General features: G+C 37.9%; 1 long non-coding RNA gene across 1 annotated transcript; it reads left to right on the forward strand.

Annotated features, from left to right (window-relative positions):
- Window positions 35,230-59,583, forward strand: LOC110397188. The gene is made up of 3 exons (XR_002437596.1): window positions 35,230-35,307; window positions 37,823-37,956; window positions 53,287-59,583. It is a non-coding gene; the product is annotated as an uncharacterized LOC110397188 (long non-coding RNA).

Consider the following 60,979-nt stretch of genomic DNA (forward strand, 5'->3'; position numbering starts at 1 on the left):
CCTACTTGAACAGAGTTGGACTGCATTTATGGTAAGCTTAGCATAGTCTCAAATTTGTGTGTTTTCTTAATTATAAATAGGAAGGGAAAAAAAGATAAACTTTTTTTGCATTTTTCCCTTTTCCTTAGCATTAAAGTTTGCCTGTTGTTCTGATTGCTCTTTCGCTAGCAGTCTTTCTTTTGCTTCCTTTTTTCTCCCCCTCTTTTTTAGTATTGTAAAGAAAGGTGATTTGTGCTTTGGTTAATGAGCTATGTATCAGTTTTGTTTTCTTACCATCCCAGCTCACTTTGATCTTCAAAATGCACCAAGTGGATTTAAGGAGGTGTTAAAAAGGAATGGTAAATAAATGCTACCTTTGGGTCAAAATTCATCCTTGCAGGTATCTATCATTTCACTGCCAATGAAGCCTTATTACCAGGGTCCACTGGGGACACATTCCCTTCTAACCGAAACAAATCTGCTTTCTCTTAGCAGCATTTTCTTAGTGGATGTAGCCCAGAGATTGAACTTTGCAGATTGTGTATCAGAACTGGGATATTTCAGCTAGATTCAATAAATGTTAATGGCAGTTAACTAATTGCACAATAAATATAACCTGAAATTTTGAGGAAGTAAAAGTTACCATTTCTGTTTTTGCTTTGTTTTCATTGACTTGTTGATATTTCAAAAAGGGAAACTGATGCCATTTGACTTCAGCCTAATTATTCAAATCCACAATTCTTCTAAAGCTTGTTATAAATGATTGAAAAAAAAAAAAAAAGACAGTACACATTTGAAAGCAGTTGTAGTCAAACAGGCTCACACGATAACTTTTACTTTTTCAAAATAACTATATTTTCCCAAACTATAGCATTTGAATAAGCATTAAGCAGGTTGAGGAAGTTGAAAATCATGTTAATGTTCTTCCAGCCTGATGTGAATTATGTGTCCAGCACTTAAGTTCTTATGCTGTTCTTATTGACCTTGACAGCAATTACGGAGGTCATATTTCTCTATGGGGAACTGGAGTCTGAACAATTTATCTACTATATTAGAAGAAAAGAAACTTTACTTCTTGCACTAACACACAATTAGGAATCTTACTTTTCAAAGTAAAACTTCCTATGACAATTGCAGATGAAAATATTGTATGTATATTGAATTTGTATCTTGTTGAAGTCTGTCATGTCTACTCAGGGATGGATTACTGAGAGCCTTTTCTGTGTGTGTGTACCAAGAATAGTATTTTGTCATATTCTGTGGCATGCGCAGTAGTCTTCCATGCACTGGGAGAAGATAAACAGCTATGCAGGTAATCTGTCCTACAAAAGAGTAGGCAAGAAATATTCCTAAAAGAGCAGTAACACTGAGTATTTAATGTCTGCTTTTAGGCAAGTACGATTGTACTTCAGTATGTGTTTCTTTTAATATGAGTTCATTAATGGTAATGTACGGTAAAGCTAGGACCAGCTAGGATTCATGTTACAGTATTTTTACCATATATATGATCTGTATTGTTGAACGTACTTTTTTATATACAGACAAATTTTAAATAATAAACTATTACCAACCCCTCAAACTCAATAATTAGTGCAAAGTACATGGCCTATTTACTTATTAAGTACTTATTCAGCTTAGGTGCTATTTTTCATTATTGATTTTGAGAATGTGGACTCACCTTTTCTCTTCAGCTCTTTCCCTTTTTCACATTTTAGTTGAAGTTACTTATTCTGTCCTTTTTACACTGGTAAGATGATGGTAAGAAATTGTGATGTGCTTTAGAAAGGCTGCTTCCAGCTCATTTCTGTGGAAGAATGGTTTGGGACTGCTTTGGATGTTGAAGTAAGAGTTTTCTTTAGATCAGGTGAAAGCAAATAGAACTTTACTTTTCCTTCAACTGTTGTAATCAGAATATCTCCATTGGCAAGGAGGAATAGCTATCCAGTACACTTTCCATAGCAGCAAGTTGAACCAGCAATGATTTTTTTTTCAGTGTAGTGTGTCTAATTGTAGAAGGCGAAATTCAAAATGCATGAAGAGCATTTCCTCCCCCTTTCTATAAAGCTCTTTGTATAGTTTCTTTCTTGAGAAATGTCCAGACTTTTACTTATTAAATGTATTGAAGGCTGCAGGCAGTTCTTTCTTACTCTCAGCACATTTTCGAATATTCTATCAAAAGGACTTGTAATGGCCATCTTTGTCAGTCCTCTGTACTGATTAGGTTTTATCCTATACAATTTTTTACTTTTTATTTTTTAAATAAAAGCATGACTAAGAGAGATTAGAATCTTTTCTTTTGGGAGATTGTCTTTAAAGCACTTGCAGTTGAAATAAGGAAGAGCCTACTGCATTAAGAAAATGTTTTTGGGTTCTTTTTTTAAATTAAGATTTCCTGTGTAGAGCTGGTAACCTGTAGGAAATACAGGACATGAACAGATAAGTCCCACACTCAAGCAGTGCAGAGCCTCTTTATTTTCAAAGATTCCTCATGAAGTTGCCAACTGGGATGATTAATTTCAGAGAGCTATCTGATGACAGCAAGGATTCAGCTATCAACTGCATAAAAGTTCTTATACGGTTTGTGTAGCACTAGCAACTCATAATAGATCTCTTCAGATACCCTGGAGACCTGAGGATCATAGTGTCATCAGCATCCCCATGGTTTATTCATGATACGTAGATGTTTTAGTTTGTCAAGGAGTACCAAATGGATATCAGATGTTTTTTGCCATTACAAAGCAATTTTGTTTGGCAGCTATAATAGCTGATAACTTAAGGTTTTTAATTTATGTCAACCTGCCTGGGAGATAATGTTTATTTTCTTTCATGAAAAAGAATTAAGATATAAGCTAGCATTTCCTAATTAACTTTATGCTACAGAATGACTGCAAGTGGTGGTGGGAGATTCTTAGTGATATTAGTACAGTAAAAAATTATTGCATGTCAGGTTCTGTATGGTATAGCATCCAAAGAGATCATTTAAAGTCTGCTTCATCTTAATATTTTATACTGAAAATAACTCATTAACCTCTAAATATTTCAGGAGTTTGTACAAAGTTGTTATAGTGTATGTATTTTTTATGACTGATAATAGTATGTGTTTATGTAGGCTTTCATTCAGATGAAATATCATTTTAGTATAAACTGTTAAGCTCTTATTATTTAAAGTCAATATTTAAGAATTGGATTTAGATGTGATTTAATATTACAAGATACATACAAATATAAATACAAATATACATATAAATACAAATATAAAAGTATTCCTTCAGTATGTAGTTTTCACTTCTAAATTGAGTACAAGTTCATTCTCCCCTGGAAGAAAAAAGAACCACTTTTATTTGGGCTTGGCTTTCTCACAGTGCTTTGCATGAGGTTTCAGCTAAGTGCTTTTTGACAGCTCATGCTTGTCATTCCTAACCAAAACACTTTGGTTTAGAGCTTGAATTCAGTGAAATATCAAAACTTTGAGTGAATGTAGACTTCTTATATATTCACCCTCTATACTGAATTTAAGTAGTCCTCTGTTATTTTTAAATATTGTTCGAGTATTGTTTAACTTTCTGGTTGTGATAAGTATGAGGTCCAAGTTAAAAATAAACAGTTGCCAGAACATTTGGTAGCAGAGGAAGGAAGCAAGCTGTCTATAGCAAATGGGTTCTGACACTGTCACAAGCAGATTGACCAGTCCCTAAATGTTGTCTTTTGTTCTAGTCCATTGACTGTGAACAACTTTGGTGCAAGATTTATTGCCACAGATAGCTTTTTTTGTGATAGACTTTTAATCTCCTAGATCAAGTTTGAATTACAATATTTCCCAGACTGTTTTAAGTTTTGAATTTTCACCTTCAGAGTTGTTTCTAACTACTTTCAACATATCTTTATTTAAAAATACTTCAAGCTTTGTGTTACTTGTGCTAATCTTCAAATAGGCATAAGATATGGTTTTGTACAACTAACTGTTCATTGAACACTTAATTCTGTACATAACATTATATACACACACTCAAAATTTTGTTAATAGTTATAGAAAATCATCTTTGTTATAGATTTGCAAGCATATTTTCCATCTTTTATTTGTATGGGATTATTTTCATTTACATGACAGATGGGTATATTGGCTAGAAATTCTTTATTAAGTAGTATACAAAAATATGTGGCAATGTACTGTGCCAAGATGATAGCTAGTGTTTGGCATAATGCTTCTGACAGTATGCTTCAGTAATATGCTGACTTAATTCTTCTCTTCAGATATCACTGTTGAACTGGCTAAGCCTAAATGAGGTCACCATATTTTTTGCTCTATCACAGAACAAACTAAATGATAAATTGCGTACCAGAGCAAAGTGATTGGTAGGATGGCATTGAAAGTATTTATGTGTCCAAACATTGCAAATGTAGACGCTGATGGGATTTTTTCTTCTTGCTTCTTTCTTTTTTTTTTTATGCTCTGCTTTAGGATTGGTCAAGTGCCTGAATCAGATTGCCATCTGGAACATAAGCAAGCAGTGTCCAGATTTCACCATGGTGACAGGTATGTGGCATATCCTTTGTGCAGATGAGAGAAAATGTATTTCTTAGTGCTGTACCCATTTTTTTAGAGTATACACAATGTGCCTTAGTATTTTTTTCCATAAAGGTATTCTCCATTATCTGCTTGATCCAGTAGTCCTCTTGCTGAAAAGACCTCTGCAATTTTACGCAGAGGCTGTCAGTGACATTGGATTGAATTACCTTTCTTATAGTTGTTGGGTTTACCTGTTTATGTCTGGAACTATTCCTGGTAAGACATTATAATTTGTCTTCAAAAATGTATTTAGCTATTTAGAAAGATAAGAGAGAGTCTAGTGTTTTGTTTGTTTGTTTTAATTTAAGAAAAGTAATTTAGTAAAACCGATGTAGGAAACTAAAAGGAGAGAAAGGTGCCTTTCTAGAGAAAAAAAGTCTTGTACAAATTTGAGTGAATATAAATATGAAATACCTGAAGGAAAGTTCTAACATTCAGGGTTGTGCCTGTAATATAGAAAAAAAATCACTGCATTCTTTTTTACCTCACTGTAGAATTCCTGTCTTGTTCCGCCTTTTCCCGAAATTATGCATTAGCTTTTGATGGGATGGCAATGAAGTATGAGATCTTTCTTTTTTTTTAATGCCTCATTTAACAAATATTTCTCACCCGGCTTAATATAAAATTCTGTGTAATATAGAAGTTTTGTCTTTTTTTGGTCGTTCAGTTCATTTGCCTTGCAAAGAAGAAATAAAACATCTTCTTCATAAGCTACATTTTTACTACTTATCTTCATCTATTTGGTCTTTCCATGAGGATCCATTTCTAAAATTATGTGCCTGAACATCAAATCAAACAAATTTGATTATCATCCTAGAGTATGTATGGAGCCTTTTTCAAACCCTTGCATTTTGTTCTTCATTTTATACTAGATGAAGAAGATTAAAAAAAAAAAGTAAGGTTAAAAAGACATAAATCAATTGATGAAAGGTTGCCCATCTTTGTTACAGGAAGTGATCTTCATACTCTCAGTGCTCCATTAAGAGCAATATTAAAAAATATACTTTTTTCTATATTTGTTTTTAAGATTTTTCAAGAAAGATGGGGTCTGTTGTTGGAAAAGCCAGATTTCAGAATCTAACCAGCTCAGAATGGATGTAGCTCTTTACTATGTTTCTGCAGTCTTCCAGGGAAAATAGACTGAAATAGTAACAGAAAACCCCAGATTTTTGTCATAGCCATTTTATTTAGCCATCTGAAAGCTTCGTGCTTCTCCCTTCAAAGAGGAAGTAGTGAATCATACCATCTTAAAATCAGTAGGGAGAATCAGTTTGCCTCTGGAATGACGAGTTTCAGAAAGAGGTAGAATTAAATTCTTAGAACAGATGTCCATTTTTTTTTTTTTTTGGCTGAGGCAGGTAACTGAGGTGAATGCCACTTTGAATGTTTTTGAGTTCAAGATCTCAGTTATGCTTTCACTTCATTGTTTTCATAGAGATTATCATTTTATGAAAGTATTTCTATTTATATTATAGAATCTGAAAACAATATCCTGTGATATTTATTCTGTCCTATATTCTCCTCTTTACTCTCATATTTTTGCTGTTCCCCTGGTTTATACCTACCCATTTTTTTTTCCAACTGAAGGAATAGAAGCAATAGCAAATACAGATTTACTTGAACTACAAATTTACATATGTAGGCTTAGTAGATAAAAGCAAATGTTTGGACATATTTCACACATTGAGAATGTATAATTTCCTTTGTGATTTAATTCATATTGATTGAATATTCAGCTTAGTGGTATGTATTAAACCTTGAAGTGTAGACAACTCTGTTGTATTCCAAATGTTATTGCAAGCCTTAGCTTATTTTCTAGTTACTTTCATACCATGGTCTTGCATTAATAGTATTAATAGCTAGCTAGCATGTGGAATTTCATCATGTGATTACATGATCATATACTGATTAAATTGCCAAAATAAATTGTTACTCTTATCCCAAAAGAAGAATTGTTCACAAAAGTAGAACAAGTGCCATCTTGATCTATAAGTGGTGTTATCATAATAAAGTTGATAGTGTATGATTCCTCTTACTTGAACTGAGTAAATCAGGGAGCATTGTCACCTCCTTGTTCATGTTTTTCATGTTCATGTTTTTTGCGCTGTTTGGTACTTTAACTTAGTAACCAAGACATCAACAAGGATTTAAAATACAGCACACATCTGTGTGCAATTCCCTAATTTTGATGGTGGATTTCCTGGAGAGTTATGGTTATATAAAGAATTGTGAAAGGATTAAAAGATTGTTGAAATTTCCAGTTAGCCTTCTCTTAGTGTGCTTTCTTTTGGATTCATGCAATCACTTGCATTAAGGCCAGCTGTTTTTAAAATACAGGAACAGATTTTTTGAGTTATAACAGTCTTTTGTGTTGACTTTAAATGTCAGTAACTCACTTTTTTACACTAAATGATCAACGTATACAAAAATTCCCAGGCTAGCTAACTAGCTACAGCATGGAAATGGATTAGCTTTTTTGACTGCAGAATAAATAATGTTGCAACAACATACAATTAATTACACATTTCAGCACTAGAAACTTGAAGAGATGTAGCTAATAGATTGCAGGACTGCTTGTTGACCTAATGAACGTATCAGAAGTGTTGACACCTAAGGACCAGTAAACTGATAAACTGAAGATTATCTGCTTTCTGTCAACCTCTGGTCATTTATTCAACAACCCAGACATCACCTATCTGCCGCTGTTGCTACTGGATACTGCTTGTCTAGGATAGCTGCGCTTAGTTGTAGTTTCTTGGTTTTGGTGTTTCTTTTTTGTTTCATTTTCTCCTTCAAAAGAGACTGGAAGTTATTCCTGATGGCCTTTTTTTCAGGCTGTTGATTATGTCTGATTGCACGTACTAGGGTAACAGCAATGATAATGATCCTATCGCTTGTTTGAGGGACTCTCTGTTCTATGTAATAGTGGTGATCTCAAAAACATTGCAGAATTTTGTTATGGCTAATGATAAAATATTAAATAATAATAGAAGGACTAAAACTTGCATGCAAGTATAAGTGTTGGAAACTCACCCTGGTATTCCTTTTTTAGATACATTTTCTAGGGTCTTCTGCTGGTGTATTCCCGTGTTCCCTCCCCCACCACCCAGTCCTCACTCTTGTATAACCTTCCCCGTCCTGAGGACTTTTATTTATTTATTTTTTTCTGTAAATTCGTAATTGTCCCCTTGTCTTGTTCCTATCTCCTTGTTTACATTCTTTCCCTGTACCCGAGAACTTTAAGCTCATTCTCCTAAATTATTATTCTCAAAATTAGCTCCCCACTTTTTTCCCCTGTTCAGTGAACTCCAAGCCAATGTTCAGTCCATGAGCCTAAAGCCCATAACCATCTCTTTTATGCAGTGATGGCCATTGATGGTTAAGTGTTTGTAATGAGTGGGAAGGGTCAGTTTCTTGAGTTAGTGAAGGGAATTAGCAAAGTACAGAAGCTACAACTTTTGTTGGAGGAGAAAGGCTTCTGATTGTTTACTCAACTTCAAGATCTTTCTATCCCACCTGTGGAAAAGGTATCATGGACTGTATTCTCAAGGGGCTATGTAAATACATATAAAAGAATTCAGCAATTAGAGACAAAACTGCTGTCTTGAGATGTAAGTGAATATAATAGAAAAGTATTCTTAGTTAAATGATAGAGATCTGTAATCACTCTCTCAAAATATGTACTGTTGAAATTGCTGTACATACTTGATCAGTTAAGAAAGTGCAACATGTGCTAACTTACCAGCTGTGTTGATGCAAAACATATCAGAAAGTAAGTCTCATACCAGACAAGCTCCTGGAAAAGTAGTAGTTGATTTTAAGTTAGAATAAGTTAAAAATAAAGAAATTCAATATTGTAAAATGTTTTTAGGGTGTTTGTTTTTATAATGGCAGAAGATTTGTTAAATTATGCTGTAGCATAAATTTAAAAACTTAACATGAATGAAATTGAAGACTCAGATTTAAGTTATGTAAAATGTGATGCATATGCTTGTCACTAAAATTTAAAAGATGTATCTCTGTATTAAAATAACTGGTGGCATAAAGCAAAGGTTGTGTTGGTGATTCCAGCAAGTGAATTACCCATTTTGCATTGTAACTGTTAAAACTTCCTAACATGCTTGCCTCAACACAAGCATAAATAGGGTAATAGGCATCATTCTCAAGGAGCACTTCAGCCGCCTTTAATGAAATCTTCTAGATGATTAGAATTTTTAAAAACAAAGATGCTTATTTTTGGTGTGAAAGTATGATGTTATACATGCCATTTTGGAAACGTTGTCCCTGGTGCTTAGGAAGCTCCAGATAATAGCATTTTTTTGCCACTAGTATTAGTATATGTTATAAGTGCTACGTGTAATGTCCACCGGGTATAGGGTGGCCCTTTCTGAAAGTCCTTCTCCTTGCCATAAAGTAATGTCTTAGAATCTGTTCATAATGTTTTATATTCAGTTTTACCTTCTCTTTTAACATCATGCTGCACTGACTGAATGACTCCTGTTAGCATCTTCTGAGAATTTGCTTCAAGGTTTTTCCAGTGTGATTCATTCAGTATATATTGAAGCCCTCAATTAAATGTTTGGAGAAAGGTAAAATTCTTATCTGGAGCTTTAGCAGATGGCTTCCTTGAATTGCATTTCAAACAACTTAGGGAATTATGGTGGAGTTCTGAGTTAATAATGAGTTCATGAGGACTAAGAGAAATTCTGTTTACCACTTTGATGATGGTAGTGTTGACTGACTTCTTTCTGTACTTCATTTTCTTTGTAATCTCCTCTCTGAAATAAGAAAATACACGTAGACCCTCTGAACTGAATGACTCTTGCCAGTCCATTAGGATAAATTTCACAATGAACAAAGAAATGAAACAGTGTTGGCATTTTCAAATTACAAAATTGGGTTAATGATCCTTTAGACTTGATATTGATAATACTTCTGCCTTCAACCTAGAGCCCTGGAGGACAGTGCTGCATGCACCAACATGCATACTTTGCTATTTCTTTCTCTTTTAAGCTCCTGACTTCAATAAGACTCCCATCTTGTGACGGAAGGGTGGGTTATGGAAAAGCGATGGGGAGGGGCCACAGTGCTAATCCACAGCAGAGGTCTATTTTTCCTAGTAGAATTCCTCTGAGTGCTTGGCCCAGGTTGATGCAACCACAATGCATGCTGCTGTGCAATGCTACAGCCTCTCTCCAACTTCTACCCACCCATGTTTTGCATGTGGATTTAGGAAATGATAATATTGCCTGGCAGTGTAGCCATGTGTTATATATGTGTAACTGCAGAGAAGAGCTGGCTGAAAGCCATTTTCATGTGTCTTACTCTCAGTGGACAAGTTGTGAGCATTTTATACATCAAAGAGGAATTTCAGGTTTCTTAGTTAGTCAGATAAACTCTTTTGTCTCTCTTTAGTGAGACTTTAGTTACATAACCTCTTGGGAATCTGTGCTTCATGATGTATTGTATTAAAAGCACCTTCTTCAAACACAAATTATCTTTTAGTAAGACAGCAGTAGTGGAAGGGGGGAATTAGAAAACAGATTTGTGGTTATGTTGTGGTTTAACTCGGCAGGCAGCTAAGCACCACACAGTTGTTTGCTCACTCCCCAGTACCACTGAGAGAATCAGGAAAAAAAACCCAACAAAGTAGAACTTGTGGATCAAGATCGAAGCTATTTACTAAGACAGAAAAGGAAGATAAAAGGAGAATAATAATAGTAATAATAATAATATAATACATATTTTCAAAACAAGTGATGCACAAGTTTGTGCATTTGGTTTTGTGCTTGTTTCAGCCACCGGAGAGCCAGAATGTGAAATGAAAAGATCTTGGAGTTTGTTCTCAATTGTGAAGCTTCTTGTCTGGCTCTGGAGTTACAGAGTTAGAAAGCCGTATCTCCATTCTGGTAATTCTTTTCCTACTCTTTGGTGTAAGAGCTATTGAGAACTCTGATCATAACGCTGTTACTGACTTTTCCTTCCTGCCCTCTTGCTCCCCTTGTAGGAGTGTCCAGACTGGTAGAATTAGACTTGTTTTCACGTTTAGCTGAGATTATTGTAAATGAACATTTTTCTTAGCCAAAGCATAATAATAATAATAATCAGTTACTCTCAGAAATGTCTCTGAAACAGTGAGTGGGGTTCAGGTGTCTACACAGAAGCACCTGATGAGGTTTTTCTTATGGCCTTGGGTATGAGACATACCCATCTGCAAAGGGCTGGCAGACATGAAATATGCTTCAAGGAGATCTGGCAGGACACCTTGGTTTTTTAAAAATGGCAATAGACACCTATATTTTGGCACTTCAGTCAGGCTTCTCTCCTCACTCTGTCAGGTTCACATTCTTCTTTCTGACTTCTAGAAATTAACCCACAAATCTTTGCAAACACTTGAAACACTGCCAAGCAAGGCCTTTTGGCATGGGGCATGCATGACTTCTCTGCATCAGTCATGCTCCCAGTGTCACATGCAGCATAATATGGACTCCGTGTAAATTTGGTAGCCAGATGTCCAGGTCAAGCCTTCAGTGCAATTGCCATCTCTTTTACATCCAACTATTATTCTTCCTTGCTATTATCCGTAACTCATTTTTATAAAATTAAGGGCAACTGTTCTGCAGCTGGTCTTAAACCTAGGCTCCCATCTTTCTCAACTGAACTAGCAAGTCTTGTATGCAAAAAGTTAGCAGCTGATACTAGGCGGATGGCATCTGTGCCTCAGGCCTGTCCCAGAAGAAGTCCTCTCTTCCACTGCAGAACCAGGCAGCACAGCTGGGCCCTCACCGTTCCCCAGAACAGCATCCAAGAGCTAGCTAATGTATTCCTTCTAGGAGGTGCAGCCGAAAACTTGTGTAAGGAGCATGTCTTTAAAAATATGCTCCCAGAAGCATCAGAACAGCTTACAAACTGTATTCTGAGCCAAGTAGTGTTTAGACACAAACTAAAGCAATAAGCTCTAGGGAAAGGTCAGTATTTCTCTCAGGTCTGAGGCTTATATGCGTGTCTGCTGCCTGCACTTCTTGGGCACCTTTCCATTTTTTTTCACACTGCAGGCTATGCTCATAGTGCAATTTTTATACTCTCTTCCACTTCATCTGCACTCTGCAGACATTCAGCAGTTGAACAGTCTGTAACATTCTCAGAAAAGGTGCCATTTCTGCACCTTTCCCTGGAGGGATTCATCTGACCCAAACCTCAAAGCCTGCCACAAAGCAAACAGACATTTTTATCTCTGCTGCAAGCCACACCCCTCCAGCTGAACATAGTAGTCAGTAATAGACAATATACTATGAACACAGAAGCAGATAGCTCTACCATCACTAGCTGATTTTAGGAGCTAAGGTGCTATTTTAGTTTACAGCAATTAGATAACTTCTGCTATCGAATGCAGAGTGCTTTATTCCTCGAAGAAGTCAAATACCTACTGAGCTTCAGTAGTGTTGGCTAGTCCCAAGAAATCTGTGAGCAAAGAGGCTTTCCTTGATACGCAGCTTCCAAAAAGCAATATTTCAGGGATTCAGTGATCTGTGGTAATTTGCTAACTGCAGCCTGAATCTTGACCCATCTTGAAATAAGTTCAGGTGGCTGCACATAGAAACAAAGACTCCATAACGGAAAAGTAAGTATAGAAGTAAGTTCTCTAACACTCCAAAAAAGTCCTCATCCCTTCCCTCATACTGTGAAGACTGTGGTAGAAGAGTTGTATCAGAATATTGTTAATAAAACTGTGCATTGACAGTTTGCCCAGTGTTCTCCTACGTTAAAGCATGGGTCTATTGAGGATGCTTTCTAGATATTTCATGAGAGGGAAAAATGCTCTGTGATAGACGTACATGGCTTTTTCAATACTAGAGAATCTAAGGGGAGTTGGAAAAATAATTTCACATCAATCTTTGCTGTTATTATATCTGTCACACGATTTGTGGTATCATAAATCATGAATCAGAAAGGAGATAGCAGCTCTATGAGAGATTACATAGGTATAGTCTGGCCTTGGTTTTATTCTTTAGAGACTATTCTCTATCATGTGCTGGTTGCTCCTGTTAAAGAAATGTTTTTATTTATTTATTTTAGTGGCAATACTGTCAGTTCCAAAACTAATTTATCATTCAAACAAAATGTGCTATATCTGAGTGCTCTGCCATATTAAAAAAAGCCAGGAAGACTTCTCTGTGCATCTGTCATGTCCTTCCTGTGAAGGGAGGGAGGGGTGACCAGATTTGCAGATCCCCTCAGATTAAGGTGAGAAGACACTCAAGGTCCAAACACAATTATCAATTTTAATGAGAATGTATGTAATGCAATTATCTTAAAAGTATTGGCACTCTTACAGTTATATCTGTCTAAGCTGTGCAGCTAAACTATGTGACTTTATAGGAAATCCAAATAAGCCTTGCATTACTTAACAACCTTTAGAGGAAAAAGTAAGAGAGAGAGACGGACAGAGAAAGAGGTCACCAGTCCAGGTATCAGCATTGATCCATCCCCTGGGCAGTCTTCATTCTGTGAGAGTGCTTGCTCAAAAGTTTTGGAGTTCCAAAGTCCCTGAGTCCTTCCTGAGCTTCTCTTGGCATCCTTTTCTACCTGCTAGGGTTTCGGGGTCTGCAGTCAACATGTCTGCAGTCAACAACTGCATTATCCCCTTGAACAGGGGAGTCTAGGCCAGGGCAAGGCTGTCTGGTCTCTACAGGGCTCCCTCTTCCAGCTTTAGCAGTTCATCTGTTGTCATTGGCAGTCTTACTTTGAAAGTGCTTGAGACAATTCCAGGCATACCACGCATAAAATGTTTTTTGTTGGTCTGCTACAACATCACTCAACCTTAAAAATGAGTGGCTCCAGTAAGACAGATTGGTACCATCTTTGTGCAGACTGTGTTTGTCAGCCCTGTTGCCTGTTCAGAAAAGCTCTGCTAATTTGCTGGTGGTGGGAGGAGGGGCATGCCAAGCAGATAATTAGCATAGCTGGATTTTGTACCTTCTAGAAACAAAATAATGTCAGATACATGTATGTAAATCTGGCAGTTGTGTCACATGGAGCTGCTTCTTTCTTGAGCTGAGAACAAGGCACATGAGCAGCTTGTTGTTGTGTAGTAGTGCTTGTCTCAGTGTTTAGCCAAGCATTCTGAGGCAAGGCCAAGAGTGCTGTTTCCCTAAGAAAAAGCAGGTTGTGTATGTGTATGTACACATACATATGTGCATATTAGAGATAGTGCATGTGCAGTAACTGCTTTGATAAGCCCTCTTCTAGTAGTAAGAATAGTGTAAGCTGTAGGTCTGCTTGTTGCATTTGGTATTCTTTCCTTATGGCAGTATCTTAAGGGTTTTCTCTGTGATGTATAATTCTTTTCCTAGGTAGCATCAGTGGTCCAACAAATGAAAGGACTAGGTGTGCCCGTACTGTGATGTTTCTGAAGAAATGCACAGTAGTGAGTTTCTGAGGTGTCGTTTGAGAGATGTTATAGTTTAGTAAGCACGCTGGCAATTAAACTGATCACATAACACATGGGTGTCCAACCTTCTGGCTTGCCTGGGCCACACTGAGTGAATAGGAATTGTCTTGTGTGACATATACATAGGTCACTCCAAAATTAAAGCCCCCTATTTATTTCCATGAAAACAACAACAATACAAAAGAGCACAACGCTCTTTTATTGAGCAAATTCTCAGCTACAAAACAATATTTTTCCACATAGTCACCACCATTAGCTATGCATTTTTGCCAGCAATGAACACGGGCCTGCATGCTGCTCTTGTAAATATCTGTACCAGTGGAGGTGACCCACTGTCGCTGTTGTCACTGCTGAAATGCACCACCCATCGCCTCACTGTGCTCACATTCACTCACATTCAATACAAACATTCAACACATGTGAATGAATGTCAGTGGGTGCCATTTTTTTCTGCATGGAGGAATTCAATTCCACACCTTTGCTTCATACGCACTTCCAGATCAGACACCAATTTGTCAGACTGCCCCTCTGCTGCCATCTGTCTCATGGCAACAAAATTTAATAGAACATTGGTGGGAAGGTTCAACCTCTACAGCCATCCCACTGACATCTGCCTCTGACATTCTTGGCCAACATAATAATATAGGAGGTATTACTTTCTGAGCAGCCCTCATTAAATACATAAGATAGTTAATGTATATAAGGTAAGATATTTTAATTTTTAATGTTTTTATTAAAATATATAAAAAAGAGCAACAAAAACATAAAACTAGTAGGATATTTGATTTTATTTTTGTGAAACAAAATCATCAGTCTGTTTTGATGGCAGTAGTTGTGATCCTTTGTGAGGTCTCAAGGTGTTCAGTAGAGATTTCTGATGAAAATTTACTCTTCTTATACTTCATCCTTTAAAACAGTTGTTCACAAATGTACGTACTGCCAAAAAGCAATGACACAAATGTACATGCTGCCAAAAGACATGATTGTGAAGTGAGGGGTATTTCTCTCTGATAAGAGAGGTCTTATAAAAGTCTAGTAAAGAGACATGATCAAATTTTTAATTGCAAGTCTATAAATTCCATTTGAAAATTCACAAGTAATGTATTTCTGTTGACTGAAAATGGAGTATTGCAAATAAAAAAAATGATATTTTTTTCAGCAATCTTGAAACCTATTCTCAAATTCCTTTATCAAAATGGAAAGCACAACTGCATATTTTTTACTGTTTGCAGGACTATTCAGCTGATGTATCAAAATGCATAAACTTATTTGCCACAACTTGAGCTGTCACTGCGCTGCATCCTGTGCCCTGGTTTCAGCTCAGATAGAATTCATAGCACACTGATGTTGGTTGGTGCTGAGGGGCTGGGCTAAGGTGGGAAGAGCTGCTGCCATGATGGTGTGAGACAGGAGACAGGCCCCTTTGTGAGCTGGGGCAGGCTGCATGTGGCCCTTGGGCTGTGGGTTAGACATACCTGGGTATAACACAACCTAAAGCCTAGTCCAAGAATTAGCATTAATGTTTTGGAATGGGGAAGATATTAATCTGTTTCTAAGGCTGAATTAACATATAAGTTGTAGAAAGAAGAGCTGGATAAATTAGGGGCTGTTTGTTCAGTATACTCAGACTGCAGAGTTCAGAAACAGTTTGGAGATGCTTGTTCTTAATGTGAGAAGAATTCTCCAAGCCCTTCACCAGCCTTGTTGCCCTTCTTTGGACCTGCTCCAGCACCTCGATGTCCTTTCTGTACTGAGGCGCCCAAAACTGAACACAGTACTCAAGGTGAGGCCTCACAAACACCAAGTACAGGGGCAGGATGACTTCCCTAGTCCTGCTCACCACACCATTCCTGATACAAGGCAGGATGCCATTGGCCTTCTTGGCCACCTGGGCACACTGCTGGCTCACATTCAGCCGACTGTCCATTAGCACACCGAGGTCCCTTTCCGTCAGGCAGCTTTCCTCAGCATCCAACAAGGGATGGAGATTCTCCCTAGCCCTCCTTTTACTGTTGATGTATTTATAGAAACATTTATTGTTGTTCTTCACCTTAGTGGCCAAGTTCAGTTCTAGCTAGACTTTGGCTTTTCTAATTTTCTTCCTGCACATCTTCACTAGGTACTTCTAATTGTCATAAGTTGCTTGCCCCCTCTTCCAAAGACTGTAAACTTTCCTTTTGTTCCCGAGTTCCAGGTTAAGGTCTCTGTTCAGCCAGACCAGTCTTCTACCCCGACAGCTCATCTTCTGTGACTTAGGGATGGTAAGCTCCTGCACCATTAAAATAACTTCCTTAAAGCATTCCCAGCCGGCCTGGGCTCCCGTGCCCTCCAGAACTACCTCCCAAGGGACTCTCTCAACCATGCTCCGAAAGAGGCCAAAGTCTGCCCTTCGAGAGTCCAAGGTTGCAGTTTTGCTGACTCCCCTCTGAGGTTATCTAAACATGTTCATTATTTTAGTTCAGTATTTTATCTAAACGTTCATTAGTTTAGTATGACAGTGGAAGCTTGTATTTTCTCTGTGATAGTATTGTTTTCTTTTTCTTACCAGCAATCTTAATTGATTAGATTGGGGTTGTGAAGTTCGAAGAAAGTAAGATAACTACCTTCTTTTAAACAGCCATTGAAGTTGAGTGAACAGTATTTACAATCAATTTAAAAATCCTCATTCATTATTAGTATTGTTAAATAGTTATATACAGCATTAAATTCAGGATTAGCTTTTATTTGGTACTAAAAACCAGCATTTCATTCTCTTGAGAATTTCAGTGACTGATCTGTCATTGGAGGAATAGTGCAGTTCAGCATTCTGGCTATCACTGAGATAAAATGTTGAGGTATAGTGGCACCAGCTAGTGACCTAACTGTGTGATTATATTGCTGAAGAGGAAAGGTGGTAGCTCTGGCAAGTATGTGGCACCAAGGAGAACTTCAGACTCAAGCCCATTTATTTCATGTCGCATCTCCTGAGAGAAGAATTATAGTTGATTAATAGTCCCATCACTTAGCTAGACACAATAGTCATTTAGTCCAAGTGATACTAGTTTGTTTACACTGAACAATTACATTTTATAGTAGCTATGAAAGAAACCAAGATGCAAAATTTTTGCCACCCATTTTTTATTTTTGAGGTGATATACATATAGATCTGGTACCATTTCTAAGTTGTGCTATGGAAATTGAAGAATAAATGTCAGCCTTCTAATGTTTCATTCTTATTTGGGGTGTTTGAAGTATTATTGTTTCTAGGATCAGTTAAGATAGCTATCTGTGGATTCTTTCCCACATTGTCCACCCTTAAATGCAGTATTTCTATTGGGAGATTTTTTGCAAGTATTTGTGACCTGTTTTTTGTTTACAGTTGTTTATGAGGGTGGATAATGATAGGACAAGGGGGAATGGTTTTAAACTAAGACAGGGGAGATTTAGGATAGATATTAGGAGGAAGTTTTTCACCCAGAGGGTGGTGACTCACCGGAACAGGTTGCCCAAGGAGATTGTGGATGTCCCATCCCTGGAGGCGTTCAAGGCAAGGCTGGATGTGGCTTTGGGCAGCCTGGTCTAGTGGCTGGCAACCCTGCACTCAGCAGGGGAGTTGAAACTAGATGATCTTTGAGGTCCTTTTCAACCCAGGCCACTCTATGATTCTATGATTTAATGCTAATTAGTGCCTGAGTTGTGAGCAGTGAATTTCTTAGCTGTACACTATTTGTTGTGTATAAGTTGATACAGCTCATGATTTATATTTTACTTCAGAGAAAGACAGAAGATGCTACGATTAAATAACAAATCATTAAAGCTGAAAGTAAAATAGATGTAGAGATTTAGCTGTCCTAGAACTGAACATTACAAACTGGAATTTCAGAGCTAGAGTTCGATTTAGGAGAATCTAATGTGACAGAAGTAGGGCATGTTTAATACATCTAGTACCACACAACTACTACATAACTAAATTTGGTATTTAATATCCTGTCTTGGCATAATTCCAGTGCCTGTTATGTATTTTGTTGCAAATTGTTTGTGTATATTCACTTCGTCTGTTTTATCTTTTTCCCCTGTCTTGGAAGAGTATCCTTCTGTTCTTCAATTTAACTAAACTTACATGTAAACACTAAACACAAAACTCAGAAATACAGATGTAATGGAATTCCTGGTGATTTAATAGACAGCACAGCTATCAAACACTGTTGCCCAAAGCAAAAATTTGCAACTAAGTCTGCTAATGAGGGTAAGAGCTGAAGTAGCAGTGGGTTCTTGTCTGCATCTTTAGTTACCCAAATAGAATCATAGAATGGTTTGAGTTGAGAAGGACCTTTAAGATCATGTAGTTCCAACCCTCCTGCTATAGTCAGGGACACCTCCCTCTAGACCAGGTTGCTCAAAGCCCCATCCAACCTGGCCTTGAATGCTTCCAGAGAGGAGGCACCCACAACTTCACTGAGCAACCTGTTCCAGCGTCTCACCACTCTCACAGTAAAGAATTTTTTCCTAACATCTAGTCTAAATCTTCCAGTTTAAAGTCATTTCCCCTCGTTCTGTTGCTACATGCCCTATAAAAAGTCCCTCCCCAGCTTTCCTGTAGGCCCCCTTTAGGTACTGGAAGGCCACTATAAGGTCCCCCCGGAGCCTTCTCTTCTCCAGGCTGAAGAGCCCCAACTCTCTCAGCCTGTCCCCATAGGAGAGGTGCTTCAGCCTTCTGATCATCTTTGTGGCCCTCTTCTGGACTCAGTCCAACAGCTCGATGTCCTTCGTGTGTTGGGGGCCCCAGAACTGGACGCAGTACTCCAGGTGGAGTCTCACAAGAGCAGAGTAGAGGGGCAGAATCACCTCCCTCGACCTCCTGGTCAAGCTTCTCTTGATGCAACCCAGGATACGTATGGCCTTCTGGGCTGCAAATGCACACTTCCAGCTGATGTTGAGTCTTTCACCAACCAACACCCCCAAATCTTTCACCTCAGGGTTGCTCTAAGGCCATTCTCTGCCCAACCTGTATTTGTGCTGGGGATTACCGCAGCTCAGGTGTAGGACCTTGCATACAGCCTTGTGTGTAGAACTTTGTGAGTTTGGCATGGGCCCACCTCTGAAGCCTGTCCAGATCCTTCTGGATGGCATCCCTTCCCTCTTTCATGTCAACTGCACCACTCAGCTTGGTGTTGCATGCAAACTTGCTGAGGGTGCACTTGATCCCACTGTCCACATCGCCTGCAAAGATGTTAAATAACACTGATCCCAGCACTGATCCCTGAGGAATGCCACTCATCACTAGTCTCCACTTGGACATTGAGCCATTGACCACAGCTCTCTGAATGTGACCATCCATCCAATTCCTTATCCAGTGAGTGGTCCATCCATCAAATCCATTTTTCTCCAATTTGGTGACCAGGATGTCATGTGGGACAGTGTCAAACACTTTGCACAAGTCCAGGTAGATTACATCAGTTGCTCCTCCTTTATCCACTGATGCTGTAACTCCATCATAAGAGGCCATCAAGTTAGTCAGGCATGACTTGCCCTTGGTGAAGCCACGTTGGTTACCACCAATCACCTCATCTTTATTTTCCATACGCCTTAGTAGGGCCTTGAGGAAGATCTGCTCCATGATCTTGCCAGGCACAGAGGTGAGACTGACTGTCCTGTAGTTGCTTGGATCTTCCTTTTTTCCTTTCTTGAAAATAGGGGTTATGTTTCCCCTTTTCCGATCAGTGAGAACTTCACTAGGCTGCCATGAACTTGCAAATATGATAGATAGAGACATGGCAACTTCATCCACCAGTTCCCTCAGAACCTGTTGATGGATCTCATTGGGTCCCATGGACTTGTGCACCTTCAGGTTAATTAGATGGTCTCAAACCTGATCTTCACTTACAGCAGGCAGATATAGCCTCTCCAAGTCCTTACCTTTGCTTTCTGCAGCTTGGGCGGTGTAGCTAGAGCCTTTGCCAGTGAAGATGGAGGCAAAGAAGCCCACGTCTTCTCTGACCTTCCTTTTATCACTTATATACTTGTAGAATGTCTTCTTGTTCCCTGGCTTTAAGTCCCTGGCTAGATTTAATTCTATATGGGTTTTAGCTTTCCTAACCTGATCCCTGGCTGATTGGGCAACTTCTTTGTAGTCTTCCCAGGTAACCCATTCCTGCTTCCACTCCCTATAGGCTTTCTTTTCTTTTATAGGCATGCTTAAGTGAGTCCAGGAGCTTCTTGTTGATCCATGGAGGCCTCCTGGCATTCTTGCCTGCCTTCTCTCTTCTTGGGATGCACTGCTTCTGGGCTTGGAGGAAATGGTCCTTGAATACTGACCAGCTTTCTTGGGTCCCTCTTCTCTCCAGGGCTTTCTCCCATGTCACCCTGCAAAGCAGTTCCTTGAAGAGTTTAAAGTCTGCTCTCCTGAAGTCCAGAGCAGCAAGCTTGCTGTACACGCTCTTTGACACCCTAAGGATCTTGAACTCCACCATTTTGTGGTCACTGCAGCCAAGGCTGCCCTTGAGCTTCACATTACTTACCAGCTCCTCCTTCTTGGTGAGGACAAGGTTCAGCATAACACCTTTCCTTGTGGGTTCCTGCACCACTCACCTTTAAAATACAACCCCTTAGTCTCTTTCGTTTGTAAGACTGAAATCATAATAATCTCTCACTTTGCAATTATAAAAGACGGATATTGTGAGATACCGAACTACTGCTATAGAAAAGGTGCCAAAAAAACAAGAGCATCCTTCCTAGGTCTCAATTTCTTTTATTCTTGTTAAGCCAGCCTATCCTGCTGACATTATGATATTTGTCATAGTAACTGCACTTCAGCTAAAGGATCACTTTATCTTTTTTTTTCTTTTTTTTTTCTTGTTTGTATGATTTTACATAGACACTCATTGTGATTTCATTGCGCTCTTACTAATACCATGATGCCAGCTACTGCTATGTTTTTCCTACGTATCAAATTCCTTTTTCACTGCCAAGAAATAAAGGTTACATACACTGGATGGACTGTTTGCATGGAGGAAGCTGTGAGGAATATCTTAAACATTCTAAACTCCTTGCAGAATAGCAGGATCTTTACCATAGAAACTCATGAGGCTATATGAAAGAAACACTAATGTAAAGCTAAACTTAATAGGTAACTGCTCACAAGTATGTTAATAAGCAAAAAAGAAAGAGTATTCTTTAAAAATTTCCTGAAAGATTTATACATTTTTCCCTGTGACTCATGCAGAAGAATTGTCTTTATAAACAAAATCCAATTAGACTGCGAATATTTTAATATCTGTATGAAATTAGTGTTTTATTTAAGGAGAAATTAAATCAAAATATGCTTCTTTCAGATCTAGAACAATAAATCTAGTAGTCCTGTTTTGAAGGTAAGATGCATCTATGACTAATTCAAGTGTAATTAATCTATCTAAGAAAGGAATATGGGCAGTTGTTTTCTCTGTAGGAAATATTTTCTTTTCCTCTCCAGTCTGGAGGCCTTTACTCAAAGAAAGAAATTATTTTGATGATGCTACATTAAGTTTTCTACATTTAATTTATCTACGTATTTGAAGATGTTCATTAGGTCACTGGATATATATAAATAAACAGTTTTTTAATATAAAAAGGAGTCGGTGTAAGTTTAGATGGCTTTATGGAAGAACTGATAATTATTTTAACTATAGCAGCTATGTTGTAAGTTACAATTGAGAATTAGGGCATATTCTGTTGCAGAGTTACATGCGTGTGTCTGCATTTTAAGAGGTACTTCTGCACCTGAATGGCTTTGTTACAACTGGGAATAAAAAACTATCTTCAGGAATTTTTAAAAACCAGAAATGTTAAAAAGTGTGTCAAAGCAGTCTATAGTTGAAACAAATATAAAGTCATTATCTTTGAAAAGTCCAAATGAGGTACAAAATACTATGTGAAAAAAATTACCAAGAAAGTTATTGTTTTCTTATACAGCCAAATAGAAAATGATTTCTTGAAGTTTCACAGATTCATAAATCTTTTGCATTTGACATCTTCAAAATACCTGTAACATGAGAAGTAGGATGGATTCCTGCCTAACAGGCTCTGCCTTTGAAATAGGAGATGACAAATCATTTCCTTAAACCAGCAAGTTAGTACAGCCTAGGAAATAAATTAAAAAGTGTATGCAAGAAGTGTGATCTAAAGATGGTAGTTCCTAAGTGAAAAGCTTGGATGGAAGGGAAGGTGAGTTAAGCAGAACTTGAAGAGAAGCCATTAGATTGTTATCAAACACAGAAATAAATGGCATCAAGAGAAAGTAGGAACTGTGGTAAAAATATTAAAAGTGACCATTTTTTCCACAGAGAATTTGAAGAAAGATTCAAAAGTTGTACATCATTTGATTCATCTAATGTGGTACTCTGTAAAAGTAGTTGGCCTTTTGGAAAAGATACCTACAAACAGAAAATGGATGTACAGTTTGGAGACACTATTTGGAAGTGCAGGGAAATGCCTTCGTGAAGATATGCAGGAACAAAAAGGATTATTTATGTATCCTAGTTTCAGCTGAAACAGCATTAATTGCGCGTTGATATTGGGTTGTTGCTGAGTGATGAGGAAGAGCTGCTGCCATGATGGTGTGGGGCAGGGGAGGAGCGGAGCCGAGCCAGGAAAGGGCCTGAATGAAGCGGGGGGCATTCCGTACCACTTGACAGACACCTCACGGATGGCCATAACGCTGCGGGGATGTGACGGGGCGGTGGCTGCAGGAGGTCAGTAGGCGGGGGCGAGTGATTGCATTGCAGCTATATATATAGTTATAGTTACAGTTTTGTTTCAGTTTTCCTTTTCTGTCTCTGTAAATAGTCTGTATCTCAACTCAGAAGTTCTATTTTGTTTCCAGTTCTCTCCTTTCTACAGGTCTAAATCAGATTTCAAGTCTAAATGAAAAAAAGACTACTAATAGTAATAGATTATACTCAGGTTGTGCTGCCAAACATGATGTGACCAGTGTTGGAGCTGGCACTGGAAGGGGAAAGCAACATTGCCCTTGTAGGCTTCAGTGCTGAGGCCTGGGACAAGTTCCTAGTTAGGAGTGCTGAGCGTCAGCTTGTTGCCAGGTCCGATCTGGAATCTGACTTCTAATAGGCTGCACCAGCCTGATGTGCCCCTTGGGATAGCGGAGATCAGCAGCTCACGTCTGTTGCTCTGTTTCAGTCCCATACCTTGAAGAAATAGCAAGCTGCAGCCGAGCAGAAGCAAGTTCCTGCAGGGCAGGGCGAGCCCTTTGATTATGTTTGTCTAATCATGCAGGCCATTTATTCGAGCTGTTAGCTTCTTCCCAGGATTTGATACTGAGGGAAGTTTTGTCCTTCTGTTTGTAGTTTCACATTCAGCATTTCACAGGTAGTTCAGCTTTGGCTACTCCAGGGCCTCTGAAGAAGTCTCTTGGGCCCAACAGTGACCCTGCCACAAACCTCTGAGCCCACCTTTTCCCTTCTGCTTCATGCAGAATGAATCTGACCTGCTACAGTCCACCTCTAGGTCTGTGTTTCAGTTACTTATTTTGGTCTCATTGAACAGAGGGAAATAGGTCTTCAAATAAAAATTTCAAGGAGGATGTGTCAGAATCAAGACCAGAGTCAGCCCTGGTATAAATGACTACAGCCCCCACTGATTTCAGTGAGAAAGTGCCTCACCTGGGTTGATCTCCTCTGTTCTTAGCTATGATGTTAGTCATATTTCCTATAATTATTCTTTCTCCCCAGAGAGGGTTTTTTTCTATACATATACACGTGTGCACATAAACAAAATTAAGATGGATATCTTAAATATCAGGAGACAGTGTCTATTCACCCAGTTAAAGATGTAACTAGTTAGAGCAGTGATTGAAGGTCGGTATTTAGAAAGAGTATTACCTGACAGTAACAAAATTGTTTTGGGAGATTTACAGGGTGATGTCTGTGGGTGACAGATCAGTGCAGGGTTGATAGATTATTTTTAAATTGGTGCTTGTCTCTGCATGTGTATCCTTAAGGAGAATGAAAGAATTTCTTTTGCGGATAAAGGGGATTGGGAAAAAGGAAAAATATTGTAACATCTAAAGAATTCTTAGTAGTAAGAATTTTAAACCTGTCAGTTGTTATCATGTTTGGAGATTCAACAAGTAATCCAAGAAATAACATCCACTGAGCTAGAAAACAGTAATATCGAGTAAGGAATATCCAGCTTGAACCTTTAGAGATTTCACTGCCCTGCTTTTCTTTTAAAAGCACATTTCTTAACATGATGACAAAGATTTAATATTGTTAAAAAGCATTCTTTCTTCCTCCATTTGCAAAGCTTGCTTTGTAGAAGCCACAGGAAGTAGGGTTGAAAGAGAAACCCAAATGTTATATCAACCGCTCCTGTGCCCAGAGAGGAGATAAAAAGTACTTACTTCATTCCTTCATTCCCAAAAGATGTCTGTGTAACCTGTTCATAAAAACCTTGGAGTGAGATCCCACAATCTCCCTAGGCAATTCTTGACAGTGATTCCTGTATTTATCCTTAATTTTATCCCTCCCTGTCCCTCTAGAGACCCCTAACTCTCCTACATCATTTATTGTGATGATTTGGGATGCAGTGCTGTTTGCTTTTAGAAAACTGTATGAGCAACTTGGCTGCTAGATAATTGTTCGGTTCCTTTAGCAGTCTCATACTTCAATCCTGCAATAATAAATTCTTGCCAGTTCTTTGTGATTTTCATGTTTGCCTTACTTGGTATTTTTCCTGAACCTGCAGTCACAAATCTTCACTTGTATTTCAGAAGGAAAAAAACATTAAGATTTCTATCATGTTGTGCCCTCTCCACTTCAGTTGAAGGAATATACTTACATAGGCTTAAAAAAACAGAAGACAAAGGAATTAGCAGCCACTTTTTTTAAGCTTGCTTTATAATTTTTTAGGCTTTTAAAATGCTTGTGCTGCATGTTATTAGAGGTTTTGATCCTTCACTTACGTGCAGATCTTCCCCGGTTTCTGTACAAGGACAGAAGTCAATACAGAGAATAGAATTCTAAACCTTTGTAATCTATAACTGTAAAGATATGCTTCTGCTGCTTGCAGAACCCTCCCTGAGTACTATGTTGTCCTGAAGAGCTGTTCATAAATGCTATTTTATGAAACCATGGGAAATGGTGTTTGCAATCATAGCATCATAGCATTATCAAATCATACTAAGGAGTCTAGTGTCCACCTGAAAGGAAATAAGTGATTTAGAAAGTTTGGTAGTCAGGAAACTGTACTCCTACAAAAAAGAAAATACTGTGAATTGTTTGGATGTGGCAGATCATTCAAGTCCTTCAAACTCAATCTCAGGAGAAATATGGAACGTTTTTCCCTGCTTTGTCACATTCATCATTTGTTTTTAAATATGAGTATTACTTCATTTTCAGGCATTTTTCATGCAAACATTACTTTTTATGGCATAAAATAACCTCATATACATGTGAGAGTATACATACTTAATTGTAAGAACCTGTGACTTAAAAGTAACATTCAGGATTTTTTAGACATGCATTAAACTGGACTTGCTTCTTTTGGAAGAGTTTTGCAAAATTCTTCAAAAATGCTATTAAATAAGGGGTTGAGGGGAGGGAATTCCCAGCGGTCCCTCAGTTTGTGTACTATTAACACATAACAGATGTCTCTTTTATAGGACAGATTATGAGTTGTGACTGAATGAATTTTATTACAAAACTGGAACTTCTCAAGTTATTGAAATATTAAAAGCTCTAGGTATTTTGTGTGCATATCATTTTTAGATTGTTACAATTCTTGAAATAGTTAATTTTGTCCCCCATCTACCCCAAACTAAAATACACCTGGTGTTTGTTGGTTTTCTGCAAATGACGGCTGGACTTCGTGGCTATGACCCTGTTTCACTGTGATTAAGCTTGTTAAGATTTTATGTTTTTAGTATCTGTTTTACGACATTTTCATTAGTGTGTATTTTATTAAGGTTCAAGTGGCTTCTATTTTTATGGTCGCATCTGGTCTGTGTAAACCGTGCTCCAGTTTAAAAAGCTACTTGTCTCCGTACTGGACATGAGGGAATTCTGAAGTAAAGTGGGATACATATGTGTCAATTATATGGTGGTACCTAGAAAATTCCTCCTGGTCTGACTCGTAATAATCTTGCTACCTAAAAGCATGGAAAAGGATGTGTGTCTGTGTTCATATCTGTGTTTGTCTATTCTTGTATATTTCTTATCTCTACATTTCAGTATTTTGAAATGTTTGCTTTGAAAATAGGAGTAGTTTTTATTGAAAAGTTGTTCAGAATGTCTTCAAGCTGAATTTTAGCAGATACATATAGAAAATATAATCCAAATATATTATTGGAATAATGCAGTTTTTTAGTGAGAGAATAAAAGAAATTCTATCTATATCAATAAAGTCAAGGAATCTTGTGTTTAGTTTCCCATGAAGATGATATTTTTCTCACAATAATTATAGAAGTTAGATCGCCTTGGTATTAAGTTGGTTGTGCATACTGCTATAGTTCTAATGCATCAGAATGACAATATGCAGAAGTGCAGAAATGTTCAATTAGATGGAACAGTCAGCATTCTCTCTTCAAATTCTTTTCTCTGAAATCTGGTAACACACCTGTGGATGTAATGAAGAATACTGCTGTATCTGAACTTTACATCCTCTGCTCCTCCAGCTCCTGTACATCAAAAATGGACATCCTATATCAACTTTTCAAAGAACAGGTTGTTAAAATCTTGTTGCTGTTAAAGTACTCTTGAAAATTATATTTATAGCTCCTGTCGTTGAAGTACCTCAAAACTCCACCAAAATTCTTACTTCATTATTTGATAGGTTTTTCTTTTGCTTTTTGAGTAGAGTGCCTGTGCTTAGCCATCAGTTATTCCTACTTTGTCCTACGAGATTAATTTTGCTATTGTCTTAAGCAAGGGTATTTCAATATGCCCTACATATGTAAACATGCATATGTGAGCATACATATTTTTGTTCATGCAGGTTTTCCCAAAATGTAGGATTGTACTTAAATGTTTATTGATGCTGATAAATTGCACTTATAGGACTCTAGTAGTTTTCCAGCTTGTAGTTTCATATTAGTCAAAGCATTCGAGATACAGATGTGGTCTTTACCAGCAAGATTTCTACCAGCCTGGTGACTCACAAGGCCTTTTGCGTTTTGAAGGCCCTTTGCTGAGAAGCCTTCTGACTTTTTAATGAAACATTGTGTCCTGTGCTGAGGCAGCAGAAATGCCTCAGTGCAGACATGCTCGTGTCATTCAGCTTTGGGAGAAATCACAGGATGTGTTCTGTTTGGAATAAAGCTGTATCAGTGCTCTGTTTATGTTAAGATCTACTCAACTGGGGATCCTTCAGTTCTCTTGCATGAGAAGGGTAAAACTTCAATAACAAAAGCTTTTGTGGATTCTAGCGGGGAAAATTATAGCTGAAGATCTAAGTAATGCCTCACTGTGGTCCATACAGAGTATGAGAGAAACAAATTTCTCTTAGCTAAATTAGTGAGATGAAGAAAGAGCTTGTCAGATGCCTTGAAAGTGCTAGAAAATTATCAAGCACACGGTGTGTCTGTTCATTTGTGTCCACCTGTAGTTTGAGAAGAACTTTGCAAAGGTTGAGTCTTGTTGCCACAGAAGGGACCTGAAAATGACAGAACAGAACCACAGGTCAGTAAAGACACACAGGCTTCTTGGAGAGATCTCCCAGTATAATCCTTGGGACAGCACTGCATATATTGAAATTCTAGCTACTGGCTGTTGAAAAGAGTGCCTCGCTTTCTGTAGTGAGATTTAAAATGTTCCCCCACAGACCAAGAGACAAAAGCTGCTTTCATTAAGCATGATGATTTTGTGTGTGTGTGTGTCTGTGTATGTTTGTCCTTGTAACTTCTAGAAAACCAGCAGTGCTGCCTCCTATCACTATTGAGCTAAGTACAACTGTAGTCCAGGGACTCATCCTCATAACTCTTCAGTGTAATAATGCTTAATTTTTCTCATTAGAAAGTGCTGTGTTATACAAGCAGTGTTCCAAAGTGTTTTGCCTACATAAAAGCATTTTTCTTTTTTTTTCATTGCTCAGGCACTATCTGTGACATAAACAGGATGTTTATAATTTAGTAGATTGTAACACACTTTATTATTACTTTCTTAAAGTGGAATTTTAATTAAAAACTAGTTAGCTTAAAAGTACTGCACAAGTTATTAAGCTTATTCTTCTGGAATTGTGTTGAATTGTACTTACGCTTTTAGGTCTCAGGATAACATTATACTGCTTGCATGAATTTTATCTGAAAATACACAAAACCTCACGAGGAGGTGCTTGCATATAAACTTCAAGATATAATAATGCACTTGACAAGAGCAACCAGGTGATACAGAGAGTTCTACTAGTGCTTAAAAATATTTTTACAGTCTCAATGTGAAAAAAGGGATTTTTTTTAAACTGCAAGTGTTAGATATTTCATGCACAACATTTTAGAAGCATACTTTCTGAGAGCCAAGAAAGTCTTGTCGATCCTTAAATATAGTCGGTTGATATTGAAAATGTCAGGGTTGGAAATTTAACAGCAGTTGATCGGTTGGCCAAGAAACGTGGAAAACAAGGTTTGTATTTTAACAGTGTTAAGTGATACAGCAGGAGACTATCAAACTGCCTGCTGTCGTGTAGAATAAGTGTGCTGCCAGCAGATGGCAGCAGAATGGAAAAATAAGCACATAGAGATGAGATAGCGGACAAAAGAACTCAGATCTCTAGCAGCTTAGTTTCACTAGCTGTTTTTGACTGTGCAAGGTAAGTTCAGGTTTAATTGGAAAGGGGAAATGTCCAAGGCATGCTAACTTCTGATATACAACCTTGGAGTGGAAAGGTTCTAACCACTCACTTCTGATTTCTGATGGAAGTTTTAAAACGAAACTTATTTTGAATATATTTACACTAGTGTTTGTATATGAAACTTCTGACATTTCACTAGTCGTATTGTGTGAAGAATGATTAATTCTGATGTCCTGTTGAACAAATTCATTATAGCAGAAGAAACTGGAGAAGTATTAATTATAATTGGGGCTGTCAACTTATGCCCAGTTTAGAAAAGGAAGAAAGCCTTTAATTTGTTTCTCTCTCACATTTCTTACTTACTGTTTCTCTCTCACTCTTCTTACTTAGATCGCCCAGTGTAAGAAGCTGCAAATAACTTACACACTGTGGATGTGTTTGACATTGCTTTTTCTTTGGTGCTGTGCATGGGTGTGTGTGTGTATTCCCAGAAGAGAAACAAGGAGGAGTGAATGAGGTTTAATTTTCATCCTTATCTTAAAATCTGCTTTAGTACCATCTGCATTTTAGAGAGAATATACAATACTGTCATTCTTCTGCATGCTTTATAGTTTTCTACCAGTATCTTTTATTTTAATTGAAGAAAGTGCAGGATTGAAACCATAGGTATGTGCCTTTTAAGGGTGCATACATACAGTTATTTATGCTACGTTTGTGATTTATAGTTTTGTCAGGCACGCCGGTTCAAAGTTGCATTTTAAAAAAGGATTTTTTAGATAGATGAATATTAACCATGGCCCACCAGAGATGAAAAAGGTAAGAGAGAAATGTTATTACTTCTATTACTCTTTTTTAATTTGTCATTTTTATTCCCAATTTGAGATTTTTTATTTTATTTTTTTTAAGACAAGATGTATACATTTGAAATAATAATAATTTTTTAAAAAACACCACAGCTTTGCAAAATATAAATTGAAGTCTTGGGAATTGTTTTAAGACTACAAGTCTGCATTGCATAACCTTCAAATACTTAGCTAGTGATTTTTCTGTATTACTTCATGCAAAGAAAACAGAGTACAAAAACATAAGTTTTTTTTTGTACTATCTACCCATGAATCTATTTATATCTGTATATCTGTAGAAGTTGCTTGTGTATGTCTTGCCTCATATGGCACAAGCTTATGCCCTGTTGAAGTTCTGCTTACTGAGAGTTCTCTTTTTGAGGTTTTATAGGCTTTGCCTGATATGTTTGAGGGGTAAATAACCTGAGACAGATAGCTCACTTTTTTCATAATATGTGCAAAAAATGACCATGTGATATTTTAACAGTTCCATTGACTGAGCTACTATGTTTCTAGAGACTTTCAACTGCTAGATTTCCTTTTTGTCAGGTCAAATGAAACAGAAAATTTTTTTCCCCCAACTTCTTTCAGTTTTAACAGTGTGCAGTGAAGTAGCTTGTTTTTAATTGACTTCAGAGTAATTTTAAACAAATAATTATCATGTGTTTCAGACAGATTCTGTTGTTTAAGGCACTGTTAAAAAGGAATATCACTTGGTAATTAAAAACAGCACTTGCACTTGGGTGGCTGTCTTACTGATGCAGTAGAACAATGAGGGCCTGCCTGTGCTCTAGTGCAGTGAGCGGAGCACAGTGAGTGTCACACTGCAGCTTATGAGCCACCGCGTAGGCAAGAAGCAAAAGTGTAATTGCTGTGACCTGTGTATCATGTGCACGTATCCGTATTTTTTTGCAGTTCATTGCTTTTTTTCTAGTGTTACTTTGACATATTGCCTATTGGTTTATTGTCCGTATGAACCTGACACTTTTAAAATCTGGAAGAAAAGCAGCAAGTAGTGGAAGTTAAGAAATTCCACTGACCCAGTTAAATATAATTACAAGTTTAGAACTGAGGCCAGGATATTTGAGTTCTGCATGTAACATTTCACTGCTCAGCTCCTTTTGAATGGCATTACCTCATTTTGAATCCATTCAGGAAAAGAGTTGCAAATCCCGCAAGAACAGATCTGAGTTATCCAAGGTCATTGTATGAACAGAATGTGGACAATTCTTTTCACATTTTTGGTTACAGAAGGATGCTTTAAAATTTATATGAAGCAACATTTTATGTATTAATATTAGTTGGGTTGGGGCAAAAATATACTCGTTAGACTTGATTTTTTTGTGTTATTTTTCTCGTGTGTTTGACATGTCAGGTGTAATTGAGTCTGATCTGAGTGTTAGGAGGAAGGAAAGTATAAGTATGCTAAGGTGCTTTGTAAAATAATGGCTTTATGTGAGCAAATGACATCAATTGGAACAAATTACATACTGCTTCCAATGATGTAATCCAGAAAGTTTGAATTGCTTTAAATGCTTTCAGTCTGAATAAATTCCTTTTCTTTTGAGTTCTTCCCAGTAATCAGCTTTTATATTGCATGCAGCAGGCTTGATTTTTGATTTTTGTTAATTCCTTCATTTTGAACATTTTGTGATAGAAAAGACAGGTAGGAAAAGAAATTTGTGTCAAGTTATTAGGCAGTCAGAAATATTTGGAGGTTTCAATTTTTTTTTAAGCATTGGTTAGTGAGCTGAAGCAGTCTTGTTTTTTAATGTGCATGTTTTTTAATGCCTCTGAATAATGAAAGACATAACAGGCTAAGGGCAAATTTGAAAAATTATTAGCCAGGAGACTTTTTTTTAACCTATATTCATTTTTCTGTATGCAGACATTAGTATCAATGTAATGAAATAAGGCATTGAAGTAATGTAATGTGTGAAGATACAAATGAATGTACAAATAGAGATTTTTAATATGCATAAGAGGGGATTAGACATAGAAAACATGGAATTTCAAAGTGATTATTAAAAATTGGGTATTTTTTAGTTATTGAAATAATGCTCAATCTGAGATCAATAGTTAGAACTACCTTCAGATTATCTAAGAATTTTCTGAAACTGACATATTCTGTTGTTTTATTTTAATCTATCCTGAAAAATGCAATTACAGCCAAGATGTTGTATCAGTTCCTGGCACAACATCTATGTATTTTGAATTATTTTTTATCCAGTAATGGCTTTCAATGTAAGAGTGTTGATTAATATTTGTAATTTCTTGATCAAATACAGTAAAAAGGTAATACTGAGTGGCATATGAATTTTGAGATTGTAATCAAAAATAAAATCTCTTAATTGTGTTAACATTTCATGGGCTTTCCTTCTATCTCCGGAGGATCAGGTAGTTTACACATACCCAACTTGAGTAGCTTCTCACCCCTGAAGGCACTCCATTGACTCCACTAGACCCTTTGTGAGGTTAACATGTGACTGCCTATGAAGTTAGCTTACAAAATATTTACTACTTCAGAGACAATATGTACTTTTTAGAAGCTGTTACAACTCTTCTATGATTTTTCTCTTTTTCTTTTTATTTATATTTTCAATTAAACCCAGTCATTTTTAAGGGCTCAGCCAACATTTATTATTGAGGCTTTTGGTGTAGTAGTCTCTGATATTTTGACTTGTAAGAATATTACCAAGTTTTAAGAAAAACTGCTTGCTGAAATATAAAAGGAATGTGAAACTTTCTTACTATACTTTTCCTCATGCCACATACATATCTACATCTACTAAGCATTCTTAAAAGATTTGTCTTCCCTTAAGTGAGCATAAGTAAAATTTTAATTATTTTTTATCAAAATAAAATGAGAAATAAATTTTCTTCCTTCTATCTGACTTTAAGGTAAGCAGTAATAATAATACATTAGCAATAATTTAAAAAACAAAACAAAAAAAAAAAACACAAAGAAACCTCCATGTCTATAGTTCTGCAGATGTTAAGATGTATATTTTCTGAAAATACTCAAGTAAACAATGCTTTTCAGAATACCCTGCATTGCTGTAGGTTATGGAGAAATTTATTCCAAATTATTTTTGCAGAATATAAAGTAGCCTTCCAGTTTTCATTTTTTTTTACTAGTTAGAGAATTATACTAATGGATAAAAAAACCCACAGAACTGATAGATTAGACATGCCATCTAGATTTTTCAGTAGAGTTCAATTTGTGATAGAAGAGGTAAAGTGACTTAGAAGAAGGTGAAATATAGGAAAACTGCTATATTCTTATTAGAAAAATAAGTGTTTTCCCATATGCTCTGACAGATTAAGCTGAGATTGAAAAAAGAGAACGCTATCTTTAAAAAAAAAATAGTTTAAGCAACTTATCCTGAAGCTGAATCATTGGCAAATCATTGTTCCCGAATCGATTTATGCGCAAGACCCTAATTTTTTAGTATAGTCATCACGCTCAGTTGATTAATCTGTAGATGTCCTAAGGAGTGGAAACACTGAGAAGGTGCTGGTTGATATGCTGGCAGAACTGAAATTCTGCACAGTTGTCTGTGGTAAATGCATGTAGACATTGTGACGTAGGTAAAATCAAGCTGATAGAAGATGTATTTTAGCTTTTGGTTTTTTGTCAGTTATAATTTAACACCCTGACATTTATTTTGAGATTTTAACTGTGTGAATTTCAAGCAGCTGCCACTACAATAAGTGATGGGAAAAAAGGAAAGACAGTACTGTTTTATACTCCCTCAGTGGAATATGGAATTTCCTGCATTGTTTTGTATGTGTCTGAGGTTGAGGGCAGGCAAAACTCATATGTGGTTCAGTGACACATTTTGGATTAATATTTATGTTAGAATTAAAAAAAAATCTATTTTTGTTTCCTGTTTCATTGCTAGAAACAAATAGGAGCTTTGTACCACTGAAAATGTCTTATTGATTTCCTTTGGTTGCAAATCCCAGTGTATTGTATTTTTCATAGACTCATAGAATCATATAATCCTAAGAGTTGGAAGGGACCTCTAAAGGCCATCTAGTCCATCTCCCCTGCGAGGGACAGAGACATTCATAGCTAGCTCAGGTTGTCCAAGGGCCTTATCCAGCCTCACCATGAAAGTCTCCAGGGACAGAGCATCAACCACATCACTGGGCAACCTGTTCCAGTGCCTCACCACCCTCACTGTAAAGGATTTTTTCCTTATATCTAACATAAATCTACCCGCTTTGAGCTTGAAGCCATTTCTCTTTGTTCAATCACTACAGACCCTGTCCACTTCTTTCCTGTAGCTCCTCTTTAGATACTGAAAGGCCGCTATCAGGTCACCTCTTAGCCTTCTCTTCTCCAGGCTGAACAGCCCCAGCTCTCTCAGTCTGTCCTCACGGAAGAAGTATTCCATTCCATGGATCATTTTTGTGGCCCTTCTCTGGACATGCTCCAGCAGGTCTCTGTCTCTCCTGTACTGAGGACTCCACATCTGGAGCGAGGTCTCACCAACGCTGGGTAGAGGGGCAGGATCACCTCCCTTGACCTGCTGGTCATGCTTCTTTTAATGCAGCCCAGGATATGGTTGGCTTTCAACGTAAAACATCACATTGTGTGCTTCTTAACAACATATTTTACATATTATTAATTTTGAAGTTTGTTTCTCTCTAATCTGTACTTGATTAAATCAATTGTCCGAATTGCTCTGCTGTTGTATGCAGAAATGGTGACATCTGGTGTAATATATATTGCTTGATGGACAAAATGATAAATTCAAGTGAAGCAGCAGGTCTTGCTGCTTTAAGCATTGTAAGAGTACACACACTTAAAAAGTGTGGTATGTCATTTTGATTGCTTTTATTTTGCTTCTAACTCAGCTAAATAACCTTTATGTGATTAGTAATACAAGTGGAGAAAAAAATCATTTTGCTGTCAGTAACATAATCCTACTGGCGTACTGTTCCAGGTGGTAGAAGTTATAAATAGCATCTTACTCATATTTTGCACTGAATAGAAGATATCTCTCTCAAATAGAATGGAATAGATCATTAAAGTTAGAAAAGACCTCCAAGATCAGCTAATCCAACCATCAACCCCTCACCACCATGCCCACTAACTATGTCCCTCAATGTCACATCCACCTGTTTCTTAAAAACTTACAGGGATGGTGACTCCACCACCTCCTTGGGCAGCCAGTTCCAATGCATTACCACTCTTTCTGAAATTATTTTTTTTCTAACATCCAAATTGAACCTCTCCTAGTGCAACATAAGGCACGCAGTATTTGGGCGTTAGCATTACCTAATTGCTAGGTGGAATTCTCCTCCTGTTTATCAGTCCCCTAAGAGGTGCTACAGAAGGATGCTTTGTTTCAAAGTAATACATGCCTGCTAGCTGGCCTTTTTATACAACTGCAAAGATCATGCTTTGTGAAGTTTGTCACATGAAATCACTGTCTAGCTTTACAGCAATGAAGTCAAGCTTTTATTGTACATAGGTGGTTGTTTGGTTGTGTATCCCTCACAGAAAGATACTCAGAGATAAAATAATTTTATTTGATTCTGGCAGCTCTGTGCTCTTCCTAAGCCCCTAGGTAACTCTTCTCATTTGCTACTGTAGTTAGGCTGTCATTTTATTTCTTTTCCTTTTCAGCTTCTCCATCTAGGGGCAGTGAGGCCTGGTCAGTAAAGTAGATGACCTGGTTCTGAGCCTGCCAATGTCTGCTGTGGTGGGTAAACAATTCACTTTTCTATGCTTCCTTTTCCTCATCATTTAAATGGAAATAATGATAATTCTTACTGCACAAAGTCTATGAATAGTATACCTGTATATAAATCTTTCTTTTATAAAGAATTCATAGTCTTTGAAAATCAAATATTTCAAAACACAGGAAATCAAAACATAACAAAAACACTCTTTGCAAAGCCCTGTTGTTTAAGCATATGCATGTGGTCACCTAGCAGCCTGCATAATTTGCCTGGCTAATAGTACTGCCTACCAAATATGATTTGGGGTGAGGGACCCCATTTTCAGACATCATTTTTTGCCTGGAGCCTTTCAGTCTGCAGATGTTTTTACTGCAATTCTGCCTCAGTGGCTCTTGTCTGGATGTAATCAGTGATCTCATTCACACATTCACACTAAGTCTCCAGAGGAGGGATAAACTGTACATCGTGTCCTCATCTGTGTCTTAAATGATGTAATCAAATCATTGGTTGAGTGCAGTCTAAATCCACTGGTTGACTTGTGTGGCATCAGTATCAGTGCTAAATATACTTCATTGCCACTGCTACATTGGCATACCTCTGTGGAAATGTTCTGCAATGTGTTCTGCATTTTGTCAAGGGACATTTGAATTGCACTTATGTCATCTGTCAAGCTTATAGATGCAGCCTCTGTGTTTTATTTTGCTTTCTGTAGATTATAGTTCTTTTACCTGAGCCATCTAATCTCTCTAAATGTTACTGGCAGTAGCGATTTTGACATGCTGGAGTATAGCTCTTAGTTGTCAGTGTCTTGAATAGCTAGTAACTTCAATAGCTAGTGACTTGAGTAACTAGTAACTGACAAGTTGATGAATGGCAAGTCTCTTTTCTAAAAAATCTTTTCAGCGACTGAATGTCAGGATTGATGTCAGTCAACAGGTTTATACAATTTTTGACACAGAACACCACAATATAAACAGCACACCTGCTGCTTAATAATCTAGTCAGTTGAAGACAATTTTTCACACCAAATCACTTGTATTATGTGGAAGACTTAAGCACTGTAAGTTTGAGGTACTATCTTTGCAGAGTTGAGAGATGGGAGATTATTGAGCAGAGAATTGCCAAGAATGTACCAGTGCCCTTGTGCCTTTTTCAAGCTTTTCCTTAAGATCTTAGCTATTTCAAGGTACGGTATTTGATCCTGCTTTGAGACAACTAGTAGATATTAAGGACAAGAAGTGGTCCATCATCATATTGTCTTATGTCCTTCATGATTCAGATAATTATTTATTACCTGGAACTTGCTGTTCTAGAAACACATTTATACTTAGAATCAGATGTATTTTTGTTGCTTCAAATAGCATGTCCAGGAAGGAAGGCAATGGGAAAAGCACACTGGAAAGCATCTCTTTTCTCTTTACTTTCTTTGTTCTCCCAAAGAAATGATCATTTCAGTCTGGTGCAAAGCAAATTCAAAGAAGTATACTGGAAAATAGAATTTAACTACTGTTATAGACTATTAATGAACAAAATATCTGGTAAGTATGTGTTTCAATGAAATGTCAACCTAAAAAGATGCTGAAAGGAAGGGTTAAGGTAAGGTTCAGCATTCTGTTACTCTTCAAACCTTAGGTGGACTTGAAAAGGTGGGCATGGGCTGTGGGCTGCCAGAATGAAGGCAGAAGCAAAGCCTTACATTTATATTGCTTAAGTGGCTCAAGTCTCTGGACATGACTCCTAAAGATGAACCAGAAATCTTGCCAAAATCTGGGAGGTGACTTAATGCAGTATTCTGTCAGTCCTTCCATGCTTTAAAGTAATACTGCAAAATCTGCTCAGCTTTCTAAGCGATTCCTCAAGGTTTCAAAGATCAGTCAGAGGTGGGACGCTACAAAATTGTTCTATGTTCTGTACTTTCCTAAAGCATGCACAATAAAACTCTCAGCTGTATTAATTTTTTCAAGATAGCAGTGCCTTGAAGACCTCTATCCTAGCCTCTTACTCAGCTGTGAGGATCTCGTTGTACTCATACGCAGGGAGGTAATTTGCAGTCCACCCAACTTGACCAATTAATGTTAGTATATAAGATAAATAATGTTTAAATGAAAAAGTGCAAAAATGGCAAGCTATCATCTCTGGAAAAAACAATCAAATAATAGAGAGAAAGGTTCTTGGCAAATAATGCAGTAAATTGCCTACTTTAAAGAAGCACTGAGGGCAAGATACTGAGATTGATACCTACCACTTTTCCCTAAAGGCAAATTAAAGAAAATTCTATTTTTAGCAGCTGCAGAGGAGAACAGTTCTATAGATTTTCAGTGATAAAAGAGACTGTGTATTTATATTCTGAAATGTGCCTTTTTAAGAAGTTATTTCTCCTGCTTGATCATGGCCCAGTGCTACCACTGTTTGTGACATATAAGAGGCCATTTTAACTAAGATGTGAAAGATTATCTGCATTCTTAGTTTTAAAGTATATTTTAAAAGTATCTCTAAAAACATTAAACAGAATTTTGTTGGTTTTGATTTGGTTAGGTTCTGCTGAAGTTTGGTTTCACAAAGACAAAAAGGTACCACTTCTTTCTCCTTAAGGAAAAAGAACGGAAACAAGAGTTGCGTCAAACACTGGGCGAAAAGACTACCAAGAAAAAAAACAGTCATTTTATGAGGTAGGGATTTTCCCATGGATGAGATTAACTTCTGTAGTCTTTCTTACGGCATAGTCCTGGTGGAGAAAGACATGGTATGTCAAGATTTTATCAACAGTGGTTTGAAATAACCTGTAAGAATACCTACGATTTTATCAGTTGTGGTTAATATTGAAAGTCTGTTCTAATGCCAGGAAAACTTGTGTGGCACTGCACAATGTCTTGTCTTTCTGATGCATTATTTCTACAGAAGCAGTGTTTGATGATGCACAGTGACTCAGCTGGATGACCTGAGTTGATAGCGCTCTGTTTTCATCTAAATATGGCAATCTGTGAAAATCTGTTTAAGCCAAAAGTTCCAAATTTATCCCCAGGAAAACAACAGCTTCCTTAGGATATAGAAAAGATTTGTTAGAACTATTTTTTCCTCTTTCTTCTAATCCTTGTTTTCTGTGTGTACAGGTACAGGGAGCATATTGGAAGTGTATCTGGGGAAGGCAAGGAATTGTTCTGTGGTGTATACGAGGGCCAGTTAGCACATTTTCACATCCTAACATAGTTGAAATGTTGTTTAAATCTGTGAAGTTGGTGGTGGTGAAATTGAGTTAAAAGGCCAGGTAGAAGGAAAAATCCAACCTACCTTGAGGCACTTGAATTAGAACTTGCTTGTATCATCAAGAGGTCTAGTCATTACCAGGGGGTTATTCAGGTATTGGAAGTGTATGTGTCTCTTTACAGTAGGTGATTACTGAGAAGCATGCTTATAATTCACATGCCTTATTATGGGTTGATTCTGGGCTTTAGAATTTATTCTCTGCATATTAACACTTCTTATACATGAACTGTCTTATTCAAGCAGGATTTTAATACACTATTTTTTCATTGTTAAAGATAATCCTTTCTTCTCTAGTATAGCTGTGTTACTAAAAATTTACAAATTTACTTCTGCATGCTCTCACTCTCTCATTTTAAGATACCAATTGAGCACTAACAGAAATATGCAGTATGTCCTCCTGGAAAATTGCGGGGGTTTTTTTGTTTGTTTTTTTTTGCTGATCCATAGCGAAAGAATAGGATATAACAAGAGGTAAAATACCAGCTATTTTAGGACTGTGTTTGCTCTTAAGTGGAGTTAATCCATTCCGTGTATGTTTTAGACAATATTCTGCTCTATGCAAAGCATTCTGCAATGCAATTTTTAGTTTGGTGATTTTTTCCAGTATCTAGCAGATTTACAGTATGTTTGACATAAATTGCTTACTTGTGAAAACTTATAATCCAGGAAGCAATCAGTCTTTTCTATCAGGTTTTTTATAACTTAGGAAGAAACTGATTATTTCATAAAAAAAAAATTAAAGCTTGATTTTTTTCATTAAGTAGAAATTGTAAAATGACCACAAATCATTGACACTGGAATTCCATTAGTAGTGAGCAGGACTCTGCAAATGCCTTTTCAAAAACAAGTGTCTGGATGACTTTGCACAGTATTACTGTGCATATTTCAAACTTGCGGCAAGGATATTGTGAGGGTATACAACATGCAATATTATTAATTACTGTTGCAATACATTTTCTCTCTTAGAAGATTATTAGAATACTTTAGAAACCTATTGACGGTGCTTCGAAAAAGTTGTAGTATATCAGTTGTATATACAATTAGATTGAAGTATACAGTTCTTTTCACCTGCCACAGAAATGCAATTGATCTACAGCAATGTGCAACAGCTGTTTAAAATCACCCAGCAAATCTGCTCACACTGTACTAGTTTGGGACAGAAAGGCAGAAGGGCAATATCCCATTGAAACTGAAGGGGAAGGGCTAGGGGATTTTACACCAGTATTTGGCCACAGCACCACAGTGACTCATACACACAAACAGAATTGGAGCACTCTGTGTTACCCAGGCCGTGAGTTTTCTAGACGGAAAAGCTTTTGCTTAATACCACCTTCTGGGTCCTCTCCAAGAATGAGAACAGTTGCTCCCATGTTCAGTCCTTAATGGTCTGTAGCCATGACAGCCAGAGCACCTTGTGATTACCTCAGGCTGAGCACTGTGTTTGAAGGAATAACTTCACTGAAGTTATGTGTTTAACAGTTTTGTAACATGGTGGCATATATTCTTGGCAAAATCTATATTAGAAGAATTAAAGTTGAGGCTAAATATCTATGACTTCAGGCCACAAAACATTACAGAGCTATTTCAGGTACCTCAATAAGCAAGAATTACAAAACGGAGCGATTTTAGAATTGCATGGAACTATTAAGAGATCTTGGCACAATAAAAGATAGATCAGAGTCAGTGAGTGCACAAACAGGTCCTCCTCTTCTCTCACATTGTTCTGTACATGTTCTGAATGCTAGAGATGAAGTTCACCGGTGAAAATACTTCCGAGCCTCTGTTCTCCACTTTTTTCTTTACATTTCTCTTGGCATTCTTTCCTCTGTAGCATCAGTTGTTGTTCTGTTGGCCTTACCCTCTTCTCTTTCATTTTCTTCAGTCCTAAGTGATCATATGCTTAAAGAATCATTTTTCTCATTCAGTAACTCAGAATCCAGCTTATTTCAATTTCATGATCTATCATTTTTGCCTATTTTTCTTTCTTAAATGGATTTTTTTCAGCAAGCTTTGTGTCCACTGCTACTTCTATGTAGGAAGGCCATTTTCAGGAGGTTTTCCACCATTCTTGGTGGCAACAACGTTGTCGTTCACCTTTGCTTAGAATGAAATCCTTGAAACTGCAGCTGCTCTTCAGATAGCCCTCGAGCAGATCAGTCAGAAGGTGGGCACTAGAAGTTCAGTGTCCCTCCTGCTGAAAGAAAATACCAGGTTTGCATCCACCTGAGGAATCTGAACATTCATAAGCCTATGAGTTCTGATGAGATGCATCCCAGATTACTGAGGGAATTGGCTAATGTAGTCACCAAGCCACTCTCCATGATACTTGAAAAGTCATGGCAGTCAGGTGAAGTCCAATTTTTCAAGAAGAGTAGGAAGAACAACCCAGGGAACTACTGATCTGCCATCCTCACCTCTGTGTCAGGGAAGTTCATGGAACAGATCTTCCTGGAAACTATGCTGAGGCATGCAGAACAGAGAGAGCTGATGAGGGACAACCAGCATGACATCATCAATATCTAGTCCTGCCAGACCAATCTAGTGGCCTTCTGTGATGGCACAGCTACATTAGTAGACAAGAGATGAGCCACTGATGTCATATATCTGGACTCATAACATCCTTCTCTCTAAATTAGAAAGACATGGATTTGATGGGTGAACTGTTCGATGGGCAAACTCATTACAAGGTTGTACTCAGAGAGTGGTGGTCAATGGCTCAATGTCTGGATGGAGATCACTGATGAGTGGTGTCCTTCAGTGGTCAGTACTGGGATTGATTCTTTTTAATGTTTTCATCAAGTGATGTCAGCAATGAGATTGAGTGCACCCTCAGCAAGTTTGCTGATGGCACCAAACTGTATGGTGTGGTTGACATGCCATCCAGAGAGACCCAGACATGCTCAAGGAATGAGCTCAGGAAAACTTCATGAGGTTCAACAAAGCTAAGCATGAAGGCTTGCACATGGGGTGTGGTAACCCCCCACTATCAGTACTAGCTGGAGGATGAAAGGATAGAGCACAGCCCTGTTGAAAAGTGCTTGGAGGTACTTGTGGATAGCAAGCTGGACATGAGACAGCAATGTGCCCTTGCAGCCTGGAAAACCAACCATATCCTCAGCTGCATCAAAAGAAATGTGGCCAGCAGGTCGAGAGGGGTGATCCTACCCCTCTACTCTGCACTGGTGAGACCTCACCTGGAGTACTGTGTCCAGATGTGGAATCCTCAGTACAGGAGAGACAGAGACCTGTTGGAGTGTGTCCAGAGAGGGCTGCAAAAATGATCCAAGAGATGGAGTATCTCTCTTATGAGGACAGGCCAAGACAGCTGGGGCTGTTCAGCCTGGAGACAAGAAAGCTCTGAGGAGACTTGGCAGTGGCCTTTCAGTGTCTAAAGGGGGGCTATAAAAAAGAATGGGACAGACTCTTTAGCAGAGTCTGTTGTGGTAAAACAATGGGAAATGGTTTCAAAGTAAAACAGGGGAGATTTAGATTGGATATAAGGAAGAAGTCTTTTATAGTGAGGGTGGTGAGGCACTGGAACAGGTTACACAGAGATGTGGTGGATGGCTTGTCCCTGGACACATACAAGGTCAGGCTGGAAGGGGCTCTGAGCAACTTGATCTAGTTGTAGATGCACTTGTTCATTGTGGGGGAGTTGGACCAGATGACCTTTAAAGGTCCCTTCCAACTCAAATCACTCTATGATTCTAAGAAATAATCAGCCCCTGATGTTTTTGTACAAACATTGACTCTAAAATGTTGCCAGTATTGACTGACTTGTCATGAGGTGGAGAGGGACAGAGGGACAGGCAGTTATGCTCACTTAGTGGTCTGTTTGTACCCTACTTCTGTTATGTCTAAGGAAATTCATTTTTTAGAAAAATCACATAATTGGAGGTAATGTCTTGATATCCTGGAAGTCCATGGAAATAAAATTCATTTCAATAGTTGACAGCTTTAGGGAAAGTCTCTAGAGAAAAATACTTGAGCTGAATGAAAAAAAAGGCTGTTATTTTTAAAGGACAGTATGAAAATGTCACAAAGCCAACACATAGAATTTGAGTAAAGCCTGTATATACGATTTCAGTGAGTTTTAGCTTCACAATGAGTCTAATCAGTCTCTTTTGTTCTGCCAAGGGTCTTAGGAATAAAATTGTTGAATTTCTTCAAAGACCAATTTTATATTCACTTTATCTTGCATACAAATTAATTTACTTTTGAGAGGGAAAAACAAATGCCACAGAGACATATGTTTTATTTTCCTACTCTGAGGAAAAGTTAATTTATCCGCAGTTGGTATTTTTAAATTCCTGAACTGTAAAGAACAAAGCAAACAAAACAAAAAACAACAACAACAACAAATGCCTTTAGGAGGGAGTAAAACACCTACAAACATTAAGCATGCAACACCTTTCTTACTTCTGAGAGGCGCTTATTTAGCCTACTTAAAAAAAATAATCCAACAGTGAGTGTTCCACAGCCTTATTTGGTTAACCTGTTTTAGTGAATCTCTTCCTTTATGCTTTCATAAGAGCTAGACAGCCAAAGTTTCCCTTTCTGTAAAGTAATGCCATTAACCCCATGGGATAGAACTCCCACATGTTCTGCCAGGGGAGCATTGCAAAACTGGACATTTGCTGTCTTAATCATAGAATCACAGAATCATTTGTGTTGGAATGGACCCTTAAAGGTCATGTAGTCCAACTCCCCTGCAATGAACAGGGACATCTGCAGCTAGATCATGTTGCTCAGAGCCTGGCCCAGCCTACATCCCCCAGCTTGTGCTGACAGCAGTGTTTGCCATGACCCAGGTGCAAGACCTTGCCATTGGATTTGTTGAAACTCATGAGGTTTACCTTGGCCCACTACTTGAGACTGTCTAGATCTCTCTGGATTGTATCTTGTCCCTCAGGCATGTCTAATACACATCACAAATTGGTGTCAATCAAGCTATCATTAATAACCATCTTCACATTGCTGTCGTTAATAACCATTTTCAAATGCATTTATGATCATGATAATATCTCCTGAACTTTTTCTTGTTAGCATAGAGATGCCCAGCCCACTCCAGCTGGAAAGTACTATTTTCTAAAGTCCTTATCATTCTTTTCATCTTCTGAGTTCTCCCATTTGTCTGCATCTGTCTGTCATTAGTGCGTACATTACAGGCACAACATTTCAGCCAAAATTTGCCAGCTTGGTTTAAGGAACCATTCCACTCTGATAAGGACAAAGTCAACTCAAGTTAACTTAGGGCTTTAAGAAACAAAACAGCAGCTCTCAAGATGGTTACTTAATTGTATCCATGTTCTGTGGGTTGAATAACATTTCCCATGTACAGAGACCAAAATTAGCAGACAAATGCCCTTCTTCCTCCCTGTGTGGGGGTGGAGAGGAACGTATAAATATGTTGTATCTATGAAAACAGATGTGTTATTTATTTAAATGGTGCAAGCTAAACAAGGAACAGTTAAGGTTAACTTTCTGTCATCTGAAGTTCTTAAAACCACATAAGAGAACAGTGTCTTAGACATAAGGAATTGATTTAAGTTCAACTGTTACTTGCTAAATTTGCCTGACTTAATGGAAAATAGTTTAGTTAGTTGTTCTTTAAGGTGGTAGGTTTAAATAGATATTACATTTTTCATATGTCACTCCTGTTTCTGTTTTCAGTGTGATTCTTTGAAAGTACAACATTTTACCTGTATAAATACTGAAACATTCTACTCAATTCACAAAAAAAAAAATTAAAAATAAAAAATTACCTTTCCTAGAAGAATCCCATCTAGTTGCAAGTTTTAGTCCTAAGTTTTCTTCCTATATTTTAAAGGTGAACTCTATTTTTCGAGTATCTAGGGTGCTTCTAGAAAGGGAACCCTTTTTGAATGTGGCAAACTACCATTTTTTTTCTTGTAAATGGTAAAACAAGAGTTTCTGAAGTTGTTCTCCCACTGACGCAAATCTGACTGGCAAGTATGACATGTGATCTGTAAATGTATGTTGATTTGTGAATTGTGTTCTTGAGACATCCCCTCTGATTTAAAGAAGTTAATGAGAGCTGGATATTTTGGAAAAAATGCTGTTTACTTAAGTTATCATCCATTAAAATTCATGTGCCTCAGGTGAATTATATTGATTGAAGTTGCTTGTACTCCCCTAACCAGCATTCCCTGGCTTTGGCACTTCATTCAGAAATGAGTAGAATTTCTTTTTGTTACTAAATTATGCAGGGCTCTTCTGGTGATGTGAATGTCTCTTTCCATTGCATATCCCTGTCAAACTAAGCTGCAAGAGGGGTGTGCATGTAAAATTTTCTTCTCTGCACAAAAGAGGTGGTTATTTTTCTTTCCTAGGATAGATCAATTCTGTATCTATGCCTGGACATGAACATGACTATTAATAAATATAGAAGTACTTCTTTACTTAAATGCCTGCAAAATACCTTATCTGTGCAAGTCTTGTACATAAGCATCGTAGTACTTCATAGAAATAGACATTCCAAGCTTTATTTCACAGAAGGCAACATGGATAATACAAGCATCTACTTGTATTGCCAGTATCTAGATTCATATATATTTCCTTTTCTTTGTTTAAAAGATAAGCTTGGAAACAGAAACCAATTATCATAATCATAGAATCATAGAATGGCTTCTGTTGGATGGGACCTTAAAAATCATCTAGTTCCAACCTCCATGCCATGGGCAGAGTTGCCAGCCTCTAGATCAGGCTGCCCAAGATCCCATCCATCTGGCCTTGAATGCCTCCAGAGATGGAGCATACTCAACCTCTCTGGGCAACCTGTTCAAACACCTCACCACGCTCTGAGTGAAAAAAATTCTTCCTAACATCTAACCTAAATCTCCCCTCTTTTAGTTTAAAGGCATTCCCCTTCGTCCTATCACTATCAAACTGTGTTAAAAGTTGGTTCCCCTCCTGACTCCCTTCAAGAGGAGGCACTTGAATAGAGGCACTTCAGCTGGGCTTTCAGCTGCATTATCTTCTTGGAGGAGCCCTCCCAAAAACCTCTGGGACAAATCTGAGGTTTTCCCCTGCTGATTCCTAAAACCAATTAGGTTAGTTAGGTTTTTGTCTGAATGTCTGTATAAGAGTGTCAACGGTTTATGGGCATTCGGCCTGGTTCCGTGACGAATGGGGATGGGGGACCCACGGGCCCACACCCCAGGAAAAGGGAAAAGGGAAAAAAGGGTAAGGAGATGGCCCTGAGAGCAAAGAACAGCGGCAACAATCTGAGGAGAAACAAACTAATTTACTAAATAAGATATCGGAATGCAAAATAACACACTATAATACAATATAATTACAATTTAAGCTGATAAATCCAATACAGAGAGAGAGAATGTCCCAAAATCAAGGTAGGCCTTACTCTACTACCAACAATAAGATGGCTGGAGAGCGAGGTGCTGCCAAGACAAGAGATGGTGGAAAAAGGAACGAGGTCTCTCGATCTGCAAGCTTTTATCTTTTCCCTCTGTCCAGAAAATGGTAACAGAGGAGAAAAGTACCCTCGGAAATGTAGTAGTCCTTCTCTTCTGAGGACCAGGTACATTCACTACATGATGTTATGATGTGGAATACCAATAACCGAAAATCATAAAACCATGACAAAGAGGGAATTTTCTGAGAGTTTTCTGAGGGAAGAGAGAAGAAATTAGGATACACCAGACAAGCTTGTTGACCAGTGTAATCTATCAGGTATTCAGCCAGCTTCAAATCTTTCTGAAGAGTTAGACAGCATGGGGACTTTCACCTGGGTCTCCTACTTCCTAGATAAGTGTCCAAATCATCAGACTGTGAAAATCCATCTCTGCAGCTCAATGAACATGTAATTAATTATGCAAACTGTAAAACATGAATAGAAAAGAATACCACGCATAACATGAAGCATTGGTTAGCCATATCTCCTACAGTGCAGATAAGTGCCCTAATGACTGAGCCATTGTCTGCTGCAGGGGGTTGATCTCTCTACATAGAAATTTTATCTGGTGCCTGAAAACTCCTTAGAGTGACCTGGCATTTCCAAATGAAGTAATATGTTGACAGAATATTCCCAATCTTGTGGATTTCTAGGTTACATGAATGCACTTACCCTGAGACCACCCTTCAAAATGAACTAGATTGTATACATTTTAAGATACTATAATTCATTATTGTATTAAGTCCAATCCCAGAAGTCCTTACTCATGCTGTGTTCTCTTTAAGTCATTTCAATTTTTCCTTAGAAATTATAAAACATAATGAAACTACAAACTTCAAAGTAAGACCTACTATATAGTCTGATTATGCTTTTATAGGAAGCACTTTACATTTACTAAGGACTCATTACATTTAGCACAAATTCATGTTTTCTTTCTTTGAATATAGAAAGGGGAACAATAACAAAATGGTGGAACACTTTCAGTTCCTCAGCAAATCTATTGGCTTGTGTACTGAAAGAAGGAGCAAGGAAAAAATACCATTTACTCCAGAGCATACCATCACACGATTAGAGGGCTGAAGCACCTCTCCTATGAGGAAAGGTTGAGGGAATTGGGCTTGTTTAGTTTGGAGAAGAGAAGGCTCCGGGGAGACCTCATTGTGGCCTTCCAATACTTGAAGGGAGCGTATAAACAGGAGGGGGATCGATTGTTTGTGAGGGTGGATAGCGATAGGACAAGGGGGAATGGTTTTAAGCTGAGACAAGGGAGATTTAGGTTAGATATTAGGAGGAAGTTTTTCACACAGAGGGTGGTGACGCACTGGAACAGGTTGCCCAGGGAGGTTGTGGATGCCCCGTCCCTGAAGGCATTCAAGGTCAGATTGGATGTGGCTCGGGCAGCCTGGTCTAGTGGTTGGCAACCCTGCACTTGGCAGGGGGGTTGAGACTTGATGATCTTTGAGGTCCTTTTCAACCCAAGCCATTCTATGATTCTATGATTCTATGATTCTATGATCGTGTGCCTTATCTGTGATCAGGAAATTTGTTTCTTTGCAGTATATTCTGCCTAAAGATTCTAGTGTTTCTTGCAATACTTTGTTGACTACTTCAAATAATGTATCACAATAAAAACATTTTGAAGGGATTTTCCCTGCCTGCTTCTACGTTGTGCTCAGGAGTCATGGTTTCCTAAATAGACATAATCTGTCTCCTTCTGTCTCCTCTTTCTTTCTTCTTTCTCTTTGTTTCCCGCTTTTTTGTCCTCTCTCCTAAACTTTTCTAACTTTTCCCATCAAGTAGTTGGAAATATAAAAGTTGTAAAAAGTTAGAAAACTTGGGCTACTGTATGTGAAACCTTTTACTGTTAGACTGTAGTAATGCATGTTGTGCAAGACATCTTTGAGGAGAGGAAGCATTTAGTAAAATCACAGATGAAATCTTTGGTAAAGAAAATGCATTAGTGACAAAGTATTCAATAAAGGTCACTTATCTCTTAATCAATTCTAATTGCATAATTGAAATCAGAGTTATATTGTCAACGATGTCTTCCCAACTAAGAATATACATGAACCTTGAAAAACGAGTTAAGATTAAAGACGAATTGAATTTCATTCAAGGCACAAAAAAGAGTTGTTCCTGTATAATGATGTAGTGCTACATTGTGTCAATGTGTGTTCCCTTAGAAGATTTTCTTCTGAAGTAATCTCTCAATTAGGCAGTTAGTAATGCCTCTTTGAATGTAATTCATGTAAAATGACATCAGTCTTTTAGAGGCAGGAAAGACAGAAGTTTAAAAACTTGATGTAATAAAGATTGGACCACCAGCATTAGATTTATGGAATGCTTTAGGAACAGTTATGAAATTAACAATGAGTCATCAAGTTAGATTGCAGGTGAAACTAGCACGAACTTGTCTCACTTTCTTCCCTTGTTTTCTTAGACGGAATGTAACATGTCAAGGACCCTCATTTTCCAGCCTAAGTAAGAGAACAATGTATTGAACAGTCGTGTTGTGCTACCTGGAGGTCACAGTCCAGGTAGTTTAGACTCTAGGTTTAGTCTCCTACATGTATTCATTTTTGTGACCTGTTGCCAGAAATAATTTGAAATACACTGAAAAGTAGAAGAGGTCCAGCAGGTCTTCTGATTGAGTGGTATTATTTTCTGTTTTATTTTCTGGACTTATTATTGGAAGTGTTTGAGTCTTTTCAGAGTATATATTGGAGAGAGTGAATCTGGATGTAGATAAAGACTTTGATTGTCCTAGTAGAATAAGGCAAAAAGTTGTCCAAAGAATATAAGGAAGGGAATTGCAAAGTAACTATTAGTCATTCTTCTGAGTATCAAATTGCCTACCCTCTTGGGTGCTGTGAGTATAAGGAATATAATCTCTATATATTTATGGCAGTGGGTCTGCATGGAACACTGCGGGTGTAAATGGACAGATTTCTTGGATAGTTCAAGTATTCAGGGTTTGTGTAAGCTTTGGTGACATTTCCTACAGTTTTGTGTGGAGCCATGCTTAAACATTTTGCATAATAGATATTAATTAGGTCACCTAACTTCTTGGCTAACTAAACTGACCTAGAACAGGAAAAACCATATTGACTTGAAGTCAGACTCTGAATGGATCATTCCTGTTGGAGTACCCCAGATGATGAGATGAAGTTATAAAATGCAGGAAAAGTTGAGAGAAACTGGGGACAACTCAGTGACAGTTTTCAGGTCATGCAGTTTTCACTAAGATAAAAATAAAATAAAATAAAAAATATTTGTGGTTTAAAATTATTGGCTGTGTAGTTCAATACATATGTTCAATAATACTTACAGTATGGCACAGAAAAGAGAGGTAAAATATTTCACCATAGAAAGCTCTGCTTACAATGAATTTGCTGTTTACTCAAGGAGAATAACAAAGCAAAGAGCAGAGGGATAGAGTCAAGAGCCCTTCAATGAGAAACTCAAGTCAGGTTTGCCATGTAATCATGGCCCTGGACTCAAATTGGATATGTCTTATTTAGATACTTAGGAACAAAAACAAAACAAAATAAAATTAAAAAAAAAAAAAAGAAGGAAAGAAAGAGAAAAAAAAACAGCACAAGAAACCACCAACAAAAACAAAAACCCATTGCTAGCTGTAACCAATTAACTGGAGATGGAAATGAATAATGAATATACATGCAATATAATATATTGTTAATAACAGTTGCTACTGAGAGAAGATCATTTTGCAGACTGAATCCCATACAGGCTAAGAAGTATTTGTATGTAGCTGTTGTAACAATATTTAATTTAAAAAAAAAAAAAAAAGATGATTTAGTCACTTACTAATGTCTTTGCATCTAGTGTATTTTGCCTTATGTGAACACATGCTGCCATTCTCAGTGCTGAAATGTAAAAGATGATTTTGCAAATGGATGTGGAATATTGTTGGTCAGGCAACATTAAAATCACCAATAATGCCTATTTGATGAAATGTGGTATGATGTATGGAGTACCTGTACTGGGAAAGGAAATAAGACAGAGAACGTTTGATACGTGGTCACATAAGGTCATGGATTTGCTTGATAAAACGGATTCACATCAAGTTTTAAAGGTTTTTGTTGATGATATTTCTGTATTTCCAGCTATCATTATTTTTGTAATCATAGTCTTACTACTCAAAATTATAAACTGTAAGGCTAAAAAGTGCCTTGAGCTGTGCCACAGCTCTTTGTCTCAGATTCACGTACCCTTTAGGTGCATGCATATTTTCCTTCTCCTTTGTGTGCCTCCAAATTGTTACACATGGCTTTCAGGTGTCAGATAGACTTCTCTCATGAAACATAGGCATTTTGTATCTTTTAATCCTAGCAGCTCCTAGTGTTCCTTTCAATTCCTGGAAACAGATTCTTAACTCTGGTTGTGGCCAGTAAGAGAGAGGGGAATAGTTATCTTTCAGGATAAGAGCCAAAGCTCTGTCAGGTGATGCTGACTATTCCCTCCTGCCCAAAAAGTAGAGAGGAAAATAAAATGAAAATGGAAGTGAAAAGTGGGATCTTGAAAACCAAGAAATACCCTCTGATGGCTTGTAGTGACTGATTTTCCTCTTAGATTCATATGGGTGAAGAACAGAAGTTACGTTCTTTAACTCACACTGGCACTGACAGCTGGAAATGGTCAAGTGGAAAAAGAAGGACAAAAAATGAGGGGGAATTAAGAATGGAAAAGTGCTTAACAGTGGTGTGTACAATGGCCATCATCATGTAGCTTGTCACATTCATTATAAGACTGAATGTGTATTAGTTTATTAAACTAGTCTCAAAACTCATCAAAAGTTTTGTCAGCCCTAATTTTACGTATATGCTCTCCTCAAAGTAACAGGTAAGTAATTCCAAGTCTTCTGTAATTGCAGTCTTTAAAAATGCTGCACACATGATCATTTCCATTGATAAACAGTATATAATAAATAAATACTTTTCCAGAGTAATTTTATGGCATATCTCATGTGTAAACAAAAGCTGTTATTACTGTGGTTATTGTGAAAGAGAGGTTACGAATGCCGTAAACTAGACATCAGCATCCCATGGTATATCTAATGCTAGTTGGTAGATAGGTCTTTTTATATGACAAGCAAAGATGGGAGAAAATGAAGGCATTCAGTGATTCTGATGGCAAAATAGATCATCAGACCACTAAACAGCTGAACTGTCTGACTTCTGAATAATTACAGTAATTCAGTAAGTTTGTGAGTTTTTTGTATTTGCTTTGTCAGGTGAAGATAGATTTGTTTGTCTGATTTGAGAGGAAGGAGTTGAGGATCTGCTCAATAATTTTTTGTTCATGTTCCTGAAAATAACCAGTTCTGGTCTGGGGAGTTTTTTTATTTACCACTACTACCAAAACAACCTGCTTATAAATCTGTTTGGAAGTGCAAAGTATGTAAATAATAAGTACACCATCATTAGAAGAGAAATATCAATACTGTGTGCCTTAATCCAGTGCCATTATTTTATATTTTTTTAATTTGGCTTTACAATTTACTTCTAGTGGACTCATGCATTGTGCTGTTAAAGAGGGAGGAGAGGATAGCAGGAATCCAAACAATATTTGAATGGATAACGGCAGTCTGAGGAAAGATTTTTGAAAGCATTTAGGCTCTTAAATCTGGATTTTCCACTTACTCCAGGTGACAGCTTTACAGAATACTGATCCTGGCTTCCAAAAGTGCAGTCTTGATAAAATATATCTACGTAACTATTATGGCAGTAAAAGCCATAAAACAATTATGCATTTCTTCAAAACATGAAGTTTTTTAGCCTCTTCTGAATATTTAACTCTATAATTCAAATAAGCTGTGTAAATAAATTCACAGCTTCTGTTCCTTCCGCACTGTGGCTTTTCTTTCAGAGACTCTGCTGCAGTGAGGCAGATGCTTAATGATACTAGCTATAGAGTCAAGTTTTTGGGTTTGCTTACAGATCAGCAGCATTTCTTTTGAAATATAATTGCTGTTACACTGCGCTCATTTCTGCAAGAAGGTTTCCTTCCCAGGAAGTGGAAAAGGCTTCAACCTAGTTTCTTCCATTTTCATTCTTTCATTTTCGTTTTTCCAGCAGGAATCGGAATCATAGAATCATAGAACGGCTTAGGTTGGAAGGAACCTTAAAGATCATCTTGTTCTAACTCTGTGCCATGGGCAGGGTTGCCAGCCATTAGATAAGGCTGCCCAGGACCCCACCCAACCTGGGGCATCCACAACTTATCTGGGCAAAGTGTTCTAGCGCCTCACCACACTCTGGATAGAAAACTTCCCCATAACATCTAACCTAAATCTCCCCTCTTTTAGTTTAAAGCCATTCCCCCCCATAGGAATATCACTATCAGACTGTGTGAGAAGTTCATCCTTCAAATCCTGTGTTAGAAATAATGATGAACTGTGCTAGTGTTTGCTAATAATTGTTGTTTCCTTCATTTTCTAACCATAATACAGTTTCTTGTTGAGTTATGGCTTTACGCTATGTTTTTTTTCATTTGTTGTTGTGTTTTTGTTTGTTTGGGGTTTTTCAGTCATTCTTTGTAATAAGTGATTTTATTTGGTTAAATTTCACACTGTGTTGGGGGACACACTGCTCTTTCAGTTTCAGACTAACCTCTTTCTGTTCAAACTAAATATGGTTCTAAATTATTTTTTGCGTGGGGGTATTTTCTGGAATTGCTATACGAATGTAATTATGTGAACATATAAACAAATAGTTTAACGCTTGGTGTGTTTAATCCTAGGTTAAAGGGATAACTTTTAGTTCGGCTTAATTCACTGTCTTGACATAACCCAAATGAAATAAATATAGTTTTAACTAAAATGAGAATATCCAGGCAGTCATTTACAGGAATTTTACTAAAATTGTTTAAAACACCCCTGAAGTATTTGGTGGAAATGAGAACATAGACAAGCCTGCTAGCTTTGCATCTGGCCCCTCTGAACTCAATGGCAAATTATCTACTAACATCAGTAGGAACTGGACTGAGATTTATATTGTATTTACTTAAAGCAGGCATCTCATTATGGTTAAGTTTCTATCATTTAAATTTAACATTGAAGTGTGTGGATTTAAAAATCCATCATAGATGACTGTTTCAAGCTCTCTGATCTTCATGCTTGTATCGGTTTCTCCCACTGAATTTATTAGATATGGTTGTAACAGTAGAGAATATGTGTTTGCAAATATCTGCTCATTATCACCAAGATTTGAGCATTAGATCCCATCCCTATGTTACAAATTAATATCTTTTTCTGCGCTTATATTTATTATGTTTACAGCCATGAACTGCCCTGAAGACTTTGTTTCACATTGAAGAAAGGACTCCATTCATAAGAGAACCACTTGCATCTTCTCCCACTTTCCTTAACAAGAAACAGGAACCTGTTAAATTTAAAGATTGTGAAAGTTACAGATGTGCATACATCCTAAAATGTTTATGAGTAATTATATGACAAGCAGTCATCAAATAGTTTCATTGTAGGCCAGATGATAGTCATCTGCGGTAAGCCACCAAAAAGACAAAAAGGGAAGTGGGTAAGGAGAGCTGTTAGCATTCTTTAAAGCATTTAGCTAAATGAATAGACAAACTGGAAAAAGACAGTTTAATTTTTATCATTATGTTGTCCCACATGTAATGCATATGTACATTCTTTTGATTTATGCTTCTCTTTGTATCTCATGCAGTTGTGCTTTTATAATACAATACCAGTAAATGGAGTTACTAGCTTACATCGGAGGAGAGATGTATATATGTTAGAGATATACATATATGCTAGAGACAGCAACTACTGGATGAAAAGGAAAGGCCAACACAGTTTGCAAGAGCAGATAATGTGGATGCAACTATTCATTTTAGAAGTTACTTCTTCCAGCTTGTTTTTAATAGCTGTTTGGGGGGATCAGAATATTTATTCATTTTTTTTTTCAATTTAAGAGAGTTTCAGTGAATGAATTGTATACATTTTATTTCTTCTGCACAGGTGTCTGGATTACAAAAATTACCCCCAAAACTGGTGCAAGACGGTCCATTTGTTGGCAGCCTAACAGCAGCTGAACAGATACGGAGATTATGTAAACCTTCAACACTGCAGTGTTAAGCAATGAGTTCCATACTTTTGGATGGGTTAAATGAGAGTTGCTACCCACAGATAGGATTTAAGAGGCTTAAAGGAAAACATGTGAACAGGATGGCAAATCTAATATTCCATTATAAATGACTTAAGAGTACAACTTAAGATACAGTTCTGCTTATTTAATTCAGTACTAAATTCTCTTTCAAAGAAGAGAGAGCTCTATCTATTTATCCCTTTGGAAATGACCAAAAGGAAGAAAACATTTTCTCAACTGATATGGATATTATTATTTTCCTTAGGCAAAATTTCTCTGTACTGAGAATGAATGGAAAGAACCATGGCAGAGCCTCTCCACTGATTTGAGTGTCTGGTGATTGTAGAAATCCATACTTATGAGTGCTGCTCTTTACACCCAGAGCGGCAGGGCTCTGATCCCTAACTGTGACAACTAAGAACTGGTAGACAAATAGAAACCGCGCAGCCTGTCACTGATGTTTTTATTTCCTGGGTAAAATTTCTCATCAGGTTATTCCTTGGCTTTACAATTTCCCATTCAGAAATCAATACAGATATGTAGCATTTTACTCTAAACTCAATCACAGAGGTAAACTTTGTACTTCTTGATAGACTTAGAAGTCTGATGTAAGACTCATCTGCTTTGTAGTTCAGTCCTTGTTACAGTGCAGCCCCTGCAATCCTGTAGTCTCTCTTTGTCTCAGGACGACTCCAGCTCAGGAGATGAGATATTCCTTTTTCTGTGAGACTTCTGTGGTTTGTAGTTTTGTAGAAAGGCAATGACTACAAGACTGTTTCTCTATTGTGCATGAGTGCTAATTCTTTCCGAAGTGTGTAAATGGTTGGAAGAATGACTAAGCATGACATCCTGGGAATTTTGTGTTTAATTCATTCCCTTCCCTATCTTCATTTCTTTCTCTCAATGACTTACAGATTCACTTCATTACAAATCAGCAAAGGGTTCAATTTGAAAACTACTCTGGGTTCTTTCAGTACTGCAACCACTAGCCATAAGATTCTCCGACTGGAATTTAGCTGACTGGTTGTGGTTAATGCACACAGCAGAATACAACTCAAGTACTTTCACCATCTTACTGTTTATTGTATAATAACTATTGAAACTCCAGGGTGTTTTTTTCAGTTATAAAATAATCTTAGAAATTCTTCACAATCCAATGTGCTGAATAGTAAGCTACCACTTTTTATATGCTCAGTCACCACATCTGAACAGACATAGGTAGGAACCTCATGTAAAAACAGATAGGAAGCTGCTCTTTACTGCTTTGCTAACCAGGAGCATCTGTAAAGCTTTTCTTAGAGATGGTTGAGTAAGTCCTAACTTCTCATAACTTTTCAATATTAGGTGGCTTTGAATTTTATCAGTTTTTAGGGGTTATGCAGCTGACATCACCAAAGTTCTGGGTTTGTTTCAATGATCTGTCTTGCTTTTCTTCCCTTCATCTCTCTGAAGAGAGTTGATATTTGCTCAGTGCAATGCACTTGTACATCTCCTGTAAGTTCTTAACTTTCTGTACAAGAAAAACAAACTTCACATGAAGTATCCCTTGCATCTCAGTACATACAACTCAGACAAGAACAGGGTAGCAGTCATACCCAAGAAGTCAGTTGTTCTTGAAATTAGGTCTACAGACATATATCTTCCCTTTAATTGCCTTCGGAGTCCCTAAGGAAATACTTAATTTTTCTTTTTCCCACTTCCCCTTGAGACTTCACAGACCCTGTGATTTTCAGTAAAGCTTGGTATAGATGTCTACATAATGACAATTTTCTGAGGTGCCTGTTAGCATTCTGCTGGGCTGCTGACACTGAGCTGATACAGCTGGTTCTCCAACACCAGTTTCCTCTTCTGTGCTGAGGAGCCAGGTACCAACATCCAAATCCATCTGGAAAGCAAGTTAACATCTATCCTGCCAAACTAAATTGGGCCAAGATACAGGTGACTTGAACAACTGGTATTCATCAGATGCCATTAAATTGAAAGTGTGCTCCCTGGCACAATTTTAGTCCCTGCAAACTCTCTCCTAGAAAATGCCTGAGAATATTTATCCTTTCCAGAATTCAGTCTATGGACTGTAAAACCATCTGGCCTGTATGTGGGAGATCATTCGAGTTCAGATCTGAAGGGCAGCCTCATTTTCCTCACTCAGCTGCCCCTCTTGGCACAGTTCTTAGTCTACTTTTCTCTCAGCTACAGAGCCAGTGGAAGCTAGTGGGGGGAAGGGGCTGTTCTTCTCACCACTGGTACATCATACCAGTCTAATTGCTGTCTAAGTTACTGGTCACAAAACTTACACCTAGGAGTTACACCTAAAATTGAGTAAGTATTTTGCATATAGTGCTAGTTATCATCCTTTTAGTAATAAAACAAAAGAGCAATTTGATGCTTCCTTTCTTTTTATTCAGCTCCATTTGCCCAGTAGGAACTAACAGTTTTACCACAGTAGTTTTTTGTTGCTGTTGGCTTTCATTTAAGATCATGGAAGGAATTTGGGCTTCTACTAAAAATAGCTATTATATGCTGCATTTGTCTTCAAGAACCAGCATACGCTGTAGCATTACTTCCGAGTTTAGAATACTGCATCTTTGATAATGGTTTGGTAATTCTCCCAGTAGAGATACTAAACAGCAGTGACACCTATCTCTAATGAGGAGTCTGTAGCACATGTGTTCTCTCCAACAAAATTGAGAGGCTCTGCTATTCTGGGCTTTTCCTTTGATGGACAAGCAAAATGATGAAGACGTCTTACACAGATACCTTTTTTCAGCTCATCTCAGAAAAGGATGGCTGCACATATAGTTAGGTGATATGGGCAATGCTTTCAAAAGGAGGTTGTCATGCTGGAAAATCATTGCAAACTGTCCAGCTAAGGACTAGGATTAGTTACCAAACCTTACATTACTTTTGTACTACATTGATACAGCCTTCTGTTGGGTCAAGTCAGTTCCCCAAGCATGTGTTTAGTCTTGCATCTTTGGAAAAAATGAAGTTTGCAGGAGTGTTTTATTACTGCGCTATCTGTTGTACTGTTGGTATTCTTCTCTTTTAAAGTTTAGAATTTGCTCTTTGCAGAAGGCTTTTAGGTTTTCCTGTATGTTTTCCCTTAGTTTACATTTAATCTAGGTCACATTAGGAAAATAAATTGCTTTTTGCATTTGCATAAACTTTGGAAAAAATGAATGTTTTTGGCTAGGCAGCCCAAGGTTCTGTACAACTGCCTTCACAACTTAGCAGCAATAAAGCTTCAATTTCTATTTTGCAGTGCTACAACTGGATTTAAAAGTTATTAATGCAAATGGCAGCACAACAAATTATAACAGGTGCTTTCCAGATGTTCTAGTCTTTAGCCTTTACTTCCCTTTTCTTACACTGGGAATAGTAAAAACAAACTTGGAAAGTACTGTCCACAGGTTGGATTTGAGGAATCTCCTCAGGTTATATCTGATGACATCGTAGGGCCAATAAAGTTCAGCAGTATAAATTCAAATCAGACAAGCAAATCTCTTCTCTACCTGTGGGGATCTGTATCTTATGTGTGAAATACAGCTTTCTGCAGCCCTCACTGTGTTTCTCACCTCTGGAAACTGGTCTTAAGTTCTTGTCCAAACTGGAATATTTGCTGTCAACAAAAAAAACCCATGGTTTTCCAACCAATGTGTGGAATGGTTATAAAAGCTCCACTAGAAATACAAGTAAATTAAAATTCAGATGATCATTGCCCAATTCTGTTGAGTTGAGAAAAGGCAACAAACTGTGACCCCTTGCTACCAACAGAGTCACTGAAAAGGGAAAATCATATTAATATTTTAGAAGAGAAGTAAAAGAAACTTTTTTTGGTATTAGTGTATACGGTACTTTTCTGTTGTGAACCCACAAGGTGTCTCAAGATGGGTATACTGGGATTTGGCCAGTAATTGGATGGAGGATGCTTCTTTTTTTTTTTTTTGTTATAGAACATTTTACCATTATATTTAACCAAAACAGTAGTACAGTGTAACATGAGCATGGTGATGGGCTCGTTGTATGTGGAACTCCTCGGTATCTCTATGATTCCTTAGTGAGCCATAAAAGCAAGACTATTGCTACTGCACTAATGATCATCTAACTTCCTTCTCCTTTTCATTGTTTTTGTGAAAATAAACCATTCAATGCCGAAGCATAAGTTTTGTTCAATTTAAGAAGTTATGAGCATAAGTTGAGTCAGGAGATGCCAAACTCTCACCTACATGTAATAAGAATGATTTTAAGAAAGAATATAGATGCTTCTGTAGCTCCTTTGGCTACATGAGTATGCTTTGTGTGCATATGCACTAACTTTTGAAAATGAGTGTTTTCAACATTTAGAAGTTTTCATTTTTTGTTAGTAGTTTTCAATAGTCCCTGTAGACATTTGAGTGTAGCAGAATTGTACTGGAGAGTAGAGATGGTAAGTACTTCTTCAGGGGCAGATAAAATTGTTCACATTTTCAAAACCTATCAGACCAGACACTATTAAATTGTTTGTTTGAGCTCTGCTCTATATCCATGAAGATGCTGGAGACAGAACAGACACTATGACTGCTTTCCCATCTGGACTGCATAGGCAACTCTTTCTGTATGTGTGTACAAGTTTTCTGAAGGTTTAAATTGTTGACTAATACTGGTAATAACTGCAGTGCCAATTAAGACAGAAGAATGCTGGAAAAGTGGAAAAACAATGATACCCTGGGATTGTAGAAAGATGAGATCACTCACGGATATGTTGAATGCTAACATTATGTGACTGCCGATGACCCAGGGGCAGAATCACTCACTCAGCTTTCAGTGGCTAAAGGGAAAAGTTTGTGGATATAATCCCTAGAGCTGCAAGGATAATTTGTCCAGGGATAGGTTCATTTTTGTTTGACAGTTTTTTCAGTGCTCAGCTTGAAGAGCAGGAGGATCAAGGCAATTCAATATGTTTCTACTTCCAGTAACTCAGAAAAAAAACCAATAAAACTACAGAAAAAATGAATTAAAAAAAGAACCTCCAAACCACAAATCTGCAGAAAAATCCTGAGATTTGAGAGAAAGATGCAATTCATATATTTTCCTTTTGCATTACAAGATACTTGCCTGTGTTGCATTTCTTCTCTCCTATTCTAGGTATGAAGGGGGGTGGGGGTGAAACGAGGGTCACTAGTAAGGACGCTGTATGTAATGAGCCAGTGCTTCTGGGAGGGGCTTGTGCTAGTAAAATCCCACAGTCTTGTGGGAGGAATGAGGAGGACAACACACCCTTTTGTAGGAAGAACACAAGGGATGATGTGAGGTTGGTGGCTTTGATAACACGTGAGCATGGACAAGATGGTATTGGGGCTTTAGGAAGCTGTGGGGGAGAACTTCAGATTTCTTCTGGAAGTTTGATGGAGGGCCCCTCTAGAAAGGTAGTATGCCGGAAAGCCCAGCTGAAGTGCCTTTACACTAATGCATGCAGCATGGGAAATAAGCAGGAGGAACTGGAAACCGTGATGTGCTTGGAAAATATGATCTGGTTGCTATCACAGAAACGTGGTGGGATGAATCCCATGATTGGAATACTCTGATTGAGGGCTACAGGCTCTTCAGAAGGGATAGACAGGGCAGGAAGGGAGGGTGAGTTGCCCTCTACGTTAGGAAGTGGATAGATTGTGAAGAGCTGTGTCTGAGTAACAGCCATGACCAGGTTGAGAGCTTATGGGTTAAAATCAGCGATCGGTTCAGTAAAGGAGATCTAGTGGTTGGGGTCTGTTACAGGCCACCTGATCAGGGGGAGCCTGTGGACGAGGCCTTCTTGCTCCAGCTGCAGGAGGTGTTGCGTTCGGGGGCTCTTGTCCTGATGGGGGATTTTAGCCACCCGGATATCTGCTGAGATAGCAGAAAGGCGGGCAGCAGTCAGTCCAGCAGATTCCTGGAGTCTGTTGAGGATAACTTCCTTGTCCAGGTATTAGATGGACCGACCCGAGGTGAAGCCTTACTGGACCTGGTGCTCACCAACGTGGAGGAGAGCATTAGAGGGGTTAAGATTGGAGGCAGCCTGGGCTGTAGTGATCATGCCCCGGTGGAGTTTGTGATCTGGAGGAATGCAGGCCTGGCAAAGAGTAAAGTTAGGACCCTGAACTTCAGGAGAGCAAAATTCTGGCTGCTCAAGGAACTGCTGGGTGGGATCCCCTGGGAAACTGTCCTTAAGGGTGTAGGAACAGAGCAGAGCTGGCAGCTCTTTAAGGACACCCTCCTGAGAGTGCAAGAGTTCTCCATTCCCCAGCAAAAGAAATCAAGCAGAGGAGGCAGGCGACCAGCATGGCTGAGCAAGGATCTGCAGCTTAAACTGAGGGAAAAGAGAGAAATGTATGCGAAGTGGAAGCAGGGTTGTGTAGCCTGGGAGGAATATAGGGCTGTTGTCCGCATGTGTAGAGATAGGATCAGGAAAGTCAAGGCGCAGGTAGAGCTGAACTTGGCTAGGGATGTGAAAAATAACAAGATGGGGTTCTACAGGTACATAGGCAAGAGAAGACAAGTCAAGGAGAGTGTTCCCCCTCTGGTAAATGAGGATGGAGAATTGGCTTCCTCAGATGTGGAAAAAGCTGAGGTGCTCAATAAGTGCTTTGCCTCGGTCTTCACTGGTGGTCAAGCTCCCCGTGTCTGCCAGGACCCTGAACCTCGAGGTGTGGGTGAGAGGAGCGGATTTTGTCCCACTGTAACAGTGGAACAAGTTTGAGACCTCCTCTTGAAACTGAATGTGTGGAAGTCCATGGGGCTGGATGACATCCATCCTAGGGTTCTGAGAGAGATGGCTGATGTGGTTGCCGAGCCGCTCTCCATCATATTTGAAAAATCATGGCTGTCCGGTGAAGTCCCCAGTGACTG

The sequence above is a fragment of the Numida meleagris genome, chromosome 1 (genome assembly GCF_002078875.1).
Source record: "Numida meleagris isolate 19003 breed g44 Domestic line chromosome 1, NumMel1.0, whole genome shotgun sequence".
Classification (NCBI taxonomy): domain Eukaryota; kingdom Metazoa; phylum Chordata; class Aves; order Galliformes; family Numididae; genus Numida; species Numida meleagris.